Source organism: Blennius ocellaris (assembly GCF_963422515.1).
Source record: "Blennius ocellaris genome assembly, chromosome: 3".
NCBI lineage: Eukaryota > Metazoa > Chordata > Actinopteri > Blenniiformes > Blenniidae > Blennius > Blennius ocellaris.
This window is the reverse complement of record NC_137652.1, coordinates 29,499,312-29,570,786: the sequence shown is the minus strand read 5'-3', so window position 1 is coordinate 29,570,786 and position 71,475 is coordinate 29,499,312. Positions and strand designations below refer to the sequence as shown.

General features: G+C 44.1%; 4 protein-coding genes across 6 annotated transcripts in view; all 4 read left to right on the top strand.

Moving 5' to 3' along the window:
- Positions 1-20,327: 20,327 nt before the first annotated feature.
- Positions 20,328-46,616, top strand: LOC308146257 (procollagen galactosyltransferase 1-like). The gene is made up of 12 exons (XM_080517991.1): positions 20,328-20,821; positions 25,817-25,927; positions 26,004-26,121; positions 30,585-30,719; positions 33,843-34,047; positions 34,143-34,262; positions 40,683-40,759; positions 40,847-40,953; positions 41,338-41,470; positions 43,365-43,492; positions 45,070-45,276; positions 45,356-46,616. Exons 1-12 carry the CDS (start codon positions 20,604-20,606, stop codon positions 45,624-45,626), a joined length of 1,830 nt encoding a protein of 609 aa, XP_080374117.1. The 5' UTR covers positions 20,328-20,603; the 3' UTR covers positions 45,627-46,616.
- Positions 46,617-53,892: 7,276 nt separating this feature from the next.
- On the top strand, positions 53,893-59,478 carry LOC308149395 (nucleoredoxin-like protein 1). 3 transcript variants are annotated; one of them, XM_080521121.1, is made up of 4 exons: positions 53,893-53,960; positions 58,239-58,495; positions 58,582-58,671; positions 58,817-59,478. In XM_080521121.1, the coding sequence occupies exons 2-4, from the start codon at positions 58,260-58,262 to the stop codon at positions 59,190-59,192; spliced, it is 702 nt and encodes a 233-aa protein (XP_080377247.1). In that variant the 5' UTR covers positions 53,893-53,960; positions 58,239-58,259; the 3' UTR covers positions 59,193-59,478. The 3 variants fall into 3 exon arrangements, with proteins under 3 accessions (XP_080377247.1, XP_080377246.1, XP_080377248.1); XM_080521120.1 differs by lacking the exon at positions 53,893-53,960 and adding an exon at positions 54,957-55,075; XM_080521122.1 differs by lacking the exon at positions 53,893-53,960 and adding an exon at positions 56,752-56,849.
- Positions 59,479-61,085: 1,607 nt separating this feature from the next.
- On the top strand, positions 61,086-62,197 carry LOC308149075 (nucleoredoxin-like protein 1; the record flags this gene model as incomplete). Its single annotated transcript, XM_080520720.1, has 3 exons — positions 61,086-61,321; positions 61,639-61,728; positions 61,846-62,197. The coding sequence occupies 3 exons, from the start codon at positions 61,086-61,088 to the stop codon at positions 62,195-62,197; spliced, it is 678 nt and encodes a 225-aa protein (XP_080376846.1).
- A 2,237-nt stretch (positions 62,198-64,434) lies between these two features.
- LOC308128625 (adhesion G protein-coupled receptor L1-like) overlaps positions 64,435-71,475 on the top strand; it is a 31,761-nt gene continuing 24,720 nt past the window's right edge. Inside the window, exon 1 of the mRNA XM_080494256.1 lies at positions 64,435-64,656. The gene's annotated coding sequence lies outside the window, so the exon portion shown is untranslated. The remainder of the gene's footprint in view (positions 64,657-71,475) is intronic.

Sequence of the window (71,475 nt, the reverse complement as noted above, 5' to 3'; positions counted from 1 at the left end):
TCTCAGGAAAGCAGAATGATTTTGTTTGAACTGCTTATGACTCAGGAGGAAACACGACAGGTGTTGAATGGAGAGTTTTGTTTGCTTTGACGGGATGCAAATCTAAAAAAATTTAAATTGAAAAACGATGAAGTAAACGCTACTTTTGAAGCAAACTTCAGTTCAAATATTGAAAAAAACAAAGTCTGTCTATTGGCTTTTCCCACCTTTGGCGTTGCAGGCGGCTAAAATCACCTGTTATTGGACAACAACCAGCAGACCGTCTGACAAGACTGACGGAAGCAAAGAAGCACCGACAGGTGATTTAAAGTCTCCGTTTAACTCAACATGCATGTGTTTGTAGAAATGCACCACTCAGAATCAAACCGTGGTATTCACAGTGTGAAGAAACAGGGCCATACACTGTTTATGTTATGTAAACTGCTTTTATCATTTTTCTCTGAGCTCAATTTGATTGTCCTGTGAAAAGTTTGGAAATTACTGACAATCTGTGGTTATGAAACTTGTTATATTTTCTTGTCATTTACGAGTTAAAACGTTTAAGCAAATCTTTCTTTATCCATCCATCTTCTTGATACTACTCAGACTTGTTGGGTGTTGGAGTAAATGGGAGTAAATGGGAGAAAATGGGAGAAAGCAGGGTACATCCTTCACAGGTCTACAGATCCTCACAGGGCAAAACAGAGAGACACACTTACGATCACACATACAGGCAATTTACAACCACCAATTAAATATACTTAGCCTGTAGGATGAAACCAGAGAACCAGAGCAGTGACGTGCGACACCACTGATCGCCTCTATCATCCAGCACTTAAAAGGATATATTCTAAGATATTTTATTTCAAATTACAACGAATTAAAAAGCCACAAAGGTAAACAGCATTCTCGAGTGTGGGACTTTTTTCAGCCATAATGTCATTGCCGGTCACTTTAGTAAGGATGAAAAATCACAATGATCAAGAAATAGTCATTTAAATATTGATATTAAAACATGAGAATCAATATAAAAGGTAATGGAAGTATGGATGCTTTATTATTGATCTGCACATGACCAATGCACGCAGTGTGAACAGTGAGAACTTTTAAACCTCTGCACAGAAAAGCCCCGTCTCCACCGCACACAAGCGCCGGGGCGGAGCGGAGCGGTACGGAGCAGTTCGGAAGCACTAACCCCGACCAAAATTTTTGGGTCGTGTCTCCACTGCAGAGAGGAGCATGAAAAGTGGGCGGGGCTTATGAGCTCCGCAGGAATGTGACATTATAACAGAAAAGAACGTGGTCAGATGTAGATCTTATGAATCCTCTGTTGTTGTTTAAATTCTCCACTTTGCACTGTTATTTTTTGCAGCGGAAAAAAAAAAAGTTACTTTTTGCAGCGGTTATTTTTTGCAGCGGAGAGCTGCAGCCGCAACTTCCGTGTTTGTTTTGAGAGAGCGAGTCGCTCGGCCACTTGCCGGGCAATGTGCCCCGCACTGAGCGCTCGGGTGTGGGGCAAGTGGCCGGAGCGTTCCCCCCGGTTGGTTGAGGCACAGACACGGGAGTCTGAGCTTTCTGCAGGAGGTTCTCCACTCCGGCGCCTCCGTGTTCCGGCAGCACAGCGCCGGAACACGGAGGCACCGAGCTCCGAGCTCCGAGCTCCTTTTCATCGCTTCCGTGGTCTGTCCCCGCGATAAAGCGCCACTGACCGCGGCTGAACAGAACGCTGACCGCCTCTGGGAAGCGGAGCTGCCGGAGCGCGGTCAGCGCCGGAGCCGAAAGCTCCAGACTCCGGTGTCACGGACGCACATCAGCGCCACGGCCAGTGCTATGCTGCTAACAGAAAACTCCAACGCGATGCAAAGTCCCTCCCCCGGTCTCCCCCTGCCTCAAGTCCGCTCTTTCACAACAAACACTAAAGTTGAGCAAAAAAGAAAATGAAAATAAAAACAACCAGAGGACAGCTGACCACACTGACAGCAGAGGCTTCATCCAGCCAGCACAGTAAAATATTGAGGGCGTGTAGTAAATCACTGACCAATCAGCAGACAGCAGCTCAACCTCAGACCCGTTCCATGGTCCCCGGCACCACAACGGAAGGGTAGCGGCAAAGCGGTCGCCTTTGGAGCGGTCTGGAGCGGTTTAGACTGCATTACATGTCGTGAGACGCGAGCCGGAGCGGTTTAAACCCGTCTAGGCTGCTACTTTCTGTGCGGTGGAGACGGGGCTAAAGGCTCCAAATCCTGGATTCAAACCGACAATAACCTGACAGTGCAGCCCACTGCCCCACTGTGCAGACCAGAGAGAAGCGTTGTCATTTTGATGCACTTTTCCTTCTTCTGAGTTCAGTTTGACTTTTATGAATAAAAAGCATGTTGAATATTGTTTTTTTCTTCTTTTTTTTCCCTCCATCAATAATTTTGGAGTTTGGTGATAAAAATGTGTCTTACATAGAAGAACATTGCAGTTTAGTTTGCAGTCTGGAATGTTTGGCTCCTACCTTGCAGTCAAGGGCAGCCTCCGTTAAGAGATAAACTCTGTGCCCTGCATGGTTTTCTGCAGCACATTGTTCACACAATGGCTCCAGGTCATCCAGACAGAACTCAGACAGAGCCTCGCCGTGTGCCTCACATAGCTCCAGGGGCTCGGGTGACGACGGGGGCAGAAAGAGGGCTCTGGTCTGGTACAGAGGAGGGAGATCTCGGAGACAGGTGTGGGAGCTCATGGTCGAAGCCTCCAGGCGCAGAGTCCAGTTTGATCTGGGTCAGAATGGAGCGGCGAGTTCATATGAAGCAGATGGCGAGAGGGAACTGGAGACCACAGCGAAGGAGAAGGACACGATGTCCGTGTGTCGCAGGTTCACTGTTGCATTCGACATACATCAGCCGGGAACTGAGGTTTGCTTATATGTCCGCACACGGCATGAGAGCAACTGGAGTTACATACAGTAGATCTGCTTACAGCCTTCATCACACATTTGGAGTTTAACCATCGTGACTCCACCAGATGCAGCCATACATCACTCCATCGTGTCTTTTCCACCTTCATGACCCTGTGATTTATGTTATTCTCTCTTAACCCAGGGCCAAATTCATCCCTGGGCCTTCGCTTGTCATTTTTACGGCCTCGCCCATAGAAGTGTTGCTGTGCTGAGCAATTAAATCTCGATGGCGTCCTGTGCATTTTTGTGGTGGGCAGGTACACTCTAGGGTGTTTCAATTTTTCGCTTAACATGTGTAGGAGCACGTTGTAAACAGTTTCTTCTGCTGGAATCAAGCCCTGCTGATACGTGTCTAAAACGTGGTCATAAAGTTTGACACTCAGCTCTGCATGTGCCCGGACATGTTCATGGTAAATGCTTCTGACCGTGTGCGCTGCTCTCATCCTCAACACATATAAAACCGACCGGTGCCGTTGGGTTAATTGTATTTCAATGACTCATTTTCCAACGTGACTGAGAAGATCGGTGTGGTCACATGACACGTTTCTGACGGATTTACAGGTTGGTGCTCGCTGTTACTTTTAATAGATTCACTGTCAACCTTTGATGTGTCGGACTAAAATAAGCTTCACAGATGATGTAACAGGGTTAAAAGCTGGCATGGCGCTTTGGTCTCTGGCTTCAGAACGAGAATACCTCCAGCTGGAATGTGCTCGGGGGCTTTTCTGTGTGGAGTTTGCATTTTATTCCCATGTACACATGGTGACTCAGGCCAAAAGTGAGTATTAGATTAAATGGCCTGTCGGTGAGCATATCAGTGAAAGTCTGTCTCTTTGTCTTCAGTTTTTGCTGCATCAGCAACGTATAGCCTTCTTCACACCCAGAGGATGAAAATAATACGGCATTACAATGAGATCACTGCAATATCATATCATTAATATCTATAGATTATCCTCGATGCATTGCTTTGAGAGGCTCATTCATTCGTATCTGTTGTCAGGTTGTGATTTCAGCCTGAAAAACATCAGTTTCCATCAAGTCCACTTTTCAAACAGATATTTTCTGTTGGCCTTCTTCCAGACGGCAGATGTTTTGTCAATGTTTTGGAGAGCTGACTGACCACAAATCCTTGCAACTGAAAACATTCTGCATCATTTATATTTATGAGTTTGCAATGGAAACCCACTTTACTATAGAATGACTCACAAAAACCAAACAATTCAATCAAAACAGCAACTTTGATTTGTACATCTGTGATCAAGAAGCTACAATGTTTTTGTCATTCAATATTACTTTCAGATGACTTCTTTGATTTCCATGAGCAGCAGGGACCGAGAATCCTCTGGGACACCATGGAACACGTCACTATTACAGAAAGTGTCTCTGCAGCTGTTTCTTCATGTATCTTTACACTTTCTGCCTCGTCTTCTTTGTTCTCAGCTCGTCTCTTTGTGCTTCTGCCCGTCATCAGATCTCATAATCTCGACAGCTGAGTGTCACCACTATCTTTTTATTCTCAATCAGTTCCGAGAACTGTGAAAATGATCTGTTCTGCTACTATGGACGCTGAACACAATTACGCATCTCAGCTGTACGTCTCTGTCGTCAGCTCCAGATCACAACAGCTGATTCTGGCTTGTGTCTCTTCACATTAGTCACGTCGTTCTCAGAAAACAGGCTTCGTGGATTGACTCTAAGATGATCAAATTCTGGAATACCAGAGGATGGAACTTCTGGTTCCCTGTATTTATTCTCCATATGAGTCCAGTCAAAATTTAGAAGATCTATATGGTGTTTTGATGCTGCAGGTGACATGAGACGTTGCGAACCTTCAGTAAGTCACTCAGTTGTTTAGTGACAGTTTGAAGCACAAATTTAAAGGTGAAACATGTTCACATCTTCAATATTTGGATTGCACACTATGTGGATTGTACACCTTTTGCATAGGACATAAATCCAAATAGAAGCTGAATACATTTCTGTCTGTATGTGTGCACATGATTTTAAAGAAATGTGAAACCACTAAGCTTTAAACATCTGGTATTCATGACTTAAACCAGAACAATGAAAGTACAAAAAATATCAAGCACCAGAAACTAAGTGGCGATCTCAGTGGATGTTCTTGTTCACACATCATTAATACGATTGGCTGTTTGGCTTTTCTCATTTACAGGAGTTACCGCATTGCAACTCGTACACTTGGATAGTTTTCACACCGGCTTCCCTTCATACTGAAGACTCACGATTACGAAACAAAATTGATTGGTTTTCTGATTTAAGTGCAGCTTTAGTCACATGTGCATACGATGCATTTATGAACAGTCTCCACTATTTCTGTCAAACTGGACTCGTCTTCTGTGTTTAACATTGCTGCAAGTAAACAGGGGAAAGATGCCGGCTGTTATTCTGTAGTCCAAAGTTTTCACTGTCAACATACAATAAATCATTTTAACTGAGTCAACCACAGTGAAAACATGTGCAAGTAAGGTCAAGAGTGAAAAAGGTGAGTGCAAACATCGGGACAAAGCAAGGACAGAGGAGGGAGATAAAGAAGTGAAGGCCGATCGATTAAAAGAAAACACAAGCAGAGTAAGAGAGGGACTAACATGAACAGATCACATCTCTGACAGGACTGTTACACAGAATGTGTGTGGGATCATTCTCCGTGGATGGGATTGATGTTTGTATCAGCGGCCTGTCACGCCAGGCACAGGTGCCATGGCTGGCGCGCTGGCAAAGACTCTCTCAGTATGCATATTGTTTAAAATCATTTGTCATTACGGCATATCCCTGCCAAAACCCATGAGCACAACTGAGATCGACGTGCACAGATTTAAAGGATCTCATTTGCGTTTGTGGATTTTGGCAAGAATTTTCCATCACGGCCGTTTGTCAGGGAAAAAACTTAGTGAAAGCGTGTTTCAATTTCAACAAGTGATTATTTTAATGGTCTGAGCAGCACGTTCTCTCTGGAAGCAGTCAACAAGTAAACCTGAGTGATCAGCATGTCGGGAACTGGAAGGAACTTTCTCACATGTTCTCCCTGTTGGATTACTTGTTTGTTTTTTGTTTTTTAAAGAACATATTTTCTTTATACTTTGTGTTGCTGTTGGTGCTTACGGCATCTCGTGGATGTAAAAGTTCCCAACCCCTTATTTTATGATTAGAGTGTCATTGTATTCTATCGTACAGACAAAAACATTGACTCATCGTGTCGGGACTAACACATTATTATATACTGAGTAGCTGCAACTCCGGTTGTTTGGTGACAAACAGGAAACTTTTCATTGATTTAAAGACCCTGCAGCCGTTACTGAGGTTTTCAGGAGCTTGTTAATCATTGCCTCTGTCTGACATGTAAACAGCTGTGAAGCTGCCGTCCCTGACATGCTGTTAGCGTCACTGTTATGCTCCGCAGTACTTGTGATCAATTTGTAGCCCTAAATAAACGTTAGCGTTCTCTAATAAGACCTGACAGCAGCTGTCTCAGGGCTGCCAGGTATTTTACTCTGAACCAACATTCTCACTCCATACAGGCACCATCTCATGATGTAGGAAGCAGATTTCAGCTGCTGAACTTCCAGTGTTTCATATTTAAAGAAATAAAAACAGCCAAATTAAGGTTTTCATCTCAAGTCTCTGAGCATCATCTATTGATTTCCTCTGACAGCTCTATCACTGTTTTACAGCTTTTCACAAAACAGGGTTTTGTTTTTTTAGCAAAAATGAGCAGTCAGTTTACTTTGCATGTAAACCGTCCTGCCATTTATTCTAAAATTTAATTTGGAAGAAGATATATCAAATGCTCCTCTGGATGTCGTTGATCTGAGTGTTTGGATTTCGACTCCGTTTGAACTTTAATTTCTTGTTGTATAGAAGTTGTGGGTTTTTTTTGTTGCATTTTTTTATTTAATTAAAGAATTTCTATATTTTGAACTTTCAGCTTCATCTGCATTTGGGTCCTGCATGTTGCATTTGTTAAATTTCAATTACTTCATCCTGATTTTAGGGTTTTCAACCTTCCTTTTCACCATTTACCAGACATTTTTGACATTTTAGACATTGTAATCATTTTGGCTCTTTTTTAAAGCAGTTTTGTCTTTTTTGCAGTTGTTTTACCATTTGTTTTTCCCATTTGTTGTCTTTTTCCCCACAATTTCTGTTGTGCTTTTTAAGCCAAGAGTAAAGAGTCCTTTTGAAAAGGAATTTTTGTGCATAAATAAAACAAAAACAAAATGCAGTAACCCTCACTGTACTGAACCGTAGTGGTGAAAAGGAGCTGAGCTATAAATCAACAGTGTTGGGAAAGTTCAGTTTCTACATAAACTAGTTAAGTTCATAATTCAGTTCCAAAAATGAACGAGTTCATAGTTGTGTCTTTCTGTGAGCCATTACCCTCAGAATACTAGCATTCTCCTAAACATGCTGCTTGAAGGGTCTTTATAATGAGGAATTATTAAAACAAAACAAAAAAAACCAGACAGTAGTCCTTAAGGTGCAAATGAAAATATACCAGACAGGTTCTATAAACAAATCACAAGTTAAAATTGTAAAACCATCAAGGAGACTATTGTGAGCTACAGTATACTGTGAACAACAAAGTCCAGAAGATGTGTGGACATAATTCTTGTACTAACATAAACACAATGTGAGGTCGGAGCCAGGCTGAGGTAAGAAACTTAAGATGGACCTGAAAGTGCAAAACATTTAAACATTATTTAACTTTGTCACTTTTCAGTTTTAAGTGAATCGATTGTTTCCTGACTTGTATGCCCAAAGAAAAGTTCTATAACTTGGATCATTAGAGAGCAATATTCAGCCCATCATTGGCTCGCCATTGTCATGTCTTTTGATGTTTTTGTTACCGTACTCCACATACCTTGAAAGTCTCGCCGGGTGCTTTAGTTCAATGTGCCGTCTCCGGTTTGCTGTTGATGTTGTTGATGTACGGAATTGATTCTTGAAACCCGGAGGGCAAAGTTTACAAGTTAAGATGTTTCGACCTTTATCATCACTGACTTTTTCATAAAATTCTTTTAAGTAATCATACAAAGATGAAGTATTAATGGTGGAAGCAGAGTCTAAGGCCGCGTTGCATATTGATGACGCATGCGACTGTGGTGGCTATGGTTGCCAGATTGCCTGTTTTCCCCCTACATGTTAAGGGCCTTAACATGCTTTAGCCAGTTTTTCCACTGGAAGGTTCTATTAATCTGGCAATCCTCTTAATCATCATGAAACTGAGAGCGCCATTCACAAACGGCAGAATGGGCACATTCACAGTAAAGTTCATCAGGCAGAAATGCAGTACGTTCAGTTCACTTTCACCCAAAATATGAACGAGTTCATGAACGAGTGTTCATTGAACTCGTTCAAACTCTGGGAATCAAACCTCTCGATTCAGGTCATGACTGAAAGAAAGAGATCGCAGGTACAAGCGGCCAAAATGAGTTTTCTCCTCTGGGTGGAGGCGTCACTCTTCGTGATAGAGTGAGGAGCTCAGCCATCGACCTGGCACATCAAACTGGGAGGAGGCCCTGATGTGGATCCAGGACTCTGGAGAGATGAGACCTCTGGCTTGGCCTGGGAGCATCTCGGGCTTCACCCAGAAGAGCTGGAGGAAGCTGCAAGAGGACAGCGATGCCTGGACTTCTCTACTCTCTATACTGCCAACCCAACTGCAAATGGACTGAAAGGGAATGAAGACAGATGGACGGAGGTTCTTGTGAAAGGTTGAGGGAGCCACTTCAGAAGGACTAAAGAGCCACTTGTTGCTCCAGAGTTGCAGGCTGCACACCAATGGTGTCTACACATGTGCAAAAGTATCTCAGTAGAGAACTTCAATCAAGACTGATCACAGTACTAAATAAAGTTCCTGCACCATCATTTCACTTCCAGCTACCTAATAAAACTTCATATAAGCTTGATAACCAGTTAGACTGACCCACAGTGATGGCAACTCAGCCTATGTTGTTACGGCTGAGAGCCGGTGCGTGGAGTTTCTGGAACCCAAAAGCAGAGCAGGAGGCAGAGCAGGTACAATTAGCAATAATTTATTTCTATTGCAAGACCTGGGAGATGAGGGAACGGAGACTCTGGGATGCAGAGTGCGCAGGTGAGGGGACTGCAGCAGGGAGGCACGCTGCACAGCGAGGCAGGGTGGCCAAGGACGCTTGAAGCAGGGAGTCGTGGAGCGCATGAGAGGAGCTGGTGACTCTGAACAGAGACACAATCTTCTGGCACCGGACCCGCCTCACTGCAGGGCTTAAAGTGTCCCTGAAATGTTTTTCAGATTTCATCTTTAGAAAGAAGAATAAATATGCTTTCGAAAGGTATATAACATTCCCAGATAAAAGTCCGAATTCCGACCCTTTTAATTGACTTTACATGATGCAGCAGACGACGGTATATTTGCGGGCCATAAATGTGAGCCGCCTGAGCTAGACCGGATATGACGTACGAGGGGTTATATGTCCCAGCCAAAACAACATCAGCTGATTGAAGAATGGAGGGGTTTGGCGATACAGAAGCACCTAGGAGCGATGTTAGCGAAGATTTAAGTGACGTATCGTTGGTTTTGGACGAAGATGAAGGAGAGGAATCATCGGAGGAAGAATTAGAAGAAAATCAAGGCGTTCAACCATACATGTTTGAGCCGTGAGTACATATTGTGTGTGACCGGGTATTTACCCGTGTGCACATATTGTGTGTGACCGGGTATTTACCCGTGTGCACATATTGTGCGTGACCGGGTATTTACCCGTGTGCACATATTGTGCGTGACCGGGTATTTACCCGTGTGCACATATTGTGCGTGACCGGGTATTTACCCGTGTGCACATATTGTGTGTGACCGGGTATTTACCCGTGTGCACATATTGTGCGTGACCGGGTATTTACCCGTGTGCACATATTGTGCGTGACCGGGTATTTACCCGTGTGCACATATTGTGCGTGACCGGGTATTTACCCGTGTGCACATATTGTGCGTGACCGGGTATTTACCCGTGTGCACATATTGTGCGTGACCGGGTATTTACCCGTGTGCACATATTGTGTGTGACCGGGTATTTACCCTTGTGTCAGAGTGGGTGTTTTGCAAAGTTTATTGGTCTATTTGTCTTAAGTTTTAGCAGGTTTTAAAAAGACTTACTGAAGGTTGGGTTTAAAAATCCGTTAAAAAGCCGTTTAAAAATGGTGGGGACAGAACCAGGTTTCAGGATACGTTTCCTCTTCACAGCAAAACCAAGTGACTCTCGGATTGCGGGTGCTGTTTCGTAACAGTCATCTGTGAAATGTTGACTGCAGAGATAGGAGGCCTCTGTTGGTGTCCAGTTGGAGCGAGTGCGCTGCACTTGTTTTGTCCATAATCTCCTCAAAGTTTCATCTTTTGGGAATTTATGGACACTTACAGACGGACTGGGCATTTGGGAACACCCAGCCGCAACACAACGCTTAGGCATGGCTCTAAAAAACTGCTAAATAACGCGATAATGCAGAGCACATGTAAACAAGACGCTACGATCAGCTGTTGTGGGCGGAAGTAAATAACCCCTCATACGTCACAGCGCAAAACTACGGCAAGTTGGGAAAACTAGGTCAGATTCACAGGGCGGGAGATTTAAAGGCATATTTAGACGTTCGGCGCTCAAGAGCAAGATAGTGGTGTGATTGTCATTGGTGTGTCATATATCATTCGAAAGGGGGAAAATAATGCTAAATACTGGTGTATTTTAATAGAATTATTTCAGGGACACTTTAAGAGATGGGAGAAATCAAATAGTTAATTACCTGCAGGAGTGTCAGCGAGGAGGATCCGGTCCTGGAACGAGGTGTGGATCCTCAGAGTACCCCCCCTCAACAGTCGCCACCTGGCGACCTACCCGGCTTGTCCGGGTGCTCTGCGTAGAAGTCGGAGATGAGCGTCTCGTCCAGGATGAGCCGATGGGGAAGCCAGGACCGCTCCTCTGATATTGGAACCCCTCCCACCAGATATTGGAAACCCCTACCCCGGGGCCACACATCCAGGATCTTGGACATGGTGAAGGCAGGATGGTCGTCAATGATCCAAGGGACGAGGAGAGACACATGAAACATAGGGTGTACCTTGAGGGAGTCGGGGAGCTGGAGGTGGACAGCCATGGGGTTGATCCCCTTGGCGACCGAGAATGGGCCAATGTCGCGGGGAGCGAGCTTTGGTGACTCGACCTGGAGGGGACAACCATACCATCTGCCCGGGTCTGTAGTCAGGAGCAGGAGCGCGGTGACGGTCTGCGAGCCGTTTGTTGGACTCCACGGATCTGGAGATCTGGGAGCCCGGTGACGAAGTCCACGGTGATGTGGGACCAAGGCCAGCTGGGAATTGGCAGTGGATGCAGGAGACCTGACGGAGGTTGATGGGAGGACTTACTGCGGGCACAGGTGGAACATGCTGCAATGAACTCCCGGACCTCCCGGGCCATGCCAGGCCACCAGAAACGTTGCTGCAGGAAGGAGAGGGTGTAGCCGGCTCCAGGGTGACAGGTGAGTTTGGAGTTGTGCCCCACCGAAGAACCTGGGAGCGCACGGAGTCCGGAACGTAGATGCGGTCTGGCGGACCGGTGCCAGGATCCGGGTCTGCCCCCTGAGCCTCCCGGACGGTTGCCTCGATGTTCCAGGTGGCGGCACTCAGGATGCAGGACGGCGGGATAATGAGGTCTGGTGACTCAGAGGAGGAAGGGGAGGAGTGGAGCCGAGACAGGGCATCGGGTTTGATGTTCCGGGATCCAGGTCGGAAGGACAGAGTGTAATTGAACCTACTGAGGAAGAGGGACCAGCGCGCCTAATGGGAGTTAGTACTGGTACTCCAGGTTTTTATGGTCTGTCCAGATGATGAATGGGACTGTCGCACCCTCCAACCAGTGTCTCCATTCTTGCAGAGCCCACAGCACCGCCAGCAGTTCCCGGTTCCCCATGTTGTAGTTTCTCTCGGCCTGAGAGAGCCTGTGGGAGAAGTAGGCACAGGGGCGGAGCTTGTGGGAGCCAGGATGTCGTTGGGAGAGCACCGCTCCAACCCCGGTGTCGGAGGCGTCTACTTCCACCACGAACTGTCGAGAGGGGTTGGGATGGAGTAGAACCGGGGCGCTGGTGAAGCGGGTCTTCAGCCGGGTGAACACTGCAGCTGCTTCCTCAGACCACCGGAACGGAACCTTGGTGGAGGTCAGTTGAGTTCGGGGAAAGGCCACCCTACTGTAGTTCCTGATAAACTGGCGGTAAAAGTTGGCGAACCCCAGGAATCTCAACAGCTCCTTCCGGGTGGTGGGGACGAGCCATTCCGCGACGGCTTGAACCTTGGCCCGGTCCGATCGGAGTTGCCCCTGGGCAATAATGAAGCCAAGGTACTGCACGAAGGTGGCATGGAACTTACATTTCTCGGGCTTGACATACAGCCAGTTTTCCAGGAGGCGTTGGAGGACCAGGCGGACATGCTCCCGGTGCTCTTCCAGTGAGCGTGAGAAAACTAGGATGTCATCCAGGTACACGAAGATGAACTTGTTCAACATGCCCCGGAGAACATCATTCATGAAGGTCTGGAAGACCGCTGGTGCAATCGTGAGTCCAAACGGCATCACTTGGTACTTGAAGTGGCCCAGCGGGGTGTTGAATTCCGTCTTCCATTCATCTCCTTTCCGAATCCGGACGAGATGGTATGTGTTCCGGAGGTCCAGCTTGGTAAATAACCGGACCTCGCAAAGGGGTTCGAAGGAGGGATCGATGAGGGGAAGAGGCGACCTGTTCTTCACTGTTATGGCATTCAAGCCCTTGTAGTCTATGCAGGGATGGAGAGTGGCGTCTTTCTTTTTAACAAAGAAGAATCCTGCTGCCACTGGGGATGAGAAAGGGCGAATGAGGCCAGCAGCTAATGACTCCTAGATGTACGTCTCCATCGCCTCCTTCTCGGGACGTGATATGTTGTAGAGGTGCGCCGCTAGCAGCGGAGCCCCTGGAAGCAGGTCGATGGAGCAGTCATAGGGCCGGTGAGGAGGGAGAGTCCGAGGGAGGTCCTTACTGAAGACTGGTGCCAGCTCATGATACTCCGAGGGAACTGCAGCCAGATCAGAAGGAGCCGGAGCTGGAGTACGGGAACCAGAAATGGACTCGGCAGACCGGAGGCACTGGGAGTGGCACTGGAGGCTCCACCCAATGATTGATGAGTTCCTCCAGTTAAGGTGTGGGTTGTGCTGGTGCACCCAAGGGTAACCGAGGACGAGGGGCGTGACCGGAGAAGGGATCAACAGGAGCTGGAGAGTTTCACGGTGGTTCCCAGAGATGACCAGGGTGAGAGCTGTAGAGCGGTGGGTGACCCGGGAAGACTCTGGGGAGAAGGTAGGAGCTCCAGCGGAAGTCCGAGCTGGGCTGCCACCCCTGCGTCCACGAAATTGTCATCGGCTCCTGAGTCCACCAGGGCTGGAAGTGTCGCAGAGTGCTGATCCAAGTGGAGGCTGGCGAGCACCTTCATCCGGGCAGGGGAACTCGGGACACTGGAGATATGGCTTGTCGGAGGGTTCCCGGACACCGACAAGCCGCAACTTTTGGGTAGACTCGGGCAGGAGTCCGAAGATGTCCGGCTTCACCACAGTAGAGATATAGCTGGTTCTGGAGGCGCCGGCGTCATTCTCGGGGGTCCAGATGGGTCCAGCCCAGCTGCATCGGCTCACCTGCTGACTCGACATCTGCTGACTCGTTAGACACTCCTGCCTCTCCCTCAGCCGGTTGTCCAGACGGATGGAGAGTGCAATGAGGTCGTCGAGGGAGGAGGGTTTGTCCCGGGTCGCCAGCTGGTCCTTGAGTTCATCCAAGAGGCCCTGGGCGTAGATTCCCTGGAGAGTCTTGTCGTGCCACCCACACTCCTGCGCCAGCATCCGGAACTCGATTGAGTAGTCAGCTGCTGACTTGGTGCCCTGGGAGAAGGAGAGGAGCCGCCGTGCTGCCTCCCACTTCTTTACCAGTTGATCGAACGCCTTCTCCAGCTCCTTGGTATAGCGGGCCCAGGTCTGGATAACCGGTGAGTCGTGGTTCCAGAGTACCGTCACCTACCGAGCCGCCTTCCCTTGCAGGAGGTTGGTGGTGTGGGCGATCTTGGCCCGGTCAGAAGGATATTTGGAGGGCTGGAGGTCGAAGACGAGGCGGCACTTCAGCAGGAACTGGTCACAGGAGCCTTGTTCCCCGGCGTATGGTTCTGGTGGGGGAACGAAGGGCTCCTTGCTGGAAGAGGAGTCTGCCAGGGTCAGTTGGGAGGGGGTGGCGCCGGGGCCTGACACCGAAGCGTCTGTAGGAGTCGGCTGGACCAGCCGCTGCCTTGAACGGATGCAGCGAGCTCCTGCAGCAGACGTTCGTGCCGACCGAGTAGCACCCCCTGGGAGGAGAGGGCATCACCATTCCACCATTGGATTAATCCGTCATCTATTATCCAGTTAAAGGTTGCAGGTTCTTCGAGAAGATCCCAGCTGACAGTGGGAGAAAGAAAGGTAGACATTGGACAGGCTGTCAGCCCTTCATAGATAGATAGCATAGAACTGATCACATTATCATTATGTTTCCTTTTTGCTGTGTCCAAAACACCTTGACTCTTTTGACTATTGTCGTCTCTCAGATGCTTATCATTCACTGATATTCCCTCTACTCATAAAACACTGCAAACTCCAGCGGTTAGGACAATTATTTGTGCTAGTAAAATTGTGCATACAAGACATTTTTTTTTCTTTTTACAATTTTCAAGATGAACTCATGAGTCTGACTGGACCTGCTGGTTTTCACACCCGGGCACTAAAGCAGCAATCTGAAAACACGAGAAATAAACATGTGTGAATGGTGCCAAAAGGAATTCATTTCCATTCAGAATAACAGACTTTCTGACTCAGGATGGTGCTACACCTGCAAGATTGAGATGGGGGGGGGGCTTTGTCATTACATTTGGAAAGGCTTCCTGAGAGCTCACCACCGACAGACCATAAGAAACTCTGAGTGAGCACACATGATGCCAGAATCCAGGCGCCACCTGCACCTGCTTCTGCTTCAGTAGCCTCATACAGTTTCTGTTTATTTTATGTGCAAAAGAATGAGATGGACTGTGAACACGACTGGCTATGATGTCTGCTCCTCCATTGCGAGTGAGCGGTTGCATGTGCTGGCATATCACAGGGGTTTTGTTTTGGGTCACAGTGGCTCCTCGTTGTCTGCAGTGTGGAGGAGTAAATTTATGCTATTGTTCCATTACATTTGAACTCAGTTTTATGTGCACGGCTTTGTTTTGTGTGCATGGTTGCTAGAAGAAAACCAGGTGGTAAACTGGCATGTTGGGACTGCCCTGCAGCATTTCCTGTCATCATGCCGCGCCCTCACAGCTCCCCTGTGTGTCTACCCTGCACATCTTATCAAAAACAGACAAGCTGGGCCAACACACTACGAGCTGCAACACAACTTCAGAGCTCAGGTACAGTTCTTATATCACTGCTTTCAATCATCAGCCAGACACATTTTCCACAGTACTTTTTCGAGATGTTCGCTTCCCATTTATTCCCTTGATTATATATTGTCTGCTTCCTGTCAGCAATGTGTTGGAGAGATTCACAGTGAACCAAGGCCTTCTTGGACAGTGTGTCTTCCACAAAGAGGATCAGATGAATAATCCAAATTACATGAAATGGGTGAGATGAGCTGTCATGAGACAAAATAGAATCATCTCAACATCTGTTCCTCTCCTATATTCTAATCCTTGAGTTACGACATCCATTTTGTACCCAGCTACTTTTATACTTGTATATTAGATTCACGATGATCAAAAGGAATAGAAAATCCATGTTGCACCAAACCTAAGAAAAAAAAAAAAAAAACAGCTCAGAAACACAACAAAATGTCACTAAACGCTTCCAAATTCCTTCTCAAATCTCCATAATGAACAGCTTTGAGGTGTGTGTCTGTGTGTGAATTCATGTCAGCTTTTTCTGGTCTTTTTGATTTATTAGTCCTTTTACACATCATCTGCCTTTCCTCTTGTCTGCTTTCTTTTAAGCCATATAGGATTTAGTCTGCATGGTGCTAGAAGAATTTATATTGAAACCTCAAGGAAGAAGCATTTCCCAAGATTACAGTACTTTGCAGCAGAAGGAAGAAAATTGGACTGGACTGAGTAAAAAACAAACACATACACTTTTTAGCTGAACCGATGCGCAAATGCATTCTACACGGTTTTCAGTTAATCACTGCTATTTACATTTCTCTGTCAGCCTCCATCTGAAGTCTACATGACAGCAAAAATGTTTGATAAAAGCTGGCGCACTTCTTCTGAGGGACAAATTGTCACCTTATCGTTGTGATGTGGAGAAATTGATCTCAGCAGGACTCCAGCAGTCCGTTCTGCTTCAAGAAAACCCCGCTCAGACTATCAAAGGTGCTTCTTTTCTTTCTTTTTTTTTTAGGCTGGAGATTTAGAATGGAAATCGTGTTATCTTCCCCTAAAATGGTGTAATCACATTACTGCAAAGACCAGGTTACAGGCATTTACACGCACTTTAGAAATGTAATAATGGAAATATCCTGGTTGACACGTGTCATTGTGTTATCAGATTTCTTTCAGTGCATTCGTGCTGTGAGACGCCGAGAGCTTCACTGTTGGGCTTTTTGAGTTTTGGGTGAGGAAATTACGACAGTGAGGCTTTGTTTTTCTCGGTGTTGAGTCCTCTCATAAGAACTTATTCTCTGTAGATAAACAACACTAAGATAAAAGTTTAAATCGAACTGAAGTTCTTTTTCTAACAAAGCAAAGAAAACTACTGCTTCACATATGCATCCTGGAGGGTCTGGGCTGTCGTCGGGGCAACCAGCTCCTCATGTTATGCTTTAACTCTTGACCTCATGAAATCCTTTGTTGGCCGCCATGAAGGGTTGTCGTCCTTAGTCACAACAAAAGTGAAGGGATTTTTCTTCCCTGTACGAGTGTTTTCATTTTATTTAACATGAAATGTGTCTCCTTTTCGCCCCACGAGTTCCTGTTCATGGATTTGTCAGTGCTCTATATTATGTAAGTTGTCTTTTCTCTCCCGCTAATGTTGTGAGAGCAAAAAAACATGAAACAAAAAAACATTTGGGAATAAACCTGTATGTGGACCAGTTGTTTCCTGACAAAACACATCATATTCTACTGTTTATATACTGACTTATAATAAGACTAATATAAATAATCTGATGAGCCCTGAAATTGGGCTTTCAGCGTGCGGATTTCCCTGTTAGACTTCCTGCGTTGTGTCAGAACCAGGTCCACCCAGCAGTAACAGGCCTGTAGCTAACTGGCAAAACCTCACAGGGACCTGTCAAGATATCATAGGTGTGGAATCAACACACAAATCAGTGAAAGTTATTAAAAAGGAAGCACTGAGCACGTAATTTATCTGACATGTCTTCAATTATTCTCTAAAACGTTATGTGTTTAAAATCCACAGGGGATTCCAGAACAAATATGTGAAGATCCCATGATGGAAGCAAGAGTGCAGCAAAAAAACACCGTTTGTAATTTTCCTGGTTTTCTCTTGACACTATCACATGCAGTTAGACATAGTTGAAAGTAAATAACTTCAACACTAAAGGTTCCTCTTACAAAGTCAATATGTTTACATTCGTGTTGAAGACTTAAAACCTTCAGATGAATATTTTGTTCCTGTTGCATAAAACAACTCTTGGTGGAGGATCTTTGATCAGAATTTCCCTCAGGTGACAGGAAAGGGTTTTTACAGTTTCTTTTTCCTTCATTATTTGACTGGCAGCTATACGGTTGTATAATTATGCACTGGAATGTGAAGTGTTGCATGTCAAGAGGTGTAAGGTATTTTAATGGGAGTTCATACAACATTAATCCTACGTGTTTGCAGTAAGAGTCGGAAAATGTTTATGTCCTTTCATTGAAACTGTAAAAGTACACCTGAAGTCTGAGCATCGATGCAAAACTAATAAAAGTGGGTGCTCACAGCTATAAAAAAAAAAAAAGAGAGAAGTGAATAAATGTTTGCTGGATGTAAAATGTTTTCCGTAGATTTCGAGCAGCTGATGCCAGGATGTGGTGACGCTGCACAGTGGGGCTCAGGTTGGAGGTTGTTTGCGTGACTCTCGGACACTTTAGAGCCCGGCTTGCACCCTGGAGACCTCCAGTACCCAGCTCTCAGAGTGCTCTCTACAAGGCAGTGGAACAAGCATGCCCGTGCAACCATCTGGTTAAAAAAAAAAAACACAGCCAAACATTACACATCATTATTTATAATCCTCCACTATTTCTCAGGTGTTTGCTGTGTGTGCTGAGGTGTTTTGGAAAGTAGTCTCAAGGTATCCAAGTTTGTTCACTTATTGCTCTCAGGTCACAGTGATGTTGTGTATAGGTTGAGCGGTAGGCCACAAAGGATGTGTGAAAAAAAAGAAGATTTCTTTGCCCAGGAGTTTGTTAAAGTGCCGATGCACTGGACACGCTGCAAAGCCATCACGTTTTCTGAGTATCCCTGCGTCTGTATGGACATTTTCCTTTTATACAACAATGTCACCATGAGGTGTGAGGAGAAAGCTTATTCTTTAAACTCTTAAAATAGGAATGTTTTCATGCACCTCATTTTAGGTTTTATTTTATCCCACTGTAGTGCCATGGTCCAATACTGAACATCTCTCACATATTTCCCTGACAGGCATACTAACCTGTCACCTGCTGGAATAAACTTGAGGATATACTTATAAAACATTCAGTGCAACGAATTCAGCCAATCCTTTGAATCTGTTTCCCTTCAGGTCTGGTTTGGTTGTTTCATTCACATGCTACACTGCAGTGTTTTATTTTCCTTTGCCGTGATGAGATACTCCCATACCACGCAGCGCTGCCAGAGCACTTTGAGCCTACTACTTTCAATTGCAAAGAAAAAAAAAAAATCCAGCAGCTCCAGCTTTGCTGCCTCTGAACCAGAAAACAACAGACTGCAGCCTCCTGGTGACTGCCAGTGTGACGTCTCGCCAAAAACCTCTGACGGTCCTGCATGTGAAGCAGCCGCATGCAGCATCGTGTCTGACCGACGACCCTTTGGTTGTCTCAAAAAACAACACCTGATTAAAAACATGCTTTTCGTTCAGCCATGAGTTAAGTCTGGGTGTTTGAAGGTCTCGACCATACAAGTTAACACATCTATATAAAAACAAAAAAAACAAAGAGCACAATTCAAACAAAGAGAGTGAAAGCTTAAAGCTGAAAGTTTAAAAGGAAAAATGATGGACAGATGCAGGACACACCCCAGCCAGGTCACCTGTCCATCCCAGAGCAAACATGGAGAGACGGACTGGTTCAAACACTCACATTTACACCTACAGGGAATTTCTAGTGAGGGTTATCCTAAAATACATGTTTTGGGACTGTGGAAGGAAACAGGAATATCTGGAGCAAACAGACAGAAAAACATCCATCTTTTCATGAAGCCCAGCAGTGTTGTACCTGTTACATCCCTGGTCTGAGTGTAGCGTTAATTGAAAAAGTATAATTTGTCTTGACATCTAAAATCACTGTCTAAATTCTAAAGTTCTGAAGTGTGTTTTTAAAGGTTTTGTTTAGATTTTCTACTTATTTAACAGGATTTCTTCTCAAATGTTACATAAAATACATGCTGACAACTTCCACGCTGCCAAACATTGAACAACTCTCAACTTATGATGCAGTTTTAAGTCCATGTCTAACTTAATTAGATAACTTCAAAAGATTATATAACTATTGATGCGTTATCAGTCCTGAACCAAAATACCTGCAAAAACGTGTAATTTCTATTGTTTGCAGTAATCACACAGGTGGACTTTACCTCATAGCTTTTTGAATAATGTATTCTCATTGTTTCAGTCGTAGTATTTTTGCTCAAAACATTCAGTAAATAAGTAAAAAGAAAATACATACACTCTGTGTTTAAGCTTATTTGCAAAGACATCTTGTGAAACATTATTGAGAAGACAATACTATTCTATTTCTATATTTTCTTTCCATTGTCTTATTGAGGTACCTGCACGAACTCTGAAAGGATGTTTTATGCAAGTTTACATAACATTCTAATAATCCCACGTGAGGAAATCAGTCCTGAAATAAGATGTTTTCTTCAACTACAACTGTCATGGTAATACATGCTTTTCAAATGCATTTTTGAGTGAATTACTGAGTTCAATGTAATTGATGTTACCGGTGTAGCCCAGTGGAAGGTGAGATTAAAACTATATGCGTAAAGGAGGCATGGATGCGCTCCAGTGCCACAGGCCTGCTGTGGCTCCAGCTCACTGACACGCCCCGGAGCTTCCTATAGCCTGCAGCTGGATCTGTTCTTAAAGGGGAGGACTGCGCTCCTCAGACCGGATGGTGGGAGCCCATCAGGCCGCAGAGGACACGCCACAGAGGCTGGTCTGGATCAAGCGGAGGTTTCGGCAGACGAAACCCTCAGTGCGCTGAGCGGCTCTCATTCTGTCCGCGGAGGCCGAGAACACCGAGTTCCCCCGGTGGCGGCGCAGACCTGCCCTTTAATTGCAGCCAGCTCCTCCGCCATGTACACCCGGTCGGCGTAACACAACAGCGGGACCCTGAGCTCCTCACATCCTCCGTCTCACCCTCTCTCGTCCGCCGCGTCACCTCCGAGTTTTTCTCCCCCCTGCCATGCCCCGGGTCACCTCGCTGCTGCCTGCCCTGCTGTCCGTTGTCCTGCTGGGCCAGAGCCGGGGGTATTTCCCCGAGGAGCGCTGGAGCCCCGAGTCTCCGCTCCTCGCTCCCCGGGTCGTCATCGCGCTGGTCTGCCGCAACTCTGCGCACTCTCTGCCGCTGTTCCTCGGAGCCATCGAGCGCCTCGACTACCCGAAGGACCGCATTGCGCTCTGGTGAGTGTCAACAGCCAGGGGGATTACCACGGAAGCACACACTCTTCTCAAAAGTTTTACAAACATTTATGAAGTAACTGTCAGTAACTTAGGAGTAAAATAAAAGAAAGTGAGATATTCTGTGAACTCCCGGAGGCGCGCCGGAGACACATCGAGCCCGCTAGAAATAACAGAGGAAACTGTTGGCTTGTGAGTGTTGGCCAGGCGGGGCCGCTGTGTTGTCAGGATGAGAGCTTTGTCTGGCGCTGTTAACGATCCAAATGAGTGGAATTTAAAGCAGAGTGTCTCCAGTCCGCACGCGTCCCGCGTGGACGCGGAGCGCGCTCGTGGCGCGCAGCGCGCGGACACCACAGCCATCCAGCCTCCTCCATTCTGGACTCATGAAAAGTTCCATTCACTCATAGATCCTCTCCCTCATTGCCCCTCTGCTCTGTCCCCCTGCTGCCCCCCCCCCCTTCTTCCCCTTCCACATCCCCGTGTTTCCAAAGCTCCACCAGGAAAGAAAACTGACGCGAAAGTATATTTAAAAATTGGCACCCGAGTGTCAAAATCTTGTTCAATCCAGGCACAAAAGGCTGCCTGTGAAGCTGTCTACTGAACACCTCCGCAGGACTTGCCTTTCCTTACCTGGGGCTGTTTCCTTGTCACCCAGCCCCCATGCTGCCTGCGCGTCTCCAGCGCTCCTCACTTCCTCTCTTCAGTCTGTTCCTCTGCCAGCAGATCTGTTTTTGAAGATTGGGTTAATCTTTTCATCAGTATTCACACCTGACAGGCCGGATTATGTTTTTTTTGGGCAACCCAATGGTCCTTTAAAGGAAAGTGATCCCATAAAAATCAAACAAAATTCTGTCTAATGTGACAGCCTTACTTTCAGTGCGAACAATTATTCATTCATTCTTGTGAATTGGTATTTTGTATTGGCAGAGGTGCTCAAGGTGTGGGAAGATCAGCTCCCCCTTCTCATGTCACATTTCCTTTTTTCTGTTTATTCATGGTTGAATGCTGGTCTCTGTGATGTTTTCACATATTATATTATTGATAATCGCTTTTGTGATTCACTCCTTTATATGTTCTCTCAACAGTTGCGCTTCAACTTTTGTGTTTGTTTCCCTTTTTCGGGCTTAAACTGGTTCATCTGGTGACGCAGGTTGTCAAACCCCATATTGGTGGTTTCATCTCCCACGCCACATGTTGAAATGTCCCCGAGCAAAACACTGGATCCCAAAAAGCTCCCAACGGAGGCCGAGCACCTAAAGTGCTTTGAAACCACAGCAAAACATCGATCTGAAAAAATTAACCCATGACCAGATTTTTCTTTCCACTTGAAGCTCAGCGGTTTACCCCAATGGAAGCCAAAGACTTCAGCTTTGGGGTTCTGCTCATCAAAACGTCAAATTGAACTTTTCACAATAAAGAATTTTGGTCTTTTTGTCTAAAAAGCAACTTAGATCTTGTTTTTCTTTTCTCCTTTTTTCTCGTATTTGAGGCAGACGTTTTTGCCGCACCGTGTGGCAGTCAGTTGTCTGCATCCTCTCTTTGACATCCAACACATCTCGTCCCTCAGCGAGAGGAACTCCTATAGAAAGTTTTGAAATGCAGCGTGAAAGACATAAAGTGAACTGGCCACCTGTCGATGCCTGCAGTTATCAGCCTGACAGGTTAAGATGGAATACTTGGCAAGCGCCAACACACACACACACACACACACACACACACACACACACACACCGGGAAGCTTACTGATGAGTGTGTGTGTGTGTTCTCTGCAGGGGCATGCAGAATCAGTGTTATCAAGCCATAAATCATTTCTCTCCCCGTGCTGCGTCTCTGTCAGCTCTCTCATTTTTGTTTGCTACAGTTCTGTTATCTGCAGTATTTACTCTCCATCAACCCTTTTTAATTCAGTACCTGTGGCCCTTCAAAACTTCACAGCAGTCAGATGTTTCTAACAGAGGAGGAGGAGGAGGAGGAGGAGGAGGATGGACGTGCGAGCCAGTCACATGTAGGTGGTGGGACACCACTGCCGTGTTGAAACGCCTCAGACAGATGAGAAACCACCAGCAGCAGCACGCTGACTGTCACTCACTGCATGATGGGGCTGGAAGTGAATCCATTTCTGTCACGGTTCTACATTCTTTGGCTCTCTGTGGCTCGGTCTGTGCTGCCGCCGCTGCCCCCGCCCCCGCCCCCGCCCCCGCTCCTCCCCACCACAGAGATTTGTTGTGATAACGCAGACAGCAGATGAATAAGCCCCCCCCCCCCCCCTCCTCCTCAGCCCCTCTTGTCTGTCTTTGTTCTTGTCTGTCTGTACCTGATGGTAACAATCCGCCTGGAGCCAACAAGACCCCAGCAAGTAGTGCCGGGTTCATAAATCTGACATTGATGTGACTTAATCATTTGTTTATCAGGATTTTAAAGCTGCACCTGCAAATATTAAAGTGCATGTAAAAAAACAAAAAAAAAACAAAATCACATTTCCCTATGAATCCCAATGCCTGTTGACTAGAGTTGTGCTCTGGCTTTTGACCAATCAGTGTGTATTTCAGGCCGTCCAGTCACAGCGAGAGAAGGTTGGACTTGTTCTGAACGCAGACAAGCGTGAGGCCATGCTGTTCTGTAACAAAAAGAAAGCGCTCGTCTCTTGACCTCCGAGGGCTCCAGCATTGAGCTTGTGTGCCTCTGCAAATATCTGGGTATTATGACGGATAAGAAAATGACCTTTTAAATCTCATGCTGATCGTCTTTTGAAGATGAGGAGGCTGAGATTCCTCTTCAGAAATAAGTATTGTTTTTATTCTGTCGCTAGGAAATCTCTCGCTGCTGCCACTGTCCTCCTTTTGAGCTGTGGTGCTGTTTTATGTATGAATTCTACATTATCTTCATTCGATTCAGCTTAACATTTATAACTGGATGTAAACATCTTGCACTTTGCATTTGACTCTGTCACTGCTATGACGTTATCTGTAAATCCAGTAATGACACGTTACCGCCACATTTATCCACCTCCATGTTGGTTAAACATACATGTCATAACCTTCAATTCTCATTTTTCTCAGAGTTGGTACAGGATTAGGAAATGCATCTGTCCCCTCTGATTCCCTGAATTAATTCAGTTTGAGATTTAAACATCTCGAGAGAATATCTGATGATCATTAAACATCATTAAATAAAAGTAAACATCATGCCCCTCCTTTTTTTATGTGTCCTTGTGCTCTGTGTATAATATTCTGTACGTTTGTGTTTGAACAGGTCTCTCTTGTAAATGAGAACTTGCGTCTCAACAATCGACGTCTGCAAAGCAGAAAATAGCGAAGGTTTCGACTTCCCCTTTAATGACGCACACGATCATGTTTACTGTACAACAGCTCACCTCAGAGGAGTCGCACAAAACCCCAGACCCCAACACATTGCGTCATTCATTCATTTTCATTCTTTCTTTTATTTTACTGAGAAAGTTCAACATCAATCAGTGAGGGGAAAACAAACATTATATACCTCACAAGTGAACAGATACACTTTACTTTACATAAAATAGCAGCAGTTTTGTGGTATTATATTTATCTTTTAAATGTTACACAGTAAGGGCAGGTCAATGGAGAAACGAAAAGCGAGCTCCTAGTTTGTTTTGAAAGGAAACAGGCGCTTATCCCTTCCTTCAACACTGCTCTAATCGTTTTTGTTCATGAAGCAAATAATAACGAGTGGCGAATGACAGCTCACCTCACAGGATTCCTACAAAACCCCTTTTAGCTCCAGGAACATTTCAGCTGCTCTGAGCAGGTTTTCATTTCATTCAGTGCTCTGCTCTTATCACTCTTGTTTTCAGATGCCACCAGCTGCATCAGATAAACACAGCCGAGAGAGCTGCATATCTTCAGGACAAAACATAGAGTTTTCTGATATTAATCTAAAAAAAGATGAATAACAAAGCTGAGGTTTAAGCAGTATTTTCACCTGAACAATAGTACATCTTCCCTTTGCGCTGCCTCAAGTGTGCAAAACAAGGTTAAGTGCATCTGCTTGATTTTCTCACAGTGATTGCTCTATTTTCAGCATATTGTTATTTATGAAATCAAACAAGGAGCATTTGTTTTTGCTTATTTGAGAATCTTTGCTGATTGTGAGCCCACTGAATTTAAAAAAAAGTACAAAACAAATGGTAAACTGAAGCCCAAGGTAAAGCCTCTATTCTCCCATTGGAGAGTCTGACACATTAAAGAACTCTGCATATTTCCTTATTAATTTGTCTGAAGTATCGGTTGCCCGTTGAAATGACCTTATTTCACTCGTAGAGTGTAAATTAATCTTACTCATTTTAGCACAGTTTTAACCTTGCATACTATCCACAATGCAGGCAGTGAATTATTTAATTAGTTATTTAGTTATTTGTTCGTTGTTTAATTCATGAAACAGTTCTCCATTGTATTTCACTGCCAGAATAAATAATAAATTGAACTCCTCATAAGAAATTCTAGTTTGTTTTCTATTCATTGTCCCTTCCACTCTGCGTCTTTGGGATTTGATACGGTTTTATTGAACCTGCGTGCTTTCCAGTGTTAACTGATGAGGCATCATTCGAGTGCATCATTCTTCTATTTCTCAGTGAAAACATTCAGTAAGTGTTTGTGCAGGGATTAGCTCGCTGAAGTAAACTGAACTAACAGAACAGAAAACAACAGGCTCCTGCTGTGAGAACACAGTTTGAGCAGCACAATAATGTATGCTGGAAAACACTCAAAAGTAAAGTAAAATTATCCACAGGAGCTGCAGGATTTTATTGCGAAAGAGACCCTCCACCCACCCCCCAGCTTCATCCACTTAATACAGACATTATATAATACAGATCAATACAATTCCTGCACGTCAAATTGGTGAATTCCTCACACACTGCGGTGCAAGATGTTCTCACACCACTGAAAGTCACCCCGAGATTAATATGAGTCATAGCTGGCATTGCTGCAAGGCTCCTGACTCTTGTGTTTCCTCCTCCAACAGGGCGGCGACAGACCACAATGCAGATAACACCACAGCCGTCCTCCGACACTGGCTGGTCAAGGTGCAGAGCGACTACCACTATGTGGAGTGGAGACCTGACGAGGAGCCCAGGTGTGTGTGTGGTGTGTGTGTGGTGTGTGTGTGTGTGTGTGTGTGGAGCACTTGACTGACTCTCCTGGCTCCTCAGTGTGTTTGAAGACGAGTTGGGGCCGAAGCACTGGAACAACCTGCGCTATGAGCATGTGATGAAGCTCCGCCAGGCGGCGCTGGACACGGCACGCGAGATCTGGGCCGACTACTTCCTGGTATGTTGTCGTTCCCTCAGCAGCCTTGTGCATCTCCTCTTATTATACACCAGTGGTTCTCAATTATTTTCTGTCACGCCCCCCCTGGAGAACAGAATTTTTTTCAGGGCCCCCCCCCCGAATTGTACTACCATTGATAACTTGATCATATTTATTTATTTACCTGTATAAACCATGTATGAGTTGCTGGCACCAGCATTCTGCATACAATCGCCTGATTATCAAAATAAATCTCTATGGTGTGAGGTTTTATGCACCTTGTGATGTGGTGGGCAACTTTGTAAGAGGCTAACAGGCTTCTTTGTTTACTGATGCCGCGCTGACACAATGACCGGCTTGTTGGCCATACTCATGGAGTTTACCATGAAACAACTCCAGTGGCTTACTGACATAACGGGTGTATGGTCTCCAGGTGTATGGTGTATGGTCTCCAGGTGTATGGTGTATGGTCTCCAGGTGTGTGGTGTATGGTCTCCAGGTGTGTGGTGTATGGTCTCCAGGTGTATGGTGTCTGGTCTCCAGGTGTATGGTGTATGGTCTCCAGGTGTATGGTCTCCAGGTGTGTGGTGTATGGTCTCCAGGTGTATGGCGTATGGTCTCCAGGTATATGGTGTATGGTCTCCAGGTGTATGGTGTATGGTCTCCAGGTGTGTGGTGTATGGTCTCCAGGTGTATGGTGTATGGTCTCCAGGTGTATGGTGTATGGTCTCCAGGTGTGTGGTGTATGGTCTCCAGGTGTATGGTGTATGGTCTCCAGGTGTATGGTCTCCAGGTGTATGGTCTCCAGGTGCCGTCTTCATTTATTTGGCTTCATGCTCCGCTGCCAGAGTTTTTAGGCATAAAACACAAACGGGTGTTTCCTGGTTCCCGACGTGTTCACGGTAAACACAAGGGCGACGTAGCATCGTCATACCTCCTGCTCTTACTAGCTTTATGTTTACTCTCACCTGTTTTCTTTTCCTCTGACGCCTCATCCTTTCTTCTTTTCACTCCTGTCAGAAACTTCTCCACCTCTCCTCCTCCTCCTCCTCCAGCTCTGTACACCGGTGTTGGAGTAGTACTTCTTCTTCTCTACTGGTTGAACAGGCAGCCTGTTGATGAGTTTGAGCACTGCTGCCACCTAGTGGCTGGAGGCCCTTTTTTTAATCCTTCAAGCATGAATAAAGACAAGTCGAAGATTCATTGTTTTCAGAGCAAACGTGTTTTTGTATTTGTCGAAGAGTGATCGTTGAGCTGTTGGCTGTCACACTCTCTGAAAGGAATTGTATTTTTGTACAATGTAGTGTTTCTCACACATTTCTGTGTGGAGATAGCATGTTCTCCTTGTTTCTTCTCCCACGGTGGCCCAGAAGGTCACGCAAGCCACAAAACAACATGTAAAAGTCACAACACAACAGGTAAAGTCACAACAAAACAGCAAAAGCCATAACACAAGTTAACTCACAATGGAGGTTAACCCACAACAGAAGAGCGCAGCGATCAGAAGAACAGGCTATTTTTCCAGAGGACAAGATTTACTTGACGGATTGTTTTAATATATGGGGGAGTTATGATGATTTCAACACAGTGACCAACGTTCACCGTCATTGAGCATCAGTGTTTTACATACGTTTCATTAAAGACTCCCATAATTAATATGGTCCGTCAGGAAATATTGTCCCCTGGAAACAGAGCCTGTTGTGGGTTAACTTCCACTGTGGGGGGTTGCAGTTGTGTTGAGCCTTCTGGGCCACTGTACTTCTCGCTGTCCAAAGCACCGTAAGTGAATTAGAGTCTGAATTAATGTCCACTTTGGACCGGCGACCTTTCCAGGAGGCACCCTTCCTTCGTCCAGAGTCACCTGGGATTGGCTGCAGCCCTTTGGCGACACAAAATTGGATAAAGTGATATGAAAGATTGATGAGAGGATATTACAGCAGATTTGTAATAATGTGTGATTCCACTGACGGCTCCAGTATTAACTTGTCAGTTGACACCATAATTGGCAGTAATTATGGAAAACTGCCTTATTAGACTGAGTAGAAGCGCGCACCCTGGGCCACGGAAGAACTTATTACATTTCAGAGTAGATCCAAGTCATGAGGCAGAGCCATGGATGATTTTTCTCCCTTATTAATATCATGATCTTGGACTGTGGAGCTCAAACTTTTTATTCTTTGAGATTTCTTCTTAGAAAGGCAGAGGTCCTGCTCACAGTCTCTGGCTTCACTTCACTTCAAAATAGACTAAAGTGAAACACTGGTGGAAGCGTATAAAAGCGGAAGCCTTCAACATGAATGCAATTTCTCAGGTCTGCTAAACATGCTGGAAGTTCATATTTTGATTTTCTTCAACATTGCCAAATCATTTCTGACACTGATGGGGTCAGGGACTCGGGAAGGCGCAAACCACCGATATAAGGCAAGTGGTCTATGTATGGCTGCTTATCTTTCAGTGACAAAACATTAAATATATAACAGCTTTAAATCACATACGGATTTTTTTTTTTAGTTCCTGTGGGCTTCAGGTAGGCACAAAGTTTTTTTTTTACATAATTGAAATAGTTTCAACTCCTCACTAGTGTAGCTATGTCATCAGAGAACTCAAGTGTTGAAACGTGGCTGAGCTGACGATCAAACTGAGCATCGAAGCAGAATGTGAAGCTGCTGTGACTTTTCTACTTGCTTTGTCTGAATAATTCAGAAACTGCTTCTTTAGATTTGTTGCAGCAACTATCTGTTTCAGATGTTTCTTTTTTTTTTTAATCTTCCAAGTTAATTGTTCACTTCTCCTCGAATGACGTTTCTCTCTGTCATTAATGCCGAGAACAGAAATGCGACAGCTCTTGTTACGTTGGACTCGATGTCTGAATGTGAACACGCCAACCTTGAAGCAGATGCTTTCCTGCAGCAGAGGACCACATTCAGTGTCATTTCATGAAGCCAAGAAAAGACACACCAATCGCCAAAACTAGACGATTGGAAAATTGTTGCCTGGTCCGATGAGACTCAATTTTCTGCAGCAACATTTGAATGTCTGTGTCAGATTTTGGTGGGAAGGGTCCATTCTGCCGCGTTTCAATGATTCAGGCTGCAGCTGGAGTAATGGAGGGGATTTTCTCTGCACATTTTGTGCCTTTCTGCACCACGTGGGAGTCATCTGAACACTTTCCCCAGTGTTATTGCTATCCGGAGTCGTTCCTTTATGGTGCATACACACAGTGGTGGATTTTGCTGTGGGCAAAGTGTGCAGGTGCCCAGGGTTAGGGTTAGCTCAACATGGGATGTCCGCAAAGACCATTCATCGGGAGCGTGACGGCGGGGCTACACATCATATCACCGGGATAAAATCATTTCAAATGAGTTGGCATGAGCATGACGATGAGTTCACTGTGACCAGCAGTCCTCAACCAAGGGTCATACTGTCAGGTTCATCTTTGTCCCCAGCACTTTTTGTGTTCACTCTTTATGTTTTCCTATATATACAAGGATATCATATAAAAAGGAAAAAATATAGAGATGCTTGCTTTTCTTGTAGTATTTCTTCTACTTTGATAGTATCGTGAGTATTAACACCAAAGTGTTTTGGTCCATTTGGTTTAGTAGATTCAACCATGTTCCCAGGTAATGCGCTTACTTTAAAGATGTATGTGAATAACACATTGGTTTTGAATAGTTGGACTGCATAACATAAAAGTAATATTAAATCTCCAGCATATTTTACACCACTTTGCGGATTATATGCTTCACTTACAAGCCTTCAACTGTCTTGAAGTATAGAAACATCCTTTAATGACACCTCAGGGTTGAAATCTTCAATATGCACACTCTAAGTGAGCCACCACCATGCAGTCCTCGCTATTAGTGAATATTTATGAGAAGTTGCTGTAGGAATAAATACTGGATGTAACCGAGTAAGATTTTATGATTTAACACTAACATTTTGAGTGTTTTGTTTTATTTCTGCAAAACAAATATGCAATGCAGGAACCTAGAAATGTTTGGGGGTTTTTTCAGTCTCCTTTAAGCACAAATTCTTCTTACTTTATGGTCAAACATGCAGACTAATATGAATGCGTCTGCAATAAGTTAACATCAAAGGCTCACATTTTAAGATGTAGGTTGTCTGAGGGCACTTCTCTTTCACCGGAGTGCAACTCTCGAGCTCGGAGAAACAGCTTTAGAGGTAAACATAGGAATGAGGTTCTGGCTTCAAAAAGAAAAGCCCTTCACCGGACATCATAAAGCCTCCATTTGCAACGCTGCCGACTAAAGTACAGCTGCTTCCAATGCAAGTGAAACGTGTTTAAAATGACGGGCTGCAGGATGAGACGTGTATGAAGGATCTGCTTCTGCTGGCAGCCTGCGACGATCAAACACGGCCGCCGCGCCTCAATCAATCCCTCGGTGGCGGCGGGTGACATTTGGTGTGTGCTTGCATGTGATTGACAACACGGTGCCCTTCTCTCTCCCGCACGTCTGCAGGTGGCTGACTGTGACAACCTGCTCACCAGCCGGGATGTGTTGTGGAAGCTGATGAGGGAGAACAAGACAATCGTAGCTCCCATGCTGGAGTCCAGAGCTGCATATTCCAACTTCTGGTGTGGCATGACTTCAGAGGTACTGGCCATTTTCCTTTCAGCCGTTTGGCGTTAACTTCTGTACGTCAGGCTCTCATTCTTCACTCTTCAGCAGATTTCAGCATAGATTGGAATTCCTCTTGTAGCGTCAACGTGCTGGACATTTCAACATTGTATTATTTTACTGAACGAGTTTGGCCTCACTTTGACATAACTTAGTATCAATTGTTTATGAGCCATTTTAGTCCACATACAAATGTGTCTCAACAAAGTAAAATACAATGGAACTGTTCATTTCTCAAACTGCAAAACTTTCATATGTTTAAGATTATATAGGCCCTGAAATATTTCATGTATTTTTGTTTTATTCTTCGTAATTGTAGTTTATCAGTCAGAAAAATCAATCAATATCTCATGATATTGTAATATGTCATGAGATCAGCGACATTCCCTTTTCTACACTGGATGCCATAGTTATGTCGTTTAGAAGTGGCGAATGTAGAAATAACCTAAAGTGCACCTGAATGCTGTTAATTCCAGATATACTAATTACTGAGGTTTGCGACACCAGTTTGGAACGTTTGTATTGAGTGATCATAGTTATCCCTCTGTACAGCCTGTCAATGTATTGACCATATGTACATATATCTATTAATTATTTAATGAGTTGACCGGCGACAACACATTAAAGCTATCCATCGTCCCCTGACCCAGGCGCCACTCTTCTACTGAGGCTTCTAGATATTAAGCATCATATGTGCACAGTATTAACTTGTCATCTGACAAGTTAATATTTGAGTTGTCATTGTAATCGCCCATTATTACTCATTTATTGTAAAATCCATCCATCCATTGTCTGTCCTGCTCACCAGGCGGAGGGTGGTGAGCGGAGGAGTGAAGCAGGCAGGATGTATTGGGACACAGCAAAACACAGACAGACGCTCAAGTTCATCAATTTGCCACAAAATGAACGTTATTGTTCTGCGGGATTAAACCGAAGAGAACCAGTGAATGCGAACGGCCAAAGCCCCACCCAGGCACCAATTGGAGACATTAATTGAGGCTTTTCTCTCCTCAGAGAACTTGAAGCCCACTGCGTCCCCCCCCCAGACCCTCAACTCTAATACCACGCATGCTTCGCCTCACCCCAAGTCGTCGTTTTCATTCTGTTCGTGGACAAAGAGCAGAACTATTCTCCTGCAAGTTGGATGTCTTTGTTTTATCTTGTACGTCGTCCTTCACACTCGTGGTTTTGTATTGACGTTTATTTTCTCGTGATAATTAATCTGTAACTTTTACAATAAATCAAGTTCAGGAAAATGTCATTGGTGAAGAGTCATTAGTTTTATCTTACACGTATTTCTTTACCAAATTGGAAAGTAGGAAAAACAAGACAAAACAAAAAAAAAAACAATAACTCTTGGATAAGGCGTCCCCCCCTGCTGTGCGGCCCCCTGAAGCTTTCTGGTGCCCCCGAGGGAGGCCCAACCCACACTTTGAACCAGAGGGAGATTTCCCTCAAGCTCAAACCAGGACTTGAAATGTCTTTAAAGTTACGCCTTCAATAATAAAGTCACCGCCAGTATTTCTCCCAGCGAGGCTGCAGAGCCGTCAACAATACAGGTCCCATTACTGGCACATATTTAAATGTAGCTTTCCATGATTTCTACATATTTACAGATGCTATTACGAGAGTTTATGGCTTGTTTTCTTGCACTTCCCTTCTTTCGCCAAGAGCTTTTGTTTGCATGTTTTCAGCAGCATTATGATGTCAGACTTCAGTCCATCTTTCAGGGAAAAATAACTCTGACGACTTCATGCTTTTGATGTAAAAACTGGAAAGAAGAAGAGGATGAGATGTTTATTTATGTTGTTTTGAACAAAGTGAAGGAAAAGTGTCCTTGCCGTATCATTTTTGTTTATTCCTTTGCCTTGAACTCTGTATGTCAGTCTTAGTGGTCGCAAAAGAGACGCCTTGAATTTCAACAAGCTGCTCATAAAATCAGCTCATAAATTGTGGACTCTTTTACGTCCTGGATGAATTACGCACTAATAAACCTATTGGCTTGTAATTGTCAGTCAATTTCTGCAAGGTCCATCTGGGAAAACTGGGTTACATTTCTTGCAACACTGAAGTAGAATTTCCAGGGACAGTTACAGTTGATTACGTCTCTTCGTGGACGAGGACGTCAGTTTGGAAACAATGGGAAGGCGTCGGTGTGGCGCAGAGTTACTGACTGTGTTACTCTCATCACCCTGTGATTGTGTGCAGGTGCTGTCTGCACTGCTAAATTAATTTGTAAATTAAAGTAAATTGTTTGTTTTGTCTCACAGGTGGACTGGAATGTTGGCGGTGTGACATAATATTTAGCGTCGACGTAGGATTTTAATTCCCGTAGATTGTGCGGCTGCTGCAGCGACGGCCCACACAGTCATTATGTTTGATTTGCTTTACTGTCTCGTTTTGTTACCGTGAGCTCCACCAGGTACTGCTGCTGCGTGCGGCGCACTCATTAAAATGGAGCAATAAAGAAACACCCGTGCATAATAATTGGATTTTGTGAATGTTAAACTTGTCTTCGTGGATTTTATTCAGACGCTGTTGCTTCGATGTCGAACTCGCATATCTGGTACATCAAGTAAGCTGTCTGCCATCTATTTCCGTCACAGCGACGTGCCTTTAGGCGTTCATCTTTGTTTCCCTGCAGATCAGAATAGACATACGGACATTGTCTTTCCGCTAGCACAAAATAAACTAACTTCATCCAACAACCTGTCTCTCCGACTCCTAAAAAAAACCTTTTATTTTAGTATAACTCATCGGCCTGCAGCCAGACTGTCAGGGTCTTTTCTCTGTGCCAAGCCGAGTCAATCACCTTTGTGATTTGCACAGTATAAATTGCTTTTCTGTCTATTAGTTGTTAAATATGCAGATATTCCTGCCTGTTAATCCATTACTCTTAAATATCTCACAGTTTTACCTGACAATCCAAATGGCTTTGGCCTTTTAAGCGACGCTTGGCTATTGCAGCCAATCTATTCAATCAAATCACTGCCGGGTGCCTCAAGTCAATGCCCTCCACTTGGCTTGCTCATACGTCAATAGTTGGACGTTGAAGGAGATTGTATGTAGCTGTTGAGTGTTTGTGTCCGTGTCCTGCAGGGTTACTACAAGCGTACGCCAGCCTACATGCCCATCCGTAAGCAGGAGCGTCGCGGCTGCTTCTCCGTGCCCATGGTGCACTCCACCTACCTGCTGGACCTCCGCAAAGAGGCCTCACGTCAGCTGGCTTTTTACCCGCCGCACCCAGAGTACAGCTGGGCCCTGGACGACGTGATTGTGTTTGCTTTCTCCGCTCGCATGGCAGGTGAGACGCTCTGCTCCAGAGATCGACGTCATCTTCAACCAGATCGGTTGGATTAACGCATGTTTTTCCTCTTTTCTTTCTTGTTTTTCTTGCAGAAGTCCAGATGTATATCTGCAACAGGGAAACTTACGGGTATTTCCCAGTGCCTATGCGCGCCCATGCAACCCTGCTGGATGAGGCTGAAGGCTTTTTGCATTCTCACCTTGAAATCATGGGTTAGTCAAAACATTCACACACTGAACCAGTGAATCTGTCGGATCGGTTCAGGTTGTGACTCTTACAGCAGACACTGCGGTGGACTCTGACCGAACGCCATGTGTGAAATACAACCACTGTCCTCCTTGTTTGAAGAGAGTGTTTGGTATTTTTCAGGGGCTAAAAACTGCCACACATGAAAGATAGTAATCATGGGGGAATCCTGGTGATATCTTTGGTCTTGGCTTTAGATCGATGGTCCTACGTTGCGCTGTGAGACAGTTCAAGGATGGCTGTTGTCTTGGTCTTGCCACCGAACAAAACCTGTGATTAGATTCAGACGCTGTCAGATATTTGAGCTGATTGTAGCTGCTGCTGCTGCTTGTTACGCTTGCGTGTAGCGAGTTTGGTTGGAAAACGACGCACCATGACTGTCAATGCTAACGCATGATGCTACTAGATACTAACAAGTAACTTACTTCAAGCTCCCTTTGCGAAGTTGGCATCGCAGGTTGGACTCTCACCGAGCAATGACCGTGTCCTCGTCCTTGTCCTCCTCCTCGTCCTCGTCCTTGTCCTCCTCGTCCTCGTCCTCGTCCTCCTCCTCCTCCTCCTCCTCTTTTTCTGTGGTTTCTCTCCAAACAGAAATGCCACAGCGGTGGCAGTGGAATTTGTTCATGGTTGTGTTTAGGACGTGTTATTCTTGCGCAATCGCACATCATTGCTCAATCACGTTGATGTCAATCATATTGTATTCGATTCACGTCACACAGTGTGGCCACCTCTGATCTTAATAAGATTGTTAAAATCACACAGCCTGTTGGAGCTTAGAATTGGTGCTTGTGGGCTCCTTTGCTCAGAGATATAACTGTTACACCACAGGCTTGTAGTAAGAAAAGTACGATTACACGAAAATGTAGAATGTTTTTTGTTTTTTTTACCTATTTAATAGACTTAAGGTATCTGAGTCCATAGTTTGTGGGAAAGAAATCGCTGTCTTTAATGATTACAAGTGTAACCAGATAAAAAAAATGTCCCATTCGAGAAAATCTCTAATGAGCACTATGTTATTGAACTGAAGTCGACCCATGGCTTGACCCCACATTGTTGTCCTACTTTTTCTTCTGGCTCCTCTGGAAAATATTACTTACCAATCCTAAACACTTTCTAAATGCCCTGAATAGGTTATATAGAACTGGGATCTGGAGTTTCTTTCATTTTGTGTTCAGGATATTTTGGATGGCTTAAAGAAAATTCCCCTCTGCATTACCTTTTCTCTAATGTTCTCACGTTAGAAAGCTTGTGCGCTTTAGCTGTTTCTCTTGTGGTTTTTAACACCTACTACATTTGTGACAGCCTACACTTCGCCACATTGCTTCTCCTCAGCACTCCATGTCCTTATTTAATATCTTCCTATGGCGGCAATAAATCTGGATTTGTCACACCATGGAAACGTGTGTTACCAGCACTGATAACGTATATTAAATCACCTCTCGAAATCCTGATATTCTCTGCAGGTTTGGAGCTCTCAGACTGTTGTTACATTCAAAAGTGATGGAAAAAAGCAGCAACCCAAATGTCAACAACAACAAATGAATCGTCAAACTAAGTTAGCAGCTTTAGATTCTGAATGTTTCTCAGTGATGCCTGATGTATAAGCGATATTATACTGAACAAAAATATAAACACAACACTTGTTTTTGCTCCCATTTTTTTATGAGCTGAACTCCAACGATCTAAGACCTTTTCTAAGTAAGCAAAAGGCCTATTTCTCTCAAATGTTGTTGACAGATTTGTCTAAATCTGTTAGTGAGCACTTCTCCTTTGCCCAGATAATCCATCGCACCTCACAGGTGCGGCCTATTAAGATGCTGATTAGAAAGTATGCAGCATTTCCCTTTATTGGGGGTTGGGGGTGGGGGTGGGGGGGTTGGAGTGTGACCACCATTTGCCTCATGCAATGCAATACATCTTCACATAAAGTTGATCAGGTTGTGGCCTGTAGAATGTGGCTCCACTCCTCTTCAATGGCCGTACCAAATTGCTGGATATTGGCAGGAAGTGGAACACACTATTGTACACACTGATCCTGAGTGTCCCAAACATGCTCAATGGGGGACATGTCTGCTGAGGACGCTGGCCATGAGAGAACTGGGATGTTTTTAGCTTCCATGAATTGTGTCCAGATCCTTCACCATGGGGCCGTGTAGCATCCTGCTGCAACATGAGGTGGTGGTCGTGATGAACAGCACAACGACTGCCTCAGATCTCCTCACTGTGTCTCTGTGCTTTCACAATGCCATCAGTAAAATGCACCTGTGTTCCTTGTCCGTAACGTATGCCAGCATGCCAATTGCACGCTCCCCCTTGTGGCCCATGGTGGCGGTGGGGTCATCAAGCAAAACTGCACATTTCAGAGTGGCCCTTTATTGTGGCCACCCTAAGACACAGCTGGTCAGTGGTCATGCTGTCTAATCAGCATCTTAATAGGCCACACCTGTGAGGTGGGATAGACTATCTGGGCACTTTCTGGAGACGTGCTCACGAACGCAGATTTTGGCAGGTTTGTGAACAATATTTGAGAGAAATTGGTCTTTTGCATACATAGAAAAAGTCTTCGATCTTTGAGTCGAGCTCATGAAAAATAGGAGCAAAAACAAAGGACTTGCGTTTATATTTTTGTTCAGAGTCGATACTTGGATTCGTCCCATTTGTCAGTAACAGATAATAGCTACTACCTGCTGTAATGTGATCACTGCAGAGGCATGTATTTATATTCAAATGGTCCACTTTGACTCTTGATTTTGAGGATTTAAAAAAGTTGTCACTTTGGATCTGCTCAGAAATTTAAAATCATAGAAAACAGTTGAACGACAAAATTGATTAGTCTTGTAATATTTATCTCTGAATGAAATAAAAGGTTTCCTCAGAATGATGTAAAGGAAAAACTATATTTTTGTGCAGTCACTGCACTTGTTTGTTTGTTGGTTTCAATTGTGTTTTTGTGTACTTTTCTTCTAAAATCCAAATCGTTAAAAGGAATTCATACTGTTGTAGCTACTAAAAAAAACAAAACAATATCCAATAGTATTCAAAGTCATACTCCATAAATAATGTTTTTCTTTCTAAAATCTTCAGACTTCGTAAGACTTGGTCTACAAATGCTACTCGACAACACTAATCCTCCTGGAAAAAGTTTGCCACAGCCAGTTTTTGCAGTTTAGGATGGTGACAGATGATACTTGGAAACTTGTTCAGATGATTCATGCAGATCTTCAAGAGAGCAAACAGAGCATGCATGAAAGGCTTGTGACATTAAAGTGAAACAGAAATGCAGTGATTAAGTGGTACTGCCGATTTACGGTTCAAGGACTCACTAAATTTTCAAAGCCAGGTTGAGTACATCTCTTTTCATGAGATTTGTCATTTGCAGATACAGTTTGTCAAGATGTCAGGCAACTTTAGGCGGTGGTGAGTCACAGTACTGTCCAGCCTGTTTTTCACACTTAAAATATCGGATAAATAAAAATGACTATAATGATAAATCCTCAATTCTAAATCCGAGGCCATGGTTCTCAACCGGAAAAAGGTGTCTTGCCCCCTCCAGGTCGGTGGAGTGCCCTTATCACAGGTGGAGGAGTTCAAGTGTCTTGGGGTCTTGTTCACGAGTGGGGGAAAGATGGAGCGTGAGATCGACAGGCGGATCGGTGCAGCGTCTGCAGTTATGCGGACGTTGTATCGGTCCGTCGTGGTGAAGAAGGAGCTGAGCCAAAAAGCGAAGCTCTCGATTTACCAGTCGATCTTCGTTCCTACCCTCACCTATGGTCATGAACTATGGGTCATGACCGAAAGAACCAGATCCCGGATACAAGCGGCTGAAATGAGCTTCCTCCGTAGGGTGGCTGGGTGTACCCTTAGAGATAGGGTGAGGAGCTCCGTCACCCTTAGAGAGAGGGTGAGGAGCTCAGTCACCCTTAGAGATAGGGTGAGGAGCTCAGCCACCCTTAGAGATAGGGTGAGGATCTCAGTCACCCTTAGAGATAGGGTGAGGAGCTCAGTCACCCTTAGAGATAGGGTGAGGAGCTCCGTCACCCTTAGAGATAGGGTGAGGAGCTCCGTCACCCTTAGAGATAGGGTGAGGAGCTCAGTCACCCTTAGAGATAGGGTGAGGAGCTCAGTCACCCTTAGAGATAGGGTGAGGAGCTCAGTCACCCTTAGAGATAGGGTGAGGAGCTCCGTCACCCTTAGAGATAGGGTGAGGAGCTCCGTCACCCTTAGAGATAGGGTGAGGAGCTCAGTCACCCTTAGAGATAGGGTGAGGAGCTCAGTCACCCTTAGAGATAGGGTGAGGAGCTCAGTCACCCTTAGAGATAGGGTGAGGAGCTCAGTCACCAGGAGGAGCTCGGAGTAGAGCCGCTGCTCCTCCACATCCAGAGGAGCCAGCTGAGGAGGCTCGGGCACCTGTTTCTGATGCCCCCCGGACGCCTCCCCAGGGAGGTGTTCCGGGCATGTCCCTCCGGTAGGAGGCCTCGGGGCAGACCCAGGACACGCTGGAGGGACTATGTCTCTCTATGGCCTGGGAACACCTTGGGGTGCCACCGGAGGAGCTGGAGGAAGAGTCTGGGGTGAGGGAAGTCTGGGCAACTCTGCTGGGACTGCTGCCTCCGTGACCCGGCCTGGATAAGCAGCAGAAAATGGATGGATGGATAATGATACAATTCAGTTCAATTTGATTACTTTGACATGCAATACAGTCATTTCAAGGCACTTTTGGGGAGCAGAAGGCTCAGAACATAAACTTCCAAATGCCTCCAACAACGCGCAGAACTACAAAAAATGAACACAATTAAATGGAAAATAGCTGCAAAGAGATATTAAATTACAACACTTCCACATAACAACTACAAATATTTTTTTATTCGATGACAGTGATTGGGTTGAAAGACACTAAATATTAAACTCACTTCATCATCTTGTGATACAAGTTGGTATTACAGGCCATTGATCAGCGTCTTCTGTCTCATTTGAAAAATATTGAGAGAAATATACTAGGTTTTGAACTTTACATTATATATTTTTAAATGTATTAATCTATCTTGGAAATTTACCGGAGCTTGTACACTGCTGAGTTTGTGTGAATGTCACTATAGTTCAATTCAGTGTGTGTGTGTGTGTGTGTGTGTGTGTGTGTGTGTGTGTGTGTGTGTGTGTGTGTGTGTGTGTGTGTGTGTGTGTGTGTGTGTGTGTGCGTGTGCGTGTATTTTACCAACCTTTAATTTCATTTTTGGACATTAACAGCAAACTGTTTCCAAATGAATCCCCCAAAAACTGTTAAAAAAATGACCCATGCAAAATGGGTGGAAAAAGCATCTCATCGAAGAGATCAAAGGAGATCAGTGTCTGTTGCCATGGAGACGCTCCCTGCTCAGTGTTTCACACAGTGATAGATTAGTGAGCCAACAGCTCACATGATAGCGATGCTAACTCGGTTTCCCCAAAAAATGTGGTGTTGGCAAAAGTCTGTGCTCTACTGAGTGTAGCTCAAGTTCATTCATTCACTCATTCATTCATTCATTCATTCATTCATTCATTCATTCATTCATTCATTCATTCTGCGCTGCAGGAGCACTTTTGGCCATTCCTAGTGATTAATGATGCCAGATAGCAAAGTGTTTCATTTCAAGGTTCAAGGTGTTTTATTTGTCATATCGCCAGTAAAAGCCAGGTTTCACGGAGAATGAAATTCTTATTTTGCCGTTCACGCTGAAGCCGACCTATATAAATAAGTATATGCACAAGAGAATACAATATAGAAAATAAAAATAAAATAAAGTAAAGTAACAGTAACAGAGCAGTGCAAAAAATAGTGTGAAGTGAGATGTGCAAAGTAAACATGTTAGCAGCTGTTCAAGAGTCTGATGCAACGGGGAAGAAAGAGTTTTTCAGTTTCTTTGTCTGTTAACGAAATAAATGTGATCCAGATGTACTGTATTTGTTTGTATCTAAGATGAGAACAGAACAGCTGATCTCTCTGCCAGGTCAAAGTTTGAACTCTGTGTGTCCTCTTGGGTTTTTATGTCATTCTCAGCAAAAAATATATTGCACATTCAAGTAAACCGGTGCTAACTGGTTGCACAGTTCCACAGTGGTTACAGTTTGCATTAAAGTAAAAACAAAATGTATTTGTCAAACGTACACTACGAGAACTGCTGTTAATAAAGTATTCGTCTTTATACATATTGCTAAGTTCACTTGTGCTAAATCAAAGTGAAAGTTAGACTGTGATCCATGTTTTGGGGGCGCTCCCGGGGGAATTCCCAGCAAATTTGTCGTGGACTCCTGCTGGTTGCTGGGCCACTTTTTTTTGGGGGGGGGGGAACTCCTGTTTCAACACATTACTCATTCCCTTTGTAAACGATGGCTCCTCTCTTCTCTGACAGTGAAAAATCCTCCGCTGGAGCCCTCCAGCTTCCTGTCTCTTCCTCCCAAGCAGCCTAACAAGATGGGCTTTGATGAGGTACACACACACACACACACATACACACACACATACGATAACCGAGGAATGTGTGTGAGGTTTGTTTTGCATTTCGTGTGCACCCAGGTGTTTATGATAAATCTGGTTCGGAGAATTGACCGTCGTGAGCGAATGCTCAGAACTCTGTATGAGCAGGAGCTCAGCTGTAAGGTCGTTCCTGCTGTGGATGGCAAGTACGTTTCTCATCTCCTTCCTCCCTCAATGCCTGCGTCTCTTTGATTTGTGCCTCTGCAACGCAGCGGGTAGATTGATGTCGGGAGCCCCGGCTGAGACAAACAACTAGGTGAAAAGTAGCTGGTTGCACTCGGTTATTTAAAGAGTTCCTGAAACACATAACTTTTCCCGCAAATGAGGCAAATTCCACTCATAAGTCTTTTACATGACGTGTGATATGGTTTCAGTTTGAATGAAGAGCTGATCTGCTCACACCTGCATGGGTTATACTGTATTGGCATCGTACATGTTCACTATGCATGTTTGTCTAATTGTTTCACACTCATCAGACCCGCGTCATTGATAGTTTTTGTTAAATCTCCTGGCTCATCTCTTTGTTTCAGAGCTCTGAACATGTCCGAAATAGAGGCTATGGGGATCAAGATGCTGCCGGGATACAAAGATCCTTATCACGGCCGACCTCTCACCAAGGGTGAACTGGGTTGTTTCCTCTCTCATTACAACATTTGGAAGGAGGTGAGACATTCGGACCCAGACCACTCGCTGCTCCTGCATGTGTAAGATAACATTTAACTGCTAAAACACCCTGCTGAGATGAATCACATGGTTCTATGGATTTTCTGAGCCATGTGATTGTTTGTCTGTCGCATGTCTACAAGAGTGTATCTTATCTAATGTGAGCTAAACAGAAAAATGCCTAGAAGACCAAGCAAAGGCCTATTTATATTTGACTTTTTTTTGATATGTGAGACCTCTGTTTTGCTGGTGCACTTAAATTTGATACAGAAGTTCATTCAGGAGAGATAACTTAATATCTAATTGACTTTAAAAAGTGTCAGGGAGCATAGACATGGGACCCCACGACCAGGTTTGAACTAAAGGCCATCTCTATGTAAGAAGTAGACTCGTTGAAACAAAAGGAACAATACAGACTGAGGCCATGTATTTGGAAAAACTGATATTTCTCTGCATTTGTGCTGCGCGTTTACACATAAACCAGCTATGACTCACTACAAGCGATGATTGTTGAAAGTGGAGCTCTGGATGAACTCTGTGTCTCCGTTCGCATCTAAAGAGTGGGAGGTGGATATTGACGACAATTGTGACGAAAATTTCTTTTCCAGGATTCGAATTGACGGTCCTGGCTTCATATTTCTTGTGACACTGCCCCCTACAGGTCCGGCTGCTCATAGCGGCTCTGATCCGTATGGATATCCGGGTCCGTGTAAATATAAATAAATCTTTTTTTTTATACGTAGAGGGGGAAATATCAGTTTTTGTAAAAACCCAGGTACGTGTAAACGTGGCCTGAATGCTTCTTGCGAAAACCAGCAGGAAGGACTTGATGAGACACAAGTGGAAACACTGAAGGGTTAATGACAGAGGAGCACAGGGGCCGAGTCACAAGATACCAGAGAGGAGAGGAAGTGCACCAGAAAAGACGCCACGGGTATGCTGTGAAAAAGCAGACATGAATTAGAAGAAATGGATCGGTATGGATCCATAAAAGCCAGAGAAATAAAACCATGAACACAACATGAACCGGGAACCGGAAACAATAATGGTCCAGAGACTATGAGAACCAAAATAACAAAATGAATTAAGAAGATATCATGAGGAAATAAATAGGTGAATAATTACAAGTTTCTGCTGTTTGTATTATGGCAAACCAAACTTAAAAGCATTTCTGAGTTGGTGTTGGAGTTGTGTTTGGACCAAGTTAAATACTTTCTTTAGCTTTATAGCTAAGATTTCCTCTGTTTGATTAATCTTACCATCATATTCTCAGCTAACCAGCTACATTTATTGTATAATTTATGCCAGAACTTTCTGTTTGCCTCTAAACATTGAGTTGAAGTCTGTAGTTCAACTACAAAGCTTTCAGTGTTATCACACAAACAAGCAAGGTAAAAAAAACAACAACATTCTTTCTCACCTCAAATGAGGATTTTTCTTCTAAGACTTACAGAGTTCAGACGTGTAGAAAGGAAACTACAATGATCATGATAAATCAGGTGAATTCTAACTTGTTCCTTATTAAAGAAACTGCAAGTGAAAAGTGTAGGAACTCTTCTCTTTTTGCTACTTAAAGTAGATAATGTGCAGTCACATTTTCCCAAGGTTATTTTTACCCTCCTTCCTCAGGTACATATAAAAAGTAGAATACAGACCAGGGGAATAACATGCAGCAAAGGCCTGGCCAGATTGGATTCACACTCTAAGGACGTCTTAGTTGTAAATATATGCATAAATACCTGATCCACATCTCAGCAAATTTGTCATTTGTAATAAATTTGTAGATTGACGTCAAATTGTTATTGGCACCATGAAAGGATTTTAGTCATTACTCTGATTGCTACAGATTAGATCAGTGAAGTGCGTGTGTGTGTGTGTGTGTGTGTGTGTTTAGATCGCAGACCGCGGCCTGCAGACGTCCCTCGTGATGGAGGACGACCTCCGCTTCGAGGTCTTCTTCAGGCGCCGCCTGCAGGCGCTGCTGCAGGAGGCGACAGCACACAAACTGGACTGGGATCTGATGTGAGTGACGCTGGAGCAAACACGGTGTCAGGAACAGAGAGGATTACACCACCCCCCACCCCCCCCCCCTCCCCACACACACACACACACACACACATTGAAATCCATCCATCTGTCACACATGATATCGCAGAAACTGCAGATCAAATGCCAACGTCAGTCGTAGGAATCAAACGTCTTGGTGACCTGATCTCCAGAATATTCAGAGGATGAAAGTTACACTCAGTTCAGGTCACAGGATCAAATTCAGCTGAAATCACGGCTGCTGGCGACCTTATTAGATTGGATGTAAACTTAATGAATGATGGTTTTGGATAAGAATTCTCTTCTATTTCATATTGTACTTTTCTTTGATGGTTTTTGATCCATTTTGATTTTGACTTTGGTAAAAAGCACAAATGTTTCTCTTAACATCAGTTTTATTTATGGAGCACAAACCAGAACAGAAATCAACTGAGAACTTATTACCTTTAAAGTGGTCTTATAGTTAAGAAATGTGAGGAAAAACTTGAGGTTTTTGCTGCTGAAAAGCTGAAGCAAAGTCAGAATTTTTTTTTATTTTTTATATTAAACAACACTGCTCATTCATGCTCAGTGGCTAGTTACTTCATCAGTTCACATATTTATTTCAATTGAACATGCTAAAAGTAATTTTTATGGTCAATTTAAAAATATATATATACACATTTATAGATAGACACAAGACAGAAAACAATCAATGAACTGATGTCCCAATTTGGAACAATTCTATCATAATGTCAATGATGTTCAAGCTGCAATGTGAAAAGTTGAATCAGAAGTAGATGAATCAATGCAGACACAAACACCACTGAGGAATTAGGAGTGCGGTAGAAGCACACTTTATTAATAATGCATAAATAATCCAGGAGGCTGATATCAAGACAGAAAAGGACCAAACCACCAAATATATAGTACAAAAATTTCAAATAAAACATAGTTTCTTCTATATTCTTGGAAAGAACACAACACAGGCCTGTGCTGAGATATCAGTGATACTGCCATGAAAGACGGCTAATTCCTGTGTTTGTAAAGTTTTTAAAACACCCAGAAAGCAACAGCTGTAGGAAAAGTTCTTTTAGACATTTTTGCACCAGAAGGTTTCATTAAAATGGACTTCATGTTGAGGTGGTTGTCCTTTTCCCCATGTAATTGTTTGGAATTATGGAAATATCAACATTTTCATCACATATACTCTGCACCACAACAAAGAAAAACTTTAAACTTGTGACAATATTTCCCTGGGCCTGACTGAGATGACTTTAGATGTAGGACGTAACTGAACTGAAATGAGACCGAAGCCCCTGAACTAGATTATATGAACAATGAATCTAAAAGTGAAGCTGAAACATGAATTCTATTTTGTTCTGACCTGTTTTCAACGAGCTGGATGAAGTCATTCGGCTGTAATATAAGACATTATTCAGCAGGTGGCGGTGCAGTGGAAGTTCCCTTTGTTCCAGCAGCGGTGCAGCATGTTTGGTTTATCCCTGTCAATAGGAGGAAACACTCGTTTTCTGTACACACGACCGCTCGTCTCTCGTGTCATAAATGAACAGCTACATCGGGCGTAAGAGGATGCAGGTGGACCACCCGGAGAGGTCTTTACCCAACATACACAACCTGGTGGAGGCAGACTACTCCTACTGGACGCTGGGCTACATGTTGTCACTGCGAGGAGCCCAGAAGCTCCTCGGAGCTGAGCCTCTGACCAAGATGCTCCCCGTCGACGAGTTCCTCCCGGTCATGTATAACAAGCACCCAGTGTGAGTGTTGCCTCCCGGCCTCTTGCTGCCTCCGACGCCCTGCGCTCACTCTGATCCCCAACTCCTCTCCTCTCCACAGCTCCAAGTACATGGAGCACTTCCAGCGCCGGGACCTGCACGCCTTCTCCGCCGAGCCGCTCCTGGTTTACCCGACTCACTACACTGGGGACGACGGCTACATCAGCGACACGGAGACGTCGGTGGTGTGGGACAACGAGACGGTGAAGACTGACTGGGACCGAGCCAAGTCCAGGAAAACTCAGGAGCAGGGCGAGCTGAGCTTCGACGCGCAGAACTCCGACGTCTTGCAGTCAGAGCTGGAGAACTGGAGTGCCCGGGACGAGCTGTGAAGAAGAAACCAAGAGCTGAAGGAACTGATGAGAGGAAGAAGAGGAGGCAGACGCCGGGAGACGCTGGGCTGATCGGGAAGAAAAGTTCTCCTCCAATAGGCGGAAAGTCTCGGGAAGTCCAAGAGCAGCTGTTTTTTTTTTTTTAACTTATTGCATCCTCGTCTCATCCCTTGTTTCAAAGCCTCAAATCAGTCTTCACGGTTTTAAAATCATGTCCTGCCTCGTCACAGTATGTGATATATTTGAATAATGATTTCATGTGTAATCCAGCAACAAACTACTTCCAGTGACACTTCAGTTGTCTAACATCAAGTGACGTCACCAAAAGCCAAACAGCGTATTTAAACAAGTGCCTCTAAAATATAGGAAGACTAAAAAAACACTTTCTCTTGCACTCTCTTGAGAGAATTCATGCAACTCCATTCTGCTGCTCTCCCAGTGATTTACTTTACATTTCACAACTAAAACCATTTGTTTTCTTGTTCATCTGCTTTTAAAGATCCAAGAAAAATAAAATGAAGCAAACTACAAAAGCAACGAGTCGTGCAGAATGTTTTCTCGATGAAATACGTTACTGTTGCTCAGCCCTAAAATTAGTTCCCTTTTCCAGATAGCAGATAAATTTCATGATTAGTTTTTGCTTTCAAATCCAAGTTATGAATGAAATCACTGCACTGCTCTTTTTCTCACATTTCTATTTAGTTGAGCTGAAGTTAGCTGTGCTCTCTGTCCTTTTATTGTCTTTTAATTTCAGAATGTTTAGCAATTATTCTCTATATTTTCATGTAAAATGTGAAGCTTCTGTTCGTGTTACAACACTCGCAGCAGAGTTGATTGTGTTTCAGGGTTTTTTGCTCAGAAAGTAACTGCAGCTTTAAACCAAACATGCAGCTTTTGTAACATTCAGCTGAAATACATAAACAGAGTTCTAGTAACTTTAATGTTTTGTTACGTTTCTGTGTTTGAAAAGTGTCTTTTTTTGTTTTATTTTGATTTTTACCAAAGTATAAATAAAACATTTTTTTATTGTAAAATGGCTGTTTTGGTTGAAGTTGTTGTCTAATGGATTTATTTTTGGGTTGAAATAAGGAAATCAGTGAGTCTGCACCCTTTAAAAAGAAAATAGACAATTTCCCCACCAGCCACCAAATAACATTCATCAAGAACCAGAAAATATATTGAACAAATGTTGGGATTTATGGTTGGTTATTGGCATTAAATTTACTGTAAGTAATAGATTACTGAACGTAATAGATCACTGGAAGTAATTTATGAAAATTTTAAATTGTGAATGGAAGTAAACAGTCATTCACTCATTAACAACTCCTAGAGTAATTGAGTAATTACTTAAAAGTTAATAAACTATCAAAAATCATTTATTGATGGAAAATTATTCGTTTGAATAAATGTGTTATTTATCAAATAATAATGGAATTGGGGCACCACCAGCTAAACTGGAAATAGCTAATACCTAAATATCAGTCTTGTTTGTAAAAAGGGTTATTTAAGTTAGTTAATATTTCTCTTTAAATATAGCAATCTTAAATAACAGGGAAGGTGTGAGAAGCACAGACTGTTACAAACCAGTGAATTGTCAACAATAAATACACAATAATTACCAGGAATCAGTCAATTCAGCTAACAGGCGTTTATTAACAAAAATGTCTTACTTCATAAATAATTCGGGAATCATCTCATAAATCAACACAATAAAGTAACAAATGTCATCTGACACGGAGCTCTAATCTACTAAACAGCAAACACTATGGACAAAGAAAGAGTGTGTGTGTGTGTGTGTGTGTGTGTGTGTGCGTGTGTGTGCGTGCGTGTGCGTGTGTGCGTGAGAGAGTCTGAATGGGGATGTAATGACCACAAATGTCCACCAGGTAGCGGCGGACCTCGGAGGGTCAGTGTGAGTGGGTGTAATGAACTCGAATGGGCGCCAGAGGGAGGCCGGCGTCTGGTTCGGGGAGGTGACTGTGACGACCACTGGGGGCGTGCGGCGGCAGGCGGAGGGAGAGCGCGAAGACTTGACGTGACCACCAGGTGGGCGTAAAGAGAGATTGTGATGACCTGCGCAGCCACTAGGGGCATTTGACTCGCTCTTTCTGGGAACGCAGCGGTTGCTCGGTGACCAGATAAACAAAACGTCATGTGCGGGGGACGCTCGGAGCAAGCGGTCTCACCAGGGCCAAATTATTACTGTAACACTGGAGTTTAACTGGATGTTGAGACGTGTAGTCAAACTCTGGTGACGATACGGAGGTATCATGGCGGCACAAGTTGGCGGTTCGGATGCTAAATGTGGCTATGTGGAGAGCTTATCTCGATCAGTTAACACACGCGGCAGCGGGATACGCGCAAGGTGCGCACACGAGGGGTTAATGAAGCAGAGAGAAAGACAAGGAAAGGGGAAGAAAGTTCTGGCAAGACTCGGTTATGTGGCTCGGCTCTCCACACAGAGATCTCTCCAGGGGGGAAACCAGAGTCCGGAGCTTGCGATGGTGCGCACTCACGCACGTACACAACAGATGCTTATCAGTCACATGAAACACCATTGCAGGTTAGCTTCAGGCTAATCTAGCAGTGCTGCCCAGACAAAAGCTCTCTTACGGTTCCGTTGCTCTGTCTGGTACAGCACTGTTCGTGGGCTGGGCTTTCTTAGGGCCCTTGGTTCGCTGCAAGGTTTGCAGCTATGTGGGAGTGTGGGTACGGCCTGGTCTGTCTGCAGGTCTCTGGAGTGTGTTGCAGCTGATGGGGGGAGGGGGGGGGGGGGGGGTGCGGCTTCGCATCTGGCTCCCAGGATCCACAAAAAGAAAAAGGGAAAAGAGAAAAATGTAGTACAAACAGTGTGTTCTGCTCGCCAGCGGGCTAAAACTTGGTTTGGTTCATGTGATCCACCTTGTGCTCTCTTGATCTCCTGGTTCTGCCAGTGTGAGACATGGGGGGGCAGTTCTGCCAGTTTGAGACATGGGGGGGCAGTTCTGCCAGTTTGAGACATGGGGGGGCAGTTGGCTGCGAGCTGGGTTTGACCAAGTTGCATTTCAGACACCTGTGGTGTCCAGGTCGGGCTCGACCAATGATGGCTTTTCCAACCTGGGGCTTGTGGCCCTGTCCTCCCCCCATGCTGTTTTATTACCTTCCCATTGTTCTTGCAGCCTGCTCTCTTGGGGGAGAACTGCTTGAAGGAGAGCATGGATTCTGGGCAAAACAAAACACAATGATTTTTTTTGCCATAGTTTCTAACAGTGGAAATTTTACCTCTCGTTTTTTTTTTTCCTGAGTTGTCAGCATTTCAGGCATTTCACCACTTTTAAAACATTATTAGTGGATGAATTTTAACTTTTTAAGCTGACACCCTTATTAGTTATTTTACGCTGAACCATTCCAGCTGCTTTGACTCTTTTCATTTTTAATTGTTTCTTATTTTAGCTGATTTTCCTTTTTATCATTTGCTACTGATTTTAGATTACTAAAGATGTTGTCAGGTTTAGTGGAACTCAACTGCACGGCAGACAAGAAGCTCAGTTCAAAAGTGTTCAAAACAAAAACAAAACAACAGCAGAAGCAAAGTCAGGCAGTTCAAGGTGAAAACCAGCACAGGCGATAGAGAAGGAAATCCAGGAGGAGAAGTCGACAGGCATGAGATCAGAACACAACGGCAACACGAGGAAAATTGGCGGGTACGACTGGTGTGAGAACACAGACAAACTGGCAACCAGAGCTACAAGAGAGGAGAACTAAATACAAACACTAATGACAATTACAAACAGCTGTGACCCTGAAAAGGAAGCAGGAGAACACAGGGGCGGAGCTAAGGGGAACACAGGAGGGGAGGAGTGAAAACTCTCAGGAAGGGAGGGCTGAGTGAGAGCAGGATCATGACAGATGTAGTTTTTCAACTGAATTCTATCTTTTTAAAGCAAGACATTTTTAGCAGTGTGTGTGTATGTATATGTATATATATATATATAAAAAATTTGTGTTGTCCAAAACTTTTCTGAGATGAAAATGCAATCAAATTGATTATTATTATTATTATTATTATTATTATTATTATTATTATTATTATTATTATTATTATTATTATTATTATTATGACGACATGTATTTCACATGAGGCTTTGGAGCTGCAGGTTGCAGAGTTCTGTTCTTGGTTTTTCTCTCTACTTTGTCACACAGTTCATTTCAGTGAATTTGTCGGCATCAAGTGTTTCACAAGCTTGTTAATCACACTTTCATTTCAATCAATTGTCCAACCATCTTCTGGATCTGGTTTAATTCTCTTATTATACGCTTTCTCTCAAAGCTGAAAGCTGCACCAGAGGACTAGTTTATCAAAAGTACAGCGCTGCACTGACACTGTACAAACAGTGGCTTCATTAGCCGCCACAGTCACTTTTCTTTGGCACACAGCAGTTTTATTACAGCACAGTCATGAATGTCCCACAGTCCAGTTGAGATTTCTTTTAATTAGTACCTGCTGATATGTTCCAACTCTTTAAGTACAAAATGGTCAGTCTGAGCTACTGCAGACCATCACTACTTTCCCCTCATTCAGCGTGTTTATACCTCATCCTCCTTTCATCACTGACCTGTAAAGCACACAGATGTTATGTTGGATGTTTCACAGTGTGATAATTATCGCCTCAAAGATTCAAAGTGATTCTAGCTGTGTGCAATCTTTGGCCTCGACATGCAGTAATTAACTTTTCTTCCTGAAAACACATTTAATGCATGAAATGTTTATTTTATACTTTCAATGGAAAAAATTTTCATCCAAGGCAATGCCATTAAAGCTCTCTTTAAACCGATGACAAGGTGGCATCTTTTCAATCGACGCCCAGTGGAAAGATTTCATGTTAAGTTGTTTCTTTGCTCACAAGCAAATATTGTAGAGCCTGGGTCACAAGGTAACAGAGAAGTTTCACTTTAATGGGACCTCCTGGTTCAAGAAGGGCAAATGAATGAATATTTGCTTTTCAGTTTCTTTAGTTAGAAAGTGCTTTTAGTCTTGACTGGTTTTCTACAGATACAAGGACAAGGTGGCGCAAGAGCAACGTTCTCCTGTGTTGTGCAGGTTCGCTTGACACTGTGTGGTTGGGAGGGTTTGGTAGAGGGTCTGAGGGTCAGCACTGTTTGAAGTCCTCTGATTAACCAAAACTGTGTTCATGAGGCGTTGGAATTTGTATTTGCTCCCAACTATGATGTCAAAGCAGGTGAATCAGGTCGACAGGACTGCTGAAAACAGAGTTTTACTGACTTGTTCTCCATGTTCAGCACACGGTCATCATCAGACATCCTTGATTGGTAATGCAGCCACGTACTCCATCTTTTACACCTCCACCGGCAGCAGAGAAGTTGATTCATTACTGTCCTTCTCATGGAATCTGTCCTTATTTTGACTCCTTCTCAATGAAACAACCTCCTTATAGTTTCTCTTTTAATCACTGGGGAAGTGAATAAATACCGAGGTGTCCGCCAGATTTCATTAGAACAAACTCCAATTGTTGCCTGAACACACTGAAAAACATTTATAACGACACTCGGTAGAGCACAGGTCTTCATTTGTTTGCGAAATGGAGTTAGCATCGCGAGCATGATAGCGGCTAGCTCATATCGACGCTCACGAGCCAGGTCAGGTAGCTACAACAGTGTGAAACACTGGGCGTCTCCATGGCAACAGACGCTGATCTTGTAAGCTTGTCAGAGGAGAGAGAGGATCAGAGATTACAGAGCACATTGTCCACACAAGTAGAAGTAGAAACACTGAAAAAGTAAAGAAAAAATAGATAAATAAAACCCTTTAAAAAATACAATAGTACAACCATGATGCATTTGAAACATAAAAGTCAAAAGAAGCCCTTTGAAGGACATTTCCAGCACCTGCTTTTTTCCCCTCTTTCTGTCGGTCAAGGTGACAATTTCAGACATTTCTCAGATGGATGAAGTATTTCTTTCAGCTCTAAATGTGGTCCCATTGTTGCTTTTCCCTTTGAGCCACGCTGCTACCAGTCGTCCCTGTCACAGACCTCACATTCATTACACGCCTTCTCTCTCCGGTCAAGTCCCCCCCCCCCCCCTTATCTGCTCCATCTAGTTACATCTCAATGGCATTTTTCATCTGCTCCACCTCTGCTGTGCATGAAATTCTCTGATGAATGCATAAAACCACCATTGTTCAGGTTTTTCTATCTCCTCCATTTTGATTCAAATCAGCTCTAATCTTGGAATATCTTGCAAGAAGCATGCCTCTATTCTTCTATGAGCGAAAAACAAAAGTGAAATAATGAAGACGCTTTGAAGCTGTGGGGTGTAGAAAAATGCTGAAATTTAGGAAAAAGGTTGAAGGGGGAAAGGAAACAGTTGTGAAGCACAGTACAGACATCTGTCCTGACCAATCCCTGGGGATTCATTGCAAAGCCAGAGCTTGAAAAAACCCTTTGCGTTGGTTCTTTAAAGGAAATATTATACATATTATACTAAATCGACTTTTCTGTGCTTTAAATCATAAAAGAGTTCAAATACATCCCCAAAGTGGTTTTTTCATTGATTCCCTGAAGCTTGAGTTGGAGAACGATCTTTCTCTGTTCTAACTGGTGGGGGAGCTCAACACCTTGATTCAATTTGATGAAGCAGCACCACCTTGCTGATCACAGAGCTGGAGAAGCCCCGCCTCCTGGAAGATTGACATGTGGAGAAACCAAAACAAGACACGCCCACGAATGTGCCAAGGAGCTGCAGCCTCTTCTCTGCTGTCTCAGTCTCTGCTGCTTCACATTGAACTGCTGGTTTTGTTGCTGTCGATAACTGTTTTCACCATCATGTCCACTTGGACAAAATGTGTTTTCACCATCATGTCCACTTGGACAAAATGTGTTTTCACCTTCATGTCCACTTGGACAAAATGTGTTTTCACCTTCATGTCCACTTGGACAAAATGTGTTTTCACCTTCATGTCCACTTGGACAAAATGTGTTTTCACCTTCATGTCCACTTGGACAAAATGTGTTTTCACCATCATGTCCACTTGGACAAAATGTGTTTTCACCTTCATGTCCACTTGGACAAAATGTGTTTTCACCTTCATGTCCACTTGGAGAAAATGTGTTTTCACCATCATGTCCACTTGGACAAAATGTGTTTTCACCTTCATGTCCACTTGGACAAAATGTGTTTTCACCTTCATGTCCACTTGGACAAAATGTGTTTTCACCATCATGTCCACTTGGACAAAATGTGTTTTCACCTTCATGTCCACTTGGACAAAATGTGTTTTCACCTTCATGTCCACTTGGACAAAATGTGTTTTCACCATCATGTCCACTTGGACAAAATGTGTTTTCACCTTCATGTCCACTTGGACAAAATGTGTTTTCACCTTCATGTCCACTTGGACAAAATGTGTTTTCACCTTCATGTCCACTTGGACAAAATGTGTTTTCACCATCATGTCCACTTGGACAAAATGTGTTTTCACCTTCATGTCCACTTGGACAAAATGTGTTTTCACCATCATGTCCACTTGGACAAAATGTGTTTTCACCTTCATGTCCACTTGGACAAAATGTGTTTTCACCTTCATGTCCACTTGGACAAAATGTGTTTTCACCATCATGTCCACTTGGACAAAATGTGTTTTCACCATCATGTCCACTTGGACAAAATGTGTTTTCAGGTACAAGTATGGTTCCACACTATTTGACTTGCCGAAAGAAGAAGCACAGCGGCGAATGTGGCTGGACTTTTTTTTTCTTTTCCACAAAGAATGTGTTTGTTTGTGAGCGACTCTTCACCAAAGAAGCTTCCAGAACTACGGTACTTTGAAACTGGACTTCCTCAGAAGCTCATCTTGAAACCTGCTGCTATTCCCACAATAAAAGACTAACGAGGCGTCGAGATTTGTAAGTACATTACTACAACTACCAGCGTGAGCTGCTGGCTACGTCACCGAGGGGGTGGAGGAGGTGGCTGTGGGCTTGAGCCGCAGTCTCCATGTGGGCGGGGGAGGAAGAGGAGCTGAGAACCACCCGTTTCATGAGAGGTGACGTCAGCTCAATCCAAGAAATAGCTGTAAGTTTGAGTGTTGTATACTATTACCTAAATTATTATCCCGCATGTTTCACAGTCCATCCTGTGAAACATGAAATCGAGCCAAATATGGGTGTTTTAAAAAGAGGCCGCTCGATTACATTGGCAGATTTTTATATTTCTTATGATTTCTGGGGACAAAGTAACATAAAAGGTTTTCTGTTTGCAGGATTTGATGATTTTAACCGCTCCAGAAGAACAGCTGATTGGCTGCCACAATCGTCAGAATATATCCTGAGAAAGGTAATTGTTACTATTCGAATGGAAATCTGTCGATGAATCAACAGACTGATTCATGTTGGTCCACCCATCGCATCCTACACCCCCCCCCCCCCCCCCCCCACACACACACACACACACACACACACACAAACACACAGTGAAGCCATGCTGCTCGGGTGGTTGGAGAGCTTTGGCATGTGCTGTGTGTTTCCTAACATGACCAAGGTATGTTTATGTGTGTGTGAGAGTGTGTGTATGTGTGTGAGTGTGTGTGTGTGTGTGTGCAATCGCGTGCAATGACGCATGCCTGTGCGTCTCAGACTAATCCTATTAGATCTCTCTCTCTCTCTCACCTCTATATTTACCTCACCCCTCTCTCTGAGATTAATCCCAGTATTTTCTGCAAGTGCTTCTCTACACTCGCCTGCACTTTTCCACAGCGAGACGCAGAGTTCACCAGAACCAGACTAAAACTATTAACTCTGGTTAAATTCCTTGAAGCTCTGCCTCTTGGCTTCCTGATGCTGCAGGAGCTCGATGCAAAAGAATAGAGATTTGCGGGGTCACAGAGGGATTGCAGCTCCGGCGAACACCGCGGGCTGTGAAGCGAAGGTTGAAGCAGGTTAAATGGCTCCATTTGGTGTTTGTGTAACACCTGTCTGTCTCTTCTTTGTATCTCTGTCTCTCTCTCCGTCTTTTCTTCCACTGCTTGACCTGCTGTACAAGCCTGTCCTCTCTCCCCAATCCAATTTGCCCTGTTTCTTCATCCTTCCTTTCCTCCCTCCCTCTATCTCTTTAAGTAATAAGATTTCTACTGTTGAGCCGGAGTTTCAGGGCCGGCGATGCACACACACACATATAGGGACAACCTCTGCCCCTCAATTACAGCACTGCCACACCTCCAGCTATCTGTAATCTCCCTCAGAAGACCACAGAGAACAGGGAGAGCAAATTACAGAGAAAGAGAGAGAGAGAGAGAGAGAGAGAGGTGAGAAAGCTGTGAGAGCTGTCACTAAAATAACAACTTCACAGGATTTAAAAGAAGAGAGAAAACAAATCAAATAAAGCAAAGAATGGCTTGAGAAAGGAGAGAAACTTTGGATATACCTCTTTTGTTGTGGGAGTCGAGTTTCAAGGTGAGGTGAATTGCTTGTTTATAGTCAGTCACCACAACGTGTACAGAGATTGATGGCCTATTAGATTAGCTGCTAACAAAACATGGTAGTGTTGCCAGTGAATATCAGGCGTGATCGATCACATTCAAAAAGTGAACCATATGGATGTGATATAACTTTTCCAAATTCGCTGACCTGTCAAAGTCTTACAGTAAATCTCCTTTTTCCCCAGTTAAGGTCCACCACTGGTCAGTTTCAAAGTTGTTTCTCTCACATCGGCCTTCGAAGTTTCGGTCCAGAGTCGTCGTCTCAAATAGATCTGGCACTGCTCAGAGCCAGAGAGCCAAATCTAATTTGTAAGGTTATCACTGTCAATTCACAGCTTGCAGCGACTGCTGTGACAGAAATACAGGCTGGCCATGACAGATAAAGCACATTTCTCAGCTTTTAGGGCTGAACTTTATTTCTATATCTGTAATTTATCACTTATGTGGTGGTTTTGTTTTGAACCATAAGTCTGGTCTTTAAAGAAACACAACCTTGTAAAACTTGCTGCTGCTAAACAGTTGTGGCTGAGCTCTTGTCTTGTATTTTCATTTGATTCCTTCCGTCCAATACTGTGAACAACAGATTGATTATAAACAAAACTGTATAAGTTAGTAAACGAGCAGCCAAAAGTGTGTGTGTGTGTGGGTGTGTGTGTGTGTGTGTGTGTGTGTGTGTGTGTGTGTGTGTGTGTGTGTGTGTGTGTGTGTGTGTGTGTGTGTGGTGCGGCTCTCGGGTATATCCTGCTTTCACCAGGAGTCAACTGGGACTGGCGTCAGCAACATGACCCAGAAAATATTAGAAATACAAACAGAATTACTGCAAGTCATCAGAGCATCATCGGCACAGAAATCTCCAAACTATTCAAAAGATCAACCAAAATCGTTCTGATCAAAACAGGAAAACAAAATCAGATAGACAATGCGAGGAAAAGACAAACAGAACAGGATGGGGGGGGGAATCAAGAGTAAACAGACAAACTAAGAAAGAACCCAAGCACAAAGTGAGGCTGATATATCCAGACACATGGAGAGGGTGAAGAAGACAGAGCTGACAACAATCAAGGAGTGAAATCAAGAGGAGACGGAGTATCCAGTCACCGGAAACAACGTACGAAGAAGGACATGGGAATCCCACTGAGCACCGAAGGACACGGAAACATGACAAGACGTAGACTAGATTCAACAAGGCCAAATATGAATCCAAAACACAGATGTGGAAACATTATTCCACAAGGTGCAAGCGTCATAATCACACCTTTTACTATTTTACTCACAGACATGCTTCCATAGTGGAACTGAATCTCTGTTGTTCCTCTATTCAAGTAGTTCGTTGACTCTCTGTTTAAAAAGTGTCATGAGATGGTCATGGTAGATATAATTGGCACTCCATAAATGAGGTTTGTGTTTGGATATCAATGTTTTCTTTCACATTTTAACTATTTTCTTGCTGAATTGGTGATTGAAGCCTCTCGCAGGCCATTTTCAACCCACAGGTCTTAAGTTGGACGCCCCTGATATGAATAAATCCAAATGAAAATTCAATTTATAAACTTTCTATCACATCCAGGAACTTCTGCTGCAGTCGGAGCTCCAGTAGCTGAACTGCTGGATTGGACCTCGCTCCACTAATGCATCATTGAGCCTTGGCCACCCTTGAATCCATCCCCGGTTCTTCACTTTTCCTTCCAAGAGCCACTTTTGATAAATACAGAGCACTGCAGTGCAGGAGCAGCCCATATCAGCTGCAGGTCGGAAGATGCTTTGTCCCACCGGTCCAGTTTTCACAGTTTAGCTGTTGTCAGACCCGCTCTGATCTTTATGCTCCTCTTCATAGTGTCAAGCCCACCAGCTGACAAGGGCTACAATGAAGAGTTCATCAGTGCCATTCACTTCAGTGGTATTAATGTTTTGGCTGATTAGTTGATATCGTGGATATGGATCGATATGAATCTCTAGCTTCTGTTTACAGGCGATAATGACTCAACAGCTTACTCATAAATAAACTGTTTTGTTGAGACACACAAGAATATGTCAGCTCTTTTCAGCATGTTTGGCCAAAAACATCTTTAACAGCACATCAGTGGCCTTTCAGCTCATCTGGTGTTTGAGTATAAAAAATTTTAAACGCCTTGAAGACAAGCTGTGACACATGTTTCGATAGCCGTGGCCTCGTACATGGTCACAAACAGTTTCCTGTTATATTCTGCTGTGGTCACAAGTTTGATTTTTGTTTGAGTGCCAACGAGATACGGCACACTGTTCTCTTTTCAATAAGTCATTTCATTATTAGGGACCTCGCCTGTCCCCGTGGGCAAAATACAGTAGTTCATCATCGGCCCAATACACACACACACACACACACACACACACACACACACACACACACACACACACACACACACACACACACACAATGAGTCGTCAATCATTCACTACGTGTTTTTGGCCGGCGTTAGGAAATGGGAAAATTCTGACAACCCCAGGAGGAAAACTCAGTACCAAAAGACTTGAACCGGGACACTGTGGCCACCGCACCTCCATGCAGCCCAATTAATAACTAGTTCAGTTTTTAATGGCTATGTTACTAACAGGGAAAGCTTCTTTTGTGACTGTGATCCCAAAGACAAACAGACATTTCAAGAATTCTGACAATGTCTCACAAGTAAACATAACAAGCACACAGACTGTACACGGGATTTCTAGGAGGATTCATTTTTGTTTGCATTAATTTGACATAAATATGTATTGTTACCAACTGTGAATCATAAAATCAAGGACTTGGGGACTAATAAATTCAATGTGAAACAGGCACGGGGCACCTTTTTACTATCTGAATCATTAAAAAAGATCCCACTGAGCTGCTGGTGGTATTTTTGTTCTCTGACAAATGTAGAGACAGTTGCTGTTTGCAGCCTCCGCGGAGTCTTTCTCTCTGCGCTGCTGAAATACAATCTGGGAAATATATATAAAAGTACAGCTACAGTAAAGGTCAACTCCTCAACTCCCGCGGGTGTGCTGAAAATACAGCAGTGTACCAAATGCCAGGATGAATGCAGCAATAAACTGCTCTGGTTATCATAAAGATCACAGCACATGTGTGTTTGAATCTGTGCACGGCCATCTTTCTCTTCACACAGTCATCCTCCTTCACTGTCGTCATGGTGGACCTGTTCCTCCACCGGGTTCTGGTGGAAAACAACTGGGACCAGGATGAACTCAACACGGAGCGGGAGATCACCGGGATCCTGGAAAACCGCATCCTCATGCTGTTCTTCGCATCTGCTGAAAGTCAAGAGTGCCAGGAGTTCCTTCCTGCACTGAATGACTTCTTCAAAAGACTGAAAGATCCGGCGTACATTGAATACCCGAAGCTGCTGGCACTCATCTACGTCAGGTCTGTGTCACTTTTATGTGAATCTTGTGGCGGCAAGTGGAGACACGAGGGTGTGTCAGTTCCATGAGTTGTGATTCTGTCTGCAGCTTGGACCAATCAGAGGAGCAGCAGGAGAAATTCCTCAAAGAGCTGCACAAAAAAGTCCTGTTTCTGCCTTTTGAGGATCCATACAGGAAGTAGGTGAAAAATAGAAGGAGATGGGCTTTCTGTTTTGGTGTTGATGTTGTTGTGATCAACTGAACGAAAGACATTTCCCACACAACGACAATGGGTTTTCATGTCAATACCTGTTCTTGTTTTTGTTTCTTTTTGATTTTGAAGGGAACTGCAGACCATGTTCAAGGTGAAGGACGTGCCGACAGTCGTGGTCCTGCGTCCTGATGCCACCGTCCTCTCTTCAAATGCAGTGCAGGACATCTTTCGCTGTGGTTCGGACTGTTTCAGAGACTGGCAGGAATCAGCAGAGCTCATTGAGAGGAGCTTTATGCTCAACGAGGAGTTTGACAACCTTAATATGCGCAGTGCCACCGACCCCGTGAGGAGGCTCAAGTACAAAACAGAGGACGACAAGAGGAAGAGGCAGTGGTGGAAGTTATGGGGGAAGGGGAGGGATGAGAATGGAGAGGAGGGAGGGAAGGAGGAGGCACAGGATGCAAAGAGAAAAGAGGGGGATACAGGAACATGGAGGAGAAGATGAGGGCGAAGAAAATCAGAAAAAAAAATATGGCAAGTATTATAATGTTAAGCAGTTTGGCTGCTGTCATCACGGTGTGTTTTTATTTTTTCACAATATTGTTGTCTCTATACCTGCATCCAAGGAGGCGTCAAGCAATTGGAGGACGGAGCTCGTAGCGCTTCCAACACACCACAACATGAAGCATATGACGAAATACAAAACAGAACACCACGGCCAGTTTCAGACTCTTTATTTATTGATTTTTCAGTTAGTCCTGAAAGCCAGAACCAAGTCTTGGGCTCCACAAATCAACATCCTTATATAAGCTGTGAAATAAATCGCTATGTATACTGAGAAATGAGTCACATACATCATCACCTCTCACCATGCAGGGCTTTTTTTCTGTATGATTTTTTTTCCCCCCATCTTCTTATAGTTCAAATATTTTACTCCCTGGAAGCACAATTCAACTTTTATAAACTTCTGGCAGCTGTTTTTTGTTGTTGTTGTTTTTTTAAGTACTGCAGTCAATAATCAACAGACTGCATGTTCCTGGCCTGAATGGTAAACAAACAAGGTGAAGAAACTCCAGCTCTCCGCAGGTAATGGCCCAGATATTATTATTTTTTCTTCATGGTTGGTTAACACTAAATCAGTGGTGCGCTGAAAGGGATTGAACTTGAATTAATGATAAACCAAACTCCAAATGGAGGCTAACCTCTGCAGAGTGTGTAAAGAAACAACAGTTGGCCTCCACTTGAGGTGGCTGTGGAGATTTTAGACCCCAAATTGCCTCAAAAGTGAATAAATTGCTCTTCATTATGTCACTTTTGGGTTGTATTTGGTGCTGGCGCCTGGTACTTCAAATTAATATTCCAGTTGATAAACACTGTGCTTGTGTCATTCATTCTTTAGCGTAGTTTTGATCATCTTCGTTAAATGTGTTGTGTCGTATATCCACTTTTTTATTTTGTGGCTTAGTAGATGAATGTGGGTTGTGCTGATCTTCAGAAGAAAGAATAAAATCTCTATTCTTCTAACACAAACTGTGTCTGTCATTGCCGCAGTTTCATGGGCATATGCTGTTCCCAGTCGGGCAAATCAAACTATCACTATCCAGACGTTCCCTGTGGTTCTGCTCCTCCATTAGTTACAGAATAATAAAGGTCTCACAGTGGCTCACTTCATTAAGGTCTTTTTTATTCTTTTAAGCACGTCTCTCATTCAGTAATTTCCACGCTCTTTATTCTGACAGACATGATTATTCAGTCACTGCTTTCACATACACACAATCAGTGTGAGCACTTCATGTTCCTTGTCCCTCTGTCACCTTGTCTTTCAAACCCTCCCCGCCCAGACATGGAGGGGTGGGGCGTGGGGGGGGGGGGGGGGGGGGGGGGGGCACTGCCACCAAGGTGAAACAGACAATGAATGAATGTGACACAAACTGACAGACTGGGAACTGATTCACGTGTGATCAGGGAGGAGTTGTAAAAGGAAGCTAGATTCTGAAGGCTGTTTTCGTTCTGGATTTGCTGCCTCAAGGAGAGATAATATTTGTTGGAGGTAAGCAGCTGTGAAGATTATCCGATTTAACTGCACACGGGCTTATATATGATTGCTTGCATGGGTCTGTGTAAGTATGACCGAGAGGGAACATGCAAGGTAAAGCCATCAACTCAATCAGTTAAACCTTTGCAAATGTCAACACTTTTTTGAAAAAAAAAAAAAAAGTGTTTTATGGTTTGTTCTGGTTTGTACATGTTAGTCACATATCTGTATCTTACAACCATCTCTTCTGCTTTAGTGCTTATTTATCATGTCATCAAATTACTTTTCTTGCTACTTTAAAGGACACAAAACACGTGATTTACCACCAGGATGTGTCTCCCTGTCATGCAGCTCGGACTCGTGATGGTGGACCTTTTCATTGACCGGGTGCTGGTGAAGAACAACAAAGACCAGGATGAGCTGGACACGGAGCGTGAGATCCTCGTGCGTCTGCAGAACCGAATCCTCATGCTCTTCTTTGCATCTGCTGCGTGTGAGACCTGCCAGCAGTTTGCTCCCACGCTCTCTGACTTCTTTAAACGGTTGACAGATGAATTCTATGTGGACCGCTCTGCTCAGCTGGTTCTCCTCTACATCAGGTACGACAGAGGCGTGGGTGCTATTTACTATATATGTGCAAACATCTACCAAGATGTATTTTCCCCGACCCTTAAGATCTTAACTCCATCCCAGGCCATATCTGAAATTAAATCTTTTACTGTGCTGCTTTTCTGTGTGTGTGAAACCTGCATCACATTGATTTTTAACAATGTAATAAAGCTGTTGTTCCCATTGGAAATGATAAGCTATATGCTTTTACTCACAAAAAACAACAAACAAACCAACAACAAAAAAAACTGGCTTTCATAGATTTTCGACACTTATGCAGTGATCTTGTTATTCATTAATCCTTAAGTATGGACCAATCAGAGGAACAGCAAGAGAGCTTCCTTAAAGAACTGCCGAAGAAGAGCCTGTTCCTGGCCTATGAGGACCCCTACAGGAGGTACGTGGGACTACCCAGAAGGTTGTGTGTGCAACCTGCTGGTGGACATTGGCAATGTAAATATACCTAGCTGTTCAGACCCATTAGTCTGTGCTGGTGTGTGTTGTGTGTCCACAGGGAGCTGGAGGCCATGTTTAATGTGGAGGAGCTGCCCACAGTGGTGGTGCTGCGTCCAGACGGCTCCATCCTCACGTCTAATGCAGTGGAGGAGATTGTGCACCTCGGGCCCGGCTGCTATCGCAACTGGCAGGAGGCAGCGGAGCTCATCGACAGGAACTTCATGATCAACGAGGACTTTGAGCAGAAGTCCATGCGCAGCTTCAGTGACCCTGTGAGGAGAATCAAGTACAGGGTGAAAGATGAGAAGAAAAAGAAGAAGAAAGGAAGAGGGTGGGGTGGGGGTGGAGATGAGGGAGGGGAGGTGGGCGATGTTAGGGATGACAGGGATGGAGGAGGGTCACCATGGTGATGGAGAAAAAGAGCAAGAGGTCATAATAATTAGGAGCTTTATTGTAGGGCGTTGGAGGATGTCGCCGCTGAATGCAACAAAGACTGAATGAAGAAAAGTAGAAATGTCACGCTGATGTTATTGTGGCTGCTTTTTAAAATTCATAATTGGTGGTGAGCCATGGCTGTGTTCTACCGCTCTATGCCGTGTTCAGGCCCCAGTGTGCCAACAAGCAAATCAAACTTACGACTGAAATCTCACTGAATGCTGACCTTGGCTTAGAATCTGCTTTCTTTAATGTCATTCAACATGTTTGAAAGCTGCCAAGTACACAGTTGAAGACAAGGCTCAGTCTGAGCCAAGTCTCGCCATTATGGCTTGTTTTATTACACCCAGAAGATTAGTCTAACCATTTCTCCATTTTCAACAACATTGCACCGGAATGCACTTTTTTTTTCACATGGTGATTTGCACAGACCAATCAAAACACTTCGTGCATAATCTGAAATCAATGAATTATTCAGCTCCATTAAAGTAATTTTGTTAGTGACTGTTTTGCTTTGAGTGTTTGTGAAATCTAGCTGCACTTTATGGACTACACAGGCAGCAATCAGGGCCATTCAAAGGGAGTCAAGTGAAATGATGGAGAAACTGGCTTTACCACCTAATCAGTGATTTCCTTTGACTGTAGCTTGTTTTCTCTCACACTAAAGATTGTGTTTAGCCTTGGCGCACTTCCTCACACATGTATCCTGCTTTCATGATGCTTTTATGCGATAAGTCAGGCGCTTCATTTACAGAAGCTCCAGCAGGAGCCAAAAAAGGACTATGTAGTTTTCATTCCCTCTTGTATCCTTTGAGTGACCCGTTGTACAACTACATGCTGCCATCTGAGATCAAATGCAAACAGAAGAAGCTGAGACGGTAATAGCTGTAATGGCAGCAGAGGGGTGGGGGCTGAGAGACACATGGTGAAACAACAGTATCATCAGGTGTCACAATGACCGTTTGATTGGTGTTGGATTGATGTGCTTTCAGAAAGGCGCAAAGAAATTCATTTCAACGAGTATATAGGCAAGAATGACAACTGGGTCAGTTGCATGAAACAAATTGTCATGGTGATGTTGTGAATGCGTGTGCTGGCTGTCTGTCCAACGTGCAGCACAGAAACAACAATAGCTCCGTTATCTCCACAGTGTGTTCATACAAACTGTAAATTCTCAACCTGAATCGTCGATGGTCAAAACCTGTGAGAACAGAAAGAATCCCTAAATAAACATGAGCCATTGTTTATTCCATATTCCCTTGGTTATGCCTACGCAGCAGCTTATTGTTGCTCACTCAGACAAACCTTGACAATATAGTCGAAGCCCCCCACCCATGCTCTCTCTCTCTCTCTCTCTCTCTCTCTCTCTCATCCACACACGTACACACGGGCACGTATAAACACACGTGCGCGTACAAAAGCGCAGAAGCGTTGCGCGCTCCCGAGTGAAGAACGCGCAACAAGCGGACCAGTGGATGGAGAGGGAGAGAGAGAGAGCGAGAGAGAGAGCGAGAGAGAGAGAGAGAGAGAGAGAGAGAGAGGAAGAAGAAGAAGAAGAGAGGAGGACGGATGCAAGGCGAGGCCAGGAGCGGGAAATCTCATCTCTCCTGCCTGTCCAGCTGTTTGCTTTTCGTTTTTGTTTTTGATTTTTGTTTTTTTAATCTCGCACCACTTTATAATTCTATTTTTGTCTTTTTCTTTTCCGTTTCTTTTTGATTCTCGACCTGCCTCCGTATCCGTCCTGATGTGCTGCTGCGCCTCCTCACGATTCTTCAAGGATATGCAAAGCGGCTGTTATCACGTCGACGTTATTTTCCACTAAATACAAGGGAATGTACGTGATGGACAATATCGGATTCAAATGATCGGCGATGATAAACAACCGCTGGGCTTGATGAGCCGTACAAACCGACGGAGGGACGCGGAGCGGACGAGGTTTGTGCGTTAATTTGCGCCTAATTATTGTCTTCTTTTTTTTTTTGTTTGTTTGTTTTGTTTTTCTTCCCGTGTGATCGCGTATTTTACCTCCCTTCATCCATCGGAGCGAAAAGGCCTTTATAGCCCGCAACATCTCGGACATGAAACCCGTGGGAATTACGATACCAACGTGACGCACAGTCACACAGCACAGCGGGGAGACGTCGAGCCCTGACAGGACGCAGGGAGGGTGTGAGGTCCGGCACGGCGCACCGATCACGGGTTCAGGACGCCCTGTTGTTGTTGGACATATCGCGCTAATGACCGCCGTGTAGCCAGCGGGTATCGCCCACCGCCTCATTGGACACAAAAACACATGATTTTTCATGCATCGTGAGCAGTGGAGCGGGAGAACGGGAGGAGAGAACAGCGGGTGAGGGCACGGAGAGACGGGATGCGGGAGACGCAGTGAGCGAGGAGGAGGAGGAGGAGGACGAGGGAAACCGGAGGATTGACGGTAAGATATGGATGTAGGCTATGAGGATGCACCCCGCCCCTCCTCTCTCTCTCGCTCTCTCGCTCTCTCTCTCTCTCTATCTCTCTCTCTCTCTCTCTCTCTCTCTCTCACACACACACACACACACACACACAAACACACACACACACACACACACACACACACACACACACACACACACACACACACACACACACACACACACACACACACACACACACGCACACAAAAACGATCAGTGCGTGAGAAGACGGTGGAGGTGGCCTGTTTCTGTGCGCCTCTGTCGCTCCTGCCGTCACAGGTCATTTGATCTGATGGGATCTGAAGGGACCGGGATCAGGGATCTGATGCGCCGCTGTGCCGCCGGGGCTCGTGCCGCCGGCTGCCATTAGAGCTTGGTCAGTAGTAGAAAAGTGTGAGAGGCATGAGTGCTGTGAAATATTCATGGGCACGTGATTTGGGCCTCAGAGGATTGCAGGAGGTGGTGGGGGGGGAGACAAAAAAAAGAAAAAATGACGTGATGACCGAGGGTGTCCCGAGTCGGCATCAAGGGGGGGTCTTGTCTTGGCTTGAACTGAATTATCTTCATCGTTATGTTACACACCTTGGCTGCGGTGTTGCGCGCGCTGCAGCGCACATAATACACGCATGGAGGGGTTTAAAACGCAGGCTTGGTTTGCTGATTCACCACAGATGGGAACGTGAGGAGAAAAAGAAAGGGAGAGAGAAGGGAGGGGGCAGACTGAGTGAGTCCATTATCAATATTTCAGGCAGGGAGAAAGCGGACTGGGTCAGTGGAGGAGGCCAGGCAGAGAGACAGGAGTGACCGTGAGGAGGACAGACAGAGAGATGCAGAGGAGGAAGAGGAGGAAGGCTGAGAGGGATGGAGGAAGAGCTCAGAGGCTGACAGGACTCCTGCTCTCCTGTCACACTCCATCTCGTTTCCTCCAGTGTGTGTGTGTGTGTGTGTGTGTGTGTGTGTGTTTGGGTAATTTTTTCTTTTCTTTTGGATGTCACAAATCTGTAAAATGAAGAAAATGCAAAGGATGAAGGGCTCCATCAATTTTGGGATTGAACACAACATTTCAAGAATGTGACTTAACTGACCAACCAAAAGAAACCAGATTCGTTTCCATATAGGGATCAATCATTTACATCAACTACTGAAGAGAAAAAAAAAAGAAGCCACAAGTGATTTGCTTAAACCTCCCAGACACACAGTTGAGCCTCTCAAGCCATTTGGATGGACTTTAAGTCATTTGTCTTTTAAAACAGCATATTTGTGTCAGACCAGGTTCCTATCACGTCGCCTTGAATCAGTCAGACTCACTGAGTCAGTCTCTGGTTGTGCGGTGAGAATTTTATGCAGGTCTGTGCAGAGGTGTGGGCGGATATATCACTGTAATATCAGTATTGAGCTGTGAGACCAGACATCAGCCGAGAGGTCTTGTAAAATGATGAGGTAGAAATGTTTCTAATGATTATTTTCATGATCAGTGAGCTAAGAAGGCGTTATGTCTGACTGATGAAACAATAAATGGTTTAGAGAAAAAGCAGGAAAATATGTGTCTGAGATTCTCAAGGAGGTATTTGGTTTTGTTTGACCAACAATCCCTACATTTAAATTTCTGACATTTGATTATCAGCAGTCAGTGATTAAAACAGCAGCTGGTTGATGCTGAACTAATAAATTTTATATATATATATATAATTTATTAATGTATCATATTAATAAATTAGGTGTCCTGGAGCCCATGCTGGTTGCATTTATAATTGTATGTTTCCCAAACATTTACACATATCTGCTATAGTATATTGTTATATCTGATCACGCAGCTTTTGTTTAGTATGTGTGGGTGGTGTCAAGATGCACCAATATCCTGTTTGTACAATCATTCTTCTCAGGATGGATTCTATTTATGCTTTTATATTCATTTATAAAGAAATGTTTAGAAAACTAACCCATTCAAACTACTAATTTATGCCTCATTTTATGTTTTGTCACACCTCAGGATCACAGTCCTGGTTTGCTCCCAGGTGTTGATTTGGCAGACATGTTTATACAGGTTAAAAAACAACAAACAAAACATGATACGTGGTGATGATGACAAACAGCCAAGATCGTTTTCATATTAAGATCCAGTCTTTAGTACTCACATGTCAAATACGTGTGTGTAAAATGTCCTATTACCAATGTTTGCTGACATATTTTGACATGCTGTGACGACGAACTGTTTATTCAAGAGGTTTTTTTTTAAATCATGTATGCAAATCTTAACTGACAATAATCGACTACCTGGAGATGCTGAGAGCGTGAATGTGGAGGTGGAAATGACTCCACCATGATTGATTCAAAGCTTTCAAGCTTTCTCAGGTCAAGCAAAATAAAGCAGGAACAAAAAACACACATTGTATCACATAAACACGAATCAACATCCAAGTCGTTGCTTTTGGAGAATACATTTGGAGACTCTGTCAAATTTATTATTTACAGTTACAAAGTTGTTTCATTAATTGTAATAATTTCAGTTAAATCCGTAACTTTTCCACTATGATCTGATTATCATCGCAGTATCTTAATGAGCTAATTTATTGTCTTGTACTAAATGTAGTAAGTTGGATTCCTTCTTGTCCAGTAAGACTTAAGCGTCGTGTGTTATAATCCAACTTACTGATGTTAAAATGCGAGTCAACAAACTAAAACACAGATTTCTTTTTTACAGAACAGTTTAAGGAAAACTGTTTGTGTTCAAATAACTTTCTTAAAGGTCTTTTTGTGAGCACATTGTATTCCTGAAAAAAAATATTGATGAAATACTGTTCTGTCCATAATTTGGCGACCTACTGCATATTGCTAGTTACAGTGGATATAAAGTAACTAGCTGCTGAAGAAATTTACCTTCATATAAATTTTAATTATCTACTTCAGCTGGGTATGTCATGCTTAATTTGTAGCCTGGTAGTGTTGGGCCAAACATCTGATTTACTGTAAAATTACATCAGTTAGTCAGAGGAAGATGCTCTAAAAAAAAAAAAAAAATCAAGAGTGAATGACAATGTGGAAAAGCAGAAACAAAACAGTAGAGATCAAATCATTATGTGGATGAGCCAACGTTTATACAGGCAACCGTGGATCCAGGCTAAAGTAAATGTGTGAATGTTGCTTCGTCTGACGTTTTTCACAATTAGTGGCAGAAGGACTGAGTCACTTCCTCCTTCAGTAAACAGTAGTTTGGTGAAATAGTTCATGCAGCAGCATCAGATAATGCTGAAGCAAAAGTTTCAAGCTCAGAGAGACAAGAGTGGTTTTCATGTGTGACTAATTATAATCAGTAGTAATCAATAGTAAAAGTTTAACAAAATATTCTTCTTACTGTGAAGGAAATGGAGAAACGAACATGAAAACTGAAGTCAGACAGATTCTTATTGTTGCAGTAATTCGCATTATACCATGAATAAACACACGGACACCTCACCTCCTCAAGGTTTGCATGTTTCTGTTGGATCTGTTGGGTTTCTCGCTGTAAAAAGCACCTTGAAGTTACTGCGTTGTATTTGGGGCTAAATAAATAAAGTTGAATTGAATTGAATGTTTGTCTTGTCATGGTGAGGTATGGGACCAGTGCGGTAGAGCTTTGTTCTCGGCCACCTCTGACTGGGCAGGAGAAAATGACTTCCAACACAGATTGCTGAGACAGTGGATTTTATTTTTCTCATTGATAACACTGGAGGAGAGACTCCTGTTGACAGCTTTATGAAAAACAACGCCTTCAACGTGCATATCAGTATTGTTCCATTCCAGAATTTAAAATATTGTTCATTCGGCTTGTGAGAATGTGTGGAGTGTTTCCTGTAACGCTTCCAGACAATATTGACAGTCCAGAACAGTTGTGTGCTGCGGTTTGTGGCGATCATCTGGGAAGGAACAAGTGATAAATGAGCACGAACACACTTAAAATCCCCGAGCTTCTCTGACGCAGAGAAAGTGCTTATAGTGCACAAAGGCCGGGTGTGCTCTTAACTCCGGGAGCGTGTGCCCAGGGCAGGATTACAGTCTTGATAAATATGTGAGGAAACTTATCAATTAATCAGCCTTCCTGCAGTCTGTAGACCAGACTCAATTCGAGGTGAAAGAAAATCAAATGACTTTTTGCAGAAAATCTCTGTCTCAAACTGTCTCTGTATCTTTGATATGCACATGTGCAATACTACAGAAAAGCTTTTAGCGCCTTAAACCTTGTCAAGTTTATTAATAAGACTATTTACCTTATTATAGGCTGGTATTATAAGTGATTATTAAGGTTTAACTTGGCGCCGAGGGGCTATAAGTGTGTATGTGTGTACAAATGATGAATAAAAAAAATTTAAAAAATAAAAACATAGGCCATGTACATCTGCAACAGATTAAGCTTCGTTCTCTTGTGCACGTTAAGCTTGGTGCAAGGCCAGAAGCTCAAATATAAAATAAAACAAATGACTAGTGCCGCTGAAACCTGCTGATGTCTGAAGCATGGAGATGGAATGAGCAACTAATTCAGCTCTGAGACCTTTAACCCTTTATATGGCTAATGCCTGTTCAGTAACTTCCTGTTAATTCAAATGTAATAACCATAAATTAATGGCGATTTCTGGAGTGCCTAATTTAACATTTAGACCAAACATTGAGCTCAGTGCTGCTGTAATGTTTGGCCTTGTTGCTTTGGCTGAACATTCCTGTCAGAGAGAAGAGACGTCATGCTTGTTTTCATGCATTTGACATACGGGTATTTATCTCCACTGACTTTGAGGTCATGAAATGTACATTTTGTATTAAGGCTAAATGAAAAGGAGCAAATGTATGAAAGATATCACAGCATTGTTTTAATGGTGGTTGGTTCACAACCTTCTTGTCTTTCACTGTAAGATCTTCCCCTTATCTAAGTGCTGCGACTGCATTGTCATCGACTCTGCACCAATTAAAACTAATTGAACAGAACTGAATGTAATCATGGATAATGATCTAATGTGTGTCAGTCATGCTGTCTGTTGGACTGAGCTATTGAGGTCAAATAAGGGTGGCTCATGCAACCAAATCAGGCCTGCTGAGTTTAAGCCAAGAAAGTTGTGTAACCAGGTGAGCAGCTCTGACGTTGTTCCCCTCTGTAAAGATGGCTGAAACAAGCAGAGGAGCCTTTTTAGGGATCATTACAACAACTGTGGTCAGAACAGTTGTTTATCTTTTTAGCCTCCCTGCAGACCGCTTTTGCTTTATTTCCTGTCATCTTAAACAAGCATGTCTCTTACTGTATCTCCCCTCCATGCGTTGGCAGCAGTGACTTGCAGCTCACGTCTTAATGCTCTGAACTCGGCCGTGATCGTCACCTCGTCCCCCCCGTCTGCGACGGGCGAGTGATTGACACGGCGCGGCGCCTTCATTCCCCAGAGTCACGCATCGACTCGACAAACATACAGACCATAAAACCCACGTAAGTGGCTTTTGAATGCCAGCGTGTGGGCCACGGCCCTGTGGGAGCTGCAGAGGTCATCGGCCTGAGCTGGCCTGCGGTCACCGAGGCCACGGCAACATGTTTCAATCTTATAAATATGATCCTCAGTGAGACGAGGAATCACAGCCAATACGGCTTTTTTTCTTTCATGGTGCTGCTGAGAGCCAGACGATTGCCTCTCCCTCTCATCTTTTCCCCATCACACACAACACGCACGCACGCACGCACGCACGCACGCACGCACGCACACACACACACACACACACACACACACACTCATTCATTTGTCCATTAGGAACATAGCTCTACAGGGCTGTTGTGTCACTTTGTGCTTTAGTGATCTGCCCTCAGGCACTGATTGCTCTCTGACCAGAAAGGGGGGGGGGGCACTCATTCTCTCCTGCTCCCTGTTGATTGTACGGCCTCCACCTCTCACTGTGCAAATCTTTGTAAAAGATTTGCTCACACCCCCCACAAACTCACACCCCCCCACAAACAAAACAAAAAATGGCTTCCCGCAACACTGAGCCAATCCATTTTCTTTAATTTACTGCTTAAATTTCCAAAGAGGTGAATCACACTGGATTTGTTTTCCACACTCTCATTTTTAACCTCCTGGAGCTCGCTGCTATTTGTTATTACAGTTCCACACTGTGAAGGGAGATGCACTTCAAATCCTCATAAATTTATTTTACACTACAGTGGAGATTCGAAACTTTTCGAAGAGATGAAATATATCAAGCTTCCGTCTGGGAAATGCAATGAAAAACTTGAAGATTGTCGCAGCAGCAGAGAAATTCTGCACATTTAAAAAATTTTTTTTATTGGTAAACACACTGTACATGCAGCTTGTTCTGTGCACCTACAATGTTCTGCGGTATGCACAATATGTACACTACTGCGTGTAATACATTTGACCCAAGGCTTCTCCACTCACACTCTCTCACTCAGAGCTTTCTGCTCCTCCAAGTAGGCCGGCCAGTGGCCTGGGGTCGGAGTTTGGTTGCAGGCAGGGAGCTTGGTGGTGCTAACAGGGCGGCTGGGTGTGTGGCTTTGTCAAGGGCCATCAGTGTCCTTGCTCCATTTACTCTGCATCAACACTTAAGGGTGTGTGTATGTGCGTGCATGAGAGAGAGAGAGAGAGAGAGAGAGAGAGAGAGAGAGAGAGAGAGAGAAGAGAGAGAGAGAGAGAGAGAGAGAGAGAGAGAGAGAGAGAGAGAGAGAGGGAGACAGACAGAGAAAGAGAGTGAGAGAGAGAGGGAGACGGAGAGAGACAGAAAGAGAAAGTGAGAGAGAGAGAGAGAGAGAGAGAGAGGGAGACAGACAGAGAAAG

Coding starts and splice junctions, on each gene's coding strand:
- LOC308146257 (XM_080517991.1), top strand. CDS start 20,604: ATGCCCCGGGTCACCTCGCTGCTGCCTGCCCTGCTGTCCGTTGTCCTG. Junction 20,822..25,816: donor AAGGACCGCATTGCGCTCTG/GTGAGTGTCAAC, acceptor CTCCTCCAACAG/GGCGGCGACAGACCACAATG. Junction 40,760..40,846: donor ACAAGATGGGCTTTGATGAG/GTACACACACAC, acceptor GTGTGCACCCAG/GTGTTTATGATAAATCTGGT.
- LOC308149395 (XM_080521121.1), top strand. CDS start 58,260: ATGGTGGACCTGTTCCTCCACCGGGTTCTGGTGGAAAACAACTGGGAC. Junction 58,496..58,581: donor CTGGCACTCATCTACGTCAG/GTCTGTGTCACT, acceptor TTCTGTCTGCAG/CTTGGACCAATCAGAGGAGC. Junction 58,672..58,816: donor TTTGAGGATCCATACAGGAA/GTAGGTGAAAAA, acceptor TTGATTTTGAAG/GGAACTGCAGACCATGTTCA.